This window comes from Pipistrellus hanaki, assembly GCF_964339955.1.
Source record: "Pipistrellus hanaki genome assembly, chromosome: 6".
Lineage (NCBI taxonomy): Eukaryota > Metazoa > Chordata > Mammalia > Chiroptera > Vespertilionidae > Pipistrellus > Pipistrellus hanaki.
The window spans coordinates 60,899,832-60,971,920 of NC_140508.1; the positions used below are offsets into that span (position 1 = coordinate 60,899,832).

At 39.2% G+C, this 72,089-nt stretch overlaps 3 protein-coding genes and 1 long non-coding RNA gene across 7 annotated transcripts; 3 read left to right on the forward strand and 1 right to left on the reverse strand.

The window, feature by feature from the left end:
• Positions 1-492: 492 nt before the first annotated feature.
• On the forward strand, positions 493-4,415 carry TXNDC2 (thioredoxin domain containing 2). Its single transcript, XM_084886972.1, has 2 exons — positions 493-573; positions 924-4,415. Exons 1-2 carry the CDS (start codon positions 556-558, stop codon positions 2,661-2,663), a joined length of 1,758 nt encoding a protein of 585 aa, XP_084743098.1. The 5' UTR covers positions 493-555; the 3' UTR covers positions 2,664-4,415.
• Positions 4,416-8,295: 3,880 nt separating this feature from the next.
• On the reverse strand, positions 8,296-18,676 carry LOC311624484. Its single transcript, XR_014795328.1, has 3 exons — positions 17,524-18,676; positions 9,762-9,841; positions 8,296-8,479 (listed from the first exon to the last, which is right to left on the reverse strand). It is a non-coding gene; the product is annotated as an uncharacterized lncRNA (long non-coding RNA).
• VAPA (VAMP associated protein A) lies at positions 16,414-55,406 on the forward strand. 4 transcript variants are annotated; one of them, XM_084887767.1, is made up of 7 exons: positions 16,419-16,789; positions 34,528-34,680; positions 38,061-38,164; positions 38,625-38,705; positions 45,751-45,885; positions 50,486-50,659; positions 54,664-55,406. In XM_084887767.1, exons 1-7 carry the CDS (start codon positions 16,711-16,713, stop codon positions 54,820-54,822), a joined length of 885 nt encoding a protein of 294 aa, XP_084743893.1. In that variant the 5' UTR covers positions 16,419-16,710; the 3' UTR covers positions 54,823-55,406. The 4 variants fall into 4 exon arrangements, with proteins under 4 accessions (XP_084743894.1, XP_084743893.1, XP_084743891.1 ...); XM_084887765.1 differs by lacking the exon at positions 16,419-16,789 and adding an exon at positions 16,844-17,195; XM_084887768.1 differs by lacking the exon at positions 45,751-45,885 and having other exon boundaries at positions 16,414-16,789.
• On the forward strand, positions 26,174-28,884 carry LOC311624185 (translationally-controlled tumor protein-like). The gene has a single exon (XM_084887064.1). It carries the CDS (start codon positions 28,319-28,321, stop codon positions 28,835-28,837), a length of 519 nt encoding a protein of 172 aa, XP_084743190.1. The 5' UTR covers positions 26,174-28,318; the 3' UTR covers positions 28,838-28,884.
• Positions 55,407-72,089: the final 16,683 nt, after the last annotated feature.

Here is a 72,089-nt window from a genome sequence, read left to right on the forward strand (position 1 = left end):
TGGTTACAGTGGGTGAGTCATAAAGAGAAAACTGGAGCTGGAGAACCCTAGAGGGAGATTGCAGGAAAGTTGGTTTCAAATTACCTATCTTGGACAGGTCATTTGGCAAACAGTACAACACAGTGTAGTATTGAGAGGGAGGCCCCGGAACCTGCCCCACATACTAGTTCTGTGACCTTGAGTGAGTTATGCAACTTCTCTCAGGCTCAGTTTTCTCATTTGCAAAGTGAGGGATCATAATGGTACTTACCTCAGCGGTTTGTTGTGCTATAGAAAATAATGCTTATGAGTGTGTACCAGGCCCCAGGCGCAGCCTCATGCACAGTATGACCACCATAGAGGCTGCCATGAAACTCTCCAGTACAGAGATGGAAAACCATCTGTAACTACACAAATATAAGTTGCTGCTCGTTCTAAGATATTGAATAGGTTGGAAACGTTGGAGGGCACAGCCTTTGTGTTAACTATGAGACATTTATGAAATAAGAATGGGAAGTGGTGAAGCTGGATCCCCAGAAAAACTGAACATGAGGCCTGACCAACAACCAGAAACACATGAAGGTGATCCTAATGGTAAGAGGGAGGGAGGGTATCGCCGTCAGGGACCTGTTTGCTTGGGGAGTATGCAGTAGTGTAAGACTAAGCTGAGAAAATTGTAATCTAAAAACAAAAAACAAAACAAACAAACAAACAAAAAAACCTATATAAAGGTTACATGCAATCACATGATACTTGGCCTTTTGTTGAATGTGATTATTCCAATGAATACATCATTCTAAGACTATGTTGGTGAGCTCTAAAGATGACACAGGTCTTCTTTAAAGTATATGATCAAAAAATTTTTTTTGGGGGGGTGTTTTGTGTTTTTTTTTTTTTCCATTTTATTTTATCTGCTGTTTTGTTCAGAGATTCCACTATTACAGGTTCTGCCCGGCCATGTAACTCCCCTGGCCCCGGAGTTCTTGGATCCAGCATGCACCCAGAAAGCCTTTGCCCACAATGTCAGCAGCGCACAGCACATGCCTGCAGAGAACTCCAAAGTTCCGCAACTCGAGGGCACGTTTCTTCCTGAGCAGGGGAGAGACGCCAGCTCCTCAGCAAAAACCATGCAGTCCAAGGAAGGTGACCCTCCCAATTCCTCAGCAAAAATCACGCAGCCCAGGCAAGGCAACACATCCAGTTCCCCAGGCAAAACGGTCCTACCTAAAGAGGGCAGCATCTTTAATTCGTCTAGGAAAACCACTCTTTCCAAAGAGGGTAACCCTGCTAATTCCTCAGAAAAACCCATCCCACCTAAGCAGAGTGATCTCTTCAATTTTCCAACTAAAACTAGTCCCCTTAAATACAATGATACTCATATGTCCCCAGGTAAAAGCACCCTTCCTAATGAGGGTAACACCCCTAGTTCATCAGCAAAAACCATCCCAACCAAGCAGAGTGACAATCTCATTTTCTCAAAAAAACTCATCCTATCCAAGAAGAACAACATCCCCAAGTCCTCAGAAAAATACGTTTCACCCAAATCGGATGACACCTCCAAATCTCCAGAAGAAACCATTCAGGCAAAGCAGGGCAACACTCCGAAGCCATCAGAAAAGAACATTTCATCCAAGCCGGGAGTCACCTCCAAATCTCCTGAAGAAACCGTCCAGCAAAAGCAGGGCTACACCCCCAGGCTGTCAGAAAAGACCATTTCATTCGAGCTGGATGTCACCTCCAAATCTCCAGAAGAAGCCATTCAGCGAAAGCAGGGCTACACTCCCAGGCTATCAGCAAAATTCAAATCATTCAAGCTGGGTGACACCTCCAAATCTCTCGAAGAAACTGTCCAGCCAAAGCAGGGCTACACCCCCAAGCTATCAGAAAAGAACATTTCATTCGAGCTGGGTGTCACCTCCAAATCTCCCGAAGAAGCCTTCCAGGCAAAGCAGGACTATACTCCCAGGCTATCAAAAAAGAAAATTTCACTCAAGTGGGGTGCCACCTCCAAATCTCCAGAAGAAACCATCCAGCCAGAGGAGGACAACACCCCCAAGTCCTCAGAAAAAGTCATCCAGCTCAAGGAGGGTGACACCCACAAATCCTCAGAAAAAGTCATCCAGCTCAAGGAGAGTGACACCACTAAGTCCTCAGAGAAGAAAGCCATCCAGCTCAAGGAGGGTGACACCCTCAAGTCCTCAGAGAAGGAAGTCATCCAGCTCAAGGAGGGTGACACCCCCAAGTCCTCAGAGAAGAAAGCCATCCAGCTCAAGGAGGGTGACACCTCCAAGTCCTCAGAAGAAACCATCCAGCCTGCAGAAGGTGACTTCGCGGCAGAAGAAACGGAGGGGCTCTTGAAGGTCGACATGGTGAAAATGATCCTGAGCAAAGAGGATTTTGACTTGGCGCTCAAGGAGGCAGGGGAGAGGCTGGTGGCCGTGGTCTTCTCGGCCGTGTGGTGTATGCCTTGCAGGACCATCAAACCCCTTTTCTGTTCCCTGTCTGTGAAGCACGAGGATGTAGTGTTCCTGCACATAGATGTTGATGACTGTGAGGAGCTGGTGAAAGACCGTGGGATCACTTATGTCCCAACCTTTCAGTTTTATAAAAGAGAAGAAAAGGTGAGTGAGCTCTGTGGTGCCCTTAAGGAAGACCTTGGAGCAATCATTGCAGAATTAAAGTAGTGCATTCTGAAAGCATTACGGAGAGTCAACTGGTCATAGCTTATGATTTTTTTGTTTGTTGTTTATTTACAAAAAAAAGGTATAACAAAAGTGTATATCCAAATGATACTTAATTATAAATTATAAATGTCAATTCTATTCATGTCAAAAACTAGTTAGAGCACTAAAGCGTATTGTGACCATATTTTTCTTAATAGAAAACTGTGATATCAGAGTTCCTTCGGTGGAGATTGGAAATCCAACTGTCCCCTACTTTTTTATCTAGATTTTTTATTCCCTCCCCCTCCCCACTCACCCTTGAAAATTCAGCTCATTTCCTGTTAGCAGAGACATGGGAAATTTAGAAATTCTCTAGAACAGTGGTCGGCAAACTCATTAGTCAACAGAGCCAAATATCAACAGTACAACGATTGAAATTTCTTTTGAGAGCTAAATTTTTTAAACTTAAACTTCTTCTAGCACCACTTCTTCAAAATAGACTTGCCCAGGTCGTGGTATTTTGAGGAAGAGCCACACTCAAGGGGCCAAAGAGCTGCATGCGACTCTCGAGCCGCAGTTTGCCGACCACGGCTCTAGAAGTACATGATTTAAAGATGAGTAGAAACTTCTCATGTTCACATGTCTTCGGGATTTCTGATAAGACATTTTTGTAAATAAAGAATCTGAGAGATTCACGTACCATATCTAACCTTTTTCTTGTGGGTGGAGCGCTATGGCGCCCCCGGGAAGTTCCGTGGGCTTGCCAACCACGATTCATTGGCAGCAGAGCTGACACCAAGGCCATGCTTCCAGATTTCAAGTCCAGGCCTCGTTTTTTACTAATCAGCACTCGTAAAGTCTGAGACAGAGCTCAGAACTCTGGTCTCTCAGGCCAAGAGCTTTGTTATTCAGGTTTAAGTTAGAGTGATCCTTGGTGCCATTGTGACATCAACTCCCTGGTGGCAAAATTCCTGTTGTTTTCTCCTTGGTAGCTAGGTTTCTGATACCTGTTCCCAGATATCTCATAACACAAAGGCCCAGGTCTGGGCCATAAATGATGGCTTGGTTTGTCATCTTCTCCACAGCAGATAAGTTCCAAAAACCTCCGGTGGATGCTTAAAGACATAGATAGTGTTTTTTCTATCCATACATACCTGGGGAATGCTGCCTCAGGCCTCTCTGGAGTCAGCCCTAAAAGTAAAAACGAAGCCTCCTCCAAAGGCCAAGTGTCTTTGGTCTCGGCTGAACATATACCTTCAAGCGCAGAACAAGAAATCAGAACATCATGGTCTCAGATGGCAGTGAAGCCAACTGTCCATTTCTCCAAATGATTCTTCTGCCTTGAAAGAAGTCTCAGGAGCACGGGGATCTGTCACCCAGCTCCTGTACTCTGGGGCAAACTGCATTTCAGAAACTTTCCTGCCCCTCCTCCAGCAGGTTGGATGGTCAGGAATGCAATGTCGGTTGAATTCTCATTGGCTCTCCCATGCAGGAGGGGGATGAGCAAATAAAACGTGGTTCAGGAATTCTATAAATCAAAGTTTCTCAAATTCGTGGTCATAGAAACCAAGTGGGGTACTTGTTAAACATTTAGATTTCTTGTCTTTTGTACTTGAAAAATCGGGTTCAGGAGTTACAGACTGGGGCCTAGAAACCTCTCCCCATAGTCCAAGGAAAATCATCCAACAAGGTAACCCTCACTACCCCCCTGCCTTTCTTCCCCCACTCTCTTCCCTCCCGCCAAGCTCCTATCTTTTTTACATTGCAGCTCCTAAAGGTGCTTCCTTGCTCTCAGGACAATTACTCTCCAGGACATTGTCACCTTTATCTGATCTCCATCCACCTTTCTGGAAACCCACAGGAGTTGTATTATCCTAGAATTGGTCACCTTCTTAGCAGCATTTGCTTCCTAAGTATCAGCTACTCAGTTGGGGATAATGAGGATCTTGATTATATGCCTTTTAATGGTGTGGTCAGATTTCTGAACTTCATTTATTAGATGGAGGGCCTTTCTTCTTTCAGTCAATGTGGTGGGAGTGAGGAATGAGGAAAGGAATGGTTAGGTTTTCCAAATTTGCTGGGAAAAGGAGGCGGGAGAGAGAGAGAGAGAGAGAGAGAGAGAGAGAGAGAGAGAGAGAGAGAGAGAGAGAGAGAGAGAGAAGAGAAGGGGAGGGGAGGGGAGGGGAGGGGAGGGGAGGGGAGGGGAGGGGAGGGGAGGAGAGGAGAGGAGAGAGAGAGAGAGAGAGAGAGAAGATGAGCAAATAAAACAGCTATGATACATTTACACAATGGAATACTACACGGCTGTAAAAAAAAGAAAATGTCACCCTTTGCAACACCAAGGGTGGACCTGGAGAGTATTGTGCTAAGTGAAATTATCCAGTCAGAGAAAGACAAATACCATATGATTTCACTCATATGTGGAATTTAATGAACAAATTGAACTAATAAGCAAAACTAAACAGACTCATAGATAGAGAGCAGGCAGACAGCTGTTGGGGGTGGGTAAAGTGATTGAGCAAAAAATTTTTAAAAAGAGAAAGAACTTATGGACATGGACAACAGTGTGGTGATTGTGGGGAGTGGAGTGGGGAAGCTGGTGGAGGGTATGGGGGAGATAAATGGTGATGGAGAAAAATTTATGACTCATTAAAATGTCCCCAAAATACAAGGAAGAGGCTCAGTAAAGCATCTAGTCATGAAAAAAAAAAAAATGGATAAAAATCATAAAGTGTTGGTTGGCTAATTCTGTACATAGACATTGTTTCTTTCACTCATCCCCCCCCCCCCCCCCCCCCCCCGCTTACTTATATAATGAAAAGAAAAAAAATAAATGGAATACTTTCAAGATTCCAACTGCTTATAAACTGCTAGGAAAAACAATGTCTGGGAGGTCAGAAGCAGAGGAGAGTGAATATAATGGCCCAAGGTCAAGCATGTTCTGGCAGAGTCTTTGAGTGCTGAACTTAACCTGGGTTCTGTGTTTCAAACGAGCATTCTGGGCCTTTCTGGCTTTTTATTACAAACAACCCTACAGACTAAATCAGTAGGAGTTTTTCTGTTTGGAGATGAATTGTCTAAGTGATTGTGAGTGTCAGGGGGTAGGTGATCTATTTGGTTTTTGGTGGCAAGTCACAGAATCCCAACTCAAACCTGTTCCAGCAAAAATACCAAGTGTATCAAACCTTGAAACTGGAAATTCTAAGGGACAAACTGCTTCAGGCAGTTGTGAGGAGTTCAACCAACTTCATCGGGGACGCTGATATTTTTTACTTTTCAATGTTGCTGTTTATCTTGATTTTATCTTCGATTGCTTCACAGTTCATGATCACAGATAAAAAGTGAACCTGTTCCTTTTAACTCCATCAAAAGTCCTTGGAAAGACTTTGATTGACTGGGTTGCATGCCTGAACCTGTGTATCTGGGAGAGAAGGGGGGCTCTGATGGATCAGGCCTGGGTCACTTTGCACCCTGGAGCGGGGTCAGTGCCATCAAACCATATGAGCTAAGAAGGCTTACAGGGGAGTGGGAGGAAGGAAGAACTGCTATGCAGACAAGCATATCCATCCACTGCTTGGTCACACTTGGCACCACTGCATCAGAGCAAGAGTTACACTAAACATGGTCAGAATCACCCTTATCCCTACTTAGCAATTCCCATGAAAAAATCCAACCTGATAATACTAGTAAGTCTGTGCACTTATCAAATTTCTTTTAAATACACCTCCCTTCACTTTAATCCTATCTAATTTTCTTAAGTCCGTAACTATATAGCCTTAAAACTAAATAATGTCCTGTACTTTATTCAAATGACAAATTATCTTATGATAACGCATTTCACTAAAGATGACATATGGAATATGAATCAACATACAAAACACTTATTAAGTAAATACTTGGAAGAATGTAAATGATATAAACAGGGTAAGACAGTTTTGGGGTCTGACCTTCTAAATTATGTTTTTGAAGTCTATTTTTCTCCAAGTATAAGCCAGTTGAATTAATAGTGGAGATTTACATATAATATTCCATGAGTGTTCAATACTTTTTGAAGCAGAAATGTTAATTTCAAATAAATTACATTCAGCAAATATTTGAAAGCCAGGATCTATTGTTCCCTAGAAAACTCCAATGTAATTTTAAAAAATATATTTTTATTGATTTTAGAGAGGCAGGAAGAGGGAGAGAGAGATAAAAATATTGATGATGACAGAGAATCATTGATCAGCTGCCTCATGCATGCCCACACTGGGGACCAAACCCACAACCCTAGCATGGGCCCTGACCAGGAATCAAACCTTGACCTTCAGGTTCATAAGAGGATGCTCAACCACTGAGCCACGCCGGCTGGGATAAGGTGGGTATTTCAAAATGAGATTTGGCATGGGGAAGACTGGAGAAGAGCCGGGTTGTTCTCACTCAGAACCTACCTGCAGGCCTTATTGCTATTTTCACTAAACGTCTCTGAAGAGTCTGGCCTCTGGAGAGTCATCTTACAGGTAGGGCTGGAGGAAGAAGGAAAGGACTGCTTCCCTGTCCTGTGCCCCAGGAAGGTCACAAAGCCTTGGTGTTTGAAAGACAAAGCTAAATGCAAGTCTAATGACTCACAGATCAATATTTGGCACTGACATTAAGGAGATCCAGGAGGAAGTCACCAACCCGTTAGCTAGTGACTCTTAGTTTAGGAAAGGCAGATAGACTAGTCATCTTCCAAGGAAGGCTTTAAGATTTCCTTTAAATTATACCAGGTAACAATAACTAGACTGTAGCGAGTTGTCATGCTATCAGAATAACTGGAGCAGTATCTTAAAAAAAATAACTCAACATTAATGGATTTTAATGATCCCCTGTGCTCATTTCCCTAATAAACTTGATCTCCTTCTGTAAGCTCAGAATAACTCATATGCTAAAGATGCTTGCTTTGAAATTCCATTTTGATATCTGAGATGTGTTTTTTTTTTAAAAAGTATTGCTGAAACCGATTTGGCTCAGTGGATAGAGCGTCAGCCTGTGGACTGAAGGGTCCCGGGTTCGATTCCGGTCAAGGGCATGTACCTTGGTAGCGGGCACATCCACAGTGGGGGGTGTGCGGGAGGCGGCTGATCGATGTTTCTCTCTCATCGGTGTTTCTAACTCTCTATCCCTCTCTCTTCCTCTCTGTAAAAAACCAATAAAATATATTTTTAAAAAGTATTTATAAATCCAAATTATAATTCCACTCTATTTTGGATGGCTATTTTCATATATGTCTATGTCAGATATAAAAATCCTAAAATAAAGTTGGTCACTTATCTTCTTTAGGCCCCAACTATGGTACTGATTTGTTCCTTAAGTGCTCTCTCTCCCTCTCTCTCTCTCTCTCTCTCTCTCTCTCTCTCTCTCTCACACACACACACACACACACACACACACACACAAAGTCAAGATTTATGATGTGCGGTTCATATAATACACATGTTTTTCTAATTGATATTCAGGTTGAAGGCAGAAATACAAGGTGCATATTTCAGGAATGATCTCTATTCAGAGATAATAAATAAACTGTTTAAATGCAGTGAATATTCAGAGCCTATAGGCTGAAGGCTAGGAAAACTGTTTGGAGGTACATATAAAACTGAAAATTCCTCTGCTTTTAATTAAATTAATAAATCAGTTTCTAATTCTTAGGATTCTTCTATACTTTATTGACTTGCTTAAATACCAGATCATGATAACCCTAGTTGATCCTTTTGGATAAAGATCAGATGCCTTTTCAACAATTCAAGGGAAACTTGTCCAAATGTTCCTTCTTCAGTAGGCATAGGTGTTCAGCTGGCCAGCAGGGGGGTGGGAAATTCCTGAAAAAAAAAAAAAGAGCTAAGAGAAGCCAACAAAGCTGAACATGAAGCACTGGGGGTGAGACCCAAGAAATCAGGAGGGAGCTGCAGAAGTTGCCAAACCATAGGGTTGAGCAGGGGGTATAAAACTCAGAATCAGGTTCCTGGGTGTGGAGACAAAATGGGCTCAGGTGAGATGATGTAGGGAAGATGTGGGAAGAGGAAGAGTTGTTACCTGGGACAACCATGGAATGAAGGGGGCAGAGGTAGGAAGTAGAGTTGGATCACCCTGACTTTGAGGACCATCGTCAGAAAGAATAAGATTTTAGCATTTGAGTACTGCCCTAGCAATACCCTTCGTGTTTCTTTTCTAAGTAGATCATTGGGTTACACCAGAAATCTAAAATCATATTGATTGTGGAATTTTCAGCAACTGGATAGCTGTAACTAGATGATGCTTACCATGCTCACTGTAAATTAGTTAATAGGATGGTGGTTCAAAAATCCATCTGAGCCCTAGCCAGTTTGGCTCAGTGTGCTGCACCAGCACAGCCAAGGGTTCGGTGAGCCTGAGGAGGGCTAGTGAAGGATTAAAGAAGAGAGACAAAAAGAATACAGTTGGGGGTCGGTGGATCTCCCATGCCTGGATGAGGACACAGAAAGACCCAGCCTGCAAGCCGAGGCTTTATTTTATAGTGAGATCAAAACAAGGGAAGTGGTCAACCTGTTTACAATGTTCTTGTGAGTTTCACCTTGTTTTGGCAGCACTTACTGCCCTTCCCACAGCCCATTAGCTACCTAGGAAGAAACGAGGGAGGGCTATAAGGTTAAGCCTCTATTAAAGCATGAAAGGCTACAGATTGTCTATCATGTCTCCTTTTGACTAGCTGTTCTGGAACCTGCAGAAACCCAATGGCAGAATACCATAAACTTAACCAAGCTGTAGCTCTATCACAGTTGCTGAACAGAGCAGCATTGTTGCTAAAGCAGATTAATAAGGCCTTATTATTCATGATCGGTGGTCACTGACTTGGCAAATGTGTTCTTTTCTATTCTGAAGAGAAACAATTTGTATTCATGTTGAACAGACAACAATATTCATTTACTGTTTTGCTCCAGGGCACCCCGTGCACTTTTCCATCTTCTGTTACATTATAGTATGAAGAAACTGATACTGTCTGGGCATCCTGGGGTATGTCACAGTGATCCATCACGTCGATGACATCATGCTGACCAAGCAGGACAGCAAGATGGGCTAGTGTACCGCAGGCCTTGGGAAGATGGTGGAGATCCAGAAACTTGCCTCTTCAGGAAAGTGTTTGGAGGTTCCAGGGATTAGAGGTGTGCTCAGATATCTTCTCCAAATTCTTGTTCTTGCATCCCCTACCACAAAAAAGGAAGCACAGTATGTGAGAGGTCTCCTTGGTTTCTGGATGTAACCTATTCCACACTGGGAATACTGCTCCAACTCAGATGACACAGAAGGAAGGTTGCCAACTCTCAGTGGGGCTTTGAGCCTTGCTATGTGGCCCATAAAATCCAGCAGAGTTTGTGGTGTTGGAAGCGTCCATGGTGAGAAAAGATGCAGCAGCACTTGTTGATGTTGATGACAAGCTCTGGTGTTCTGGAGCATGACCAAATCACCTGCTGCAGAGAATCCCTCATCTTTTGAAAAACAGATCCTGGTGTGTTACTGGGGCACCAAGTAACTGAATCTGGGGCTGCTCCTTATGAACACCCCTGTCATAAGAATTTCTGTCTGATCTACCAAGTCATAAAGTCAGAGAGAGCTCAGAGCAGTTCATTGTGAGATGGGAACAACACATTTAGGACTGAGCCCAAACAGGAAAAGAGAGCACAAGTAAACAACATACACAAACAGGTAACCCAAACCCTATGTTACTCATGGTGGTTGCCTCCCCACTACCCGACCCCAGGCTCATATCCTTGGCCACGTGGGAGTTTTGTACAATCAGCTGAAAGAGGAGAAAAGCACTCAAGCTTGGTTTACAAATGTCAGCTAGTATATGGGTGCTAATGGGTGGATGGTGGTATTAAGCCACATTTAAGAGTGGACAAAAAACAATAACAACAAAAACAGAGGAGGTGAAAATGCCAAGTGAGTCTCTCATGTTCCTGACCTACAGTCACCCACTGCAAGGCTTTGTGGTGAGCAAAGACAGGTGAGAAAAACTGCATGGAAAAGAGATGAAGGGAGTTAGCAATGGGGTAAAAAGTTGATCTAAAGACCTCTGCCGAAAAGACTAGGTCCTTTCTAAGTCTAAAACCAGTAAAATAGTGTCTGGAGTTCAGAATATGGACAAGAGAATTTTAAATATGCTTGATTTGATGGAGTAGTCTCTGAACTTAAATATGCTTGATTTGATGGAGTAGTCTCCATAACTTCTGTGGAGAAAAAAACAAAGCAAAATGGAAAGAATTTGATCAGTAACTAGAAGTACTTATACAGTTACCTTTTGACCTAAAAATACCACTGTTAGGGATCTATCCTGCACATACACTTCCAACCAAGTGAAAATACATATGTACAAGGTTATTCTTTGGATCATTGATTAATTATTGCCAGTTATTGGGAAGGGCCTAAGTGCTCATACATAGGAAAGCACAGTTGATCCTTGAACAACACAAGTTTGAACTGGGAAGGTTCACGTATATACAGAATTTTTAAAATAAATATTGTAAATATATGCTCTCTTACTTATGATTTTTAAAAAATGTATTTTTTGTCTAAAGTTTTACATATTTCTCCTTTTCCCCCCACTTGACCCTGGCCCCCAAGCCATTCCCACCCCTGGCAAGCCCACACCGCTCCAGTGTGTGTCCATTGGTTATGCTAATATGCATTTATTCATGATTTTCTTAATAAAACTTCCTTTTCTCTAGCTGACTTTATTGTAAGAAAACAGTGTATAATACATACACCATACAAAATATGTGTTAATTTACTATTTATGTTATCAGTTAGGCTTCTGGTCAAAAGTAGGCTATTAGTAGTTAAAATTTCGGGGAGTAAAAAGTTACACATGGATTTTTGGCACTTCTAACTTCTGCAATACTCAAGGGTCAACAGTAGTTAAGTAACACCACAAATAAAAAAGAATGAGGAAGTATTCTATGAATTATTATAAGGGGTTTCCAGAGTATAGCAAGTGAAAAAATCCAATACAAACTAGGTATGTTTTTATAAGTATGGATAAAGTTAGGGAGTGATATATTATACAATTCAGGCAATTAACACTGGTTATCCTCAGTGGAGTGGAAGTCGGGAAGTGTAAGAGGAAACTTAATTCATTTGCTTTTGGATTGTGTCACTAGTTACAATAAGCAGGTATTGCTTTCACAGTATATAAGATTGAGAAAACACATATTATTCAAATTATTTTTCATATACAAAGGTCATTCATTTATACTTTACCTGCTTTAAGTGGTCATACAAACAAACATCCCCAGAATAAGTCTTTTTCTAATTCTTCTTCTTTCAGACTTAATTTTATCTGGCTAAGCTTCCATCCGCCTTGTCTTGGAATATATATTTCTCACATAAGTTTGACAAAAATGCTACAATAAGCACATCAACACAACCATGTTGATACAAGTATTGCCTCCCTCTGATATGCACTGACCTTGTGCACATTTCAGTTGGCTATCACTCTCTAGCACATCCATCCGTTTGAGAAAGAGCTCTTTGTGTGGAGTGACTGTTTCAATTAGATTTTGCTTCCAGCATCCTGTTCCTCTGTCAGGTGGAAGGTTTCCAGTCCTCACTTTATAGCACAATTCAGTAGATTTCTACACCTTTGACCACCTTCTTGACCCACTCTTGGCTTCCCTGACACTTGTCTCTCTGTAGCACCCTATGATCAGAAGCAGGAAGCAACACAACAAAGGAAATGAGGTGCTTGTTAAATGCTGGGGCGGGGTGGGAGAGCAGGCTCTACACCAGGCTCTCTAGGAATGCCTCCCAGGGCAAGACTGAACTGCACCCCCAGGGCAGCTGCCACCTTTGAGGTGCACTGCTTACTTCTCACCCAAGGGACGGGAAGCTGGACTCCAGAAGGAACCATGCTTCTGCTGACTCTGCACAACTCACTGCCTCTTGCTAGCCAGGAAGCTAGTACTAGTACTAGTACATGGGTGCTGAAATGCTGAGCAGTCTCTGTGCTCCTGCCTCAGCAGGAAAGCAGCCAGAAGGCACAGAACACTGGCCCCCTCCCTCTCACGTAGAACTTTCCAACATCACATGAGTGTAATTCACTGGTTGAACTTATTTCAAGAACAGAATCCTGAATGCAGAAGAGCATTCATGTTTGCCTCTCCTGCTTGAATGTAAGCTTGTAAGGGCTGAAACCATGTCTCTTGGTTTATTGCCGGGCACGTAGCAATAATTTAACATTAATAAGGTGACAGTCCTGGAACCACGCACTAGTTTAAGCTCTTCCTGTAGAGTAAATAATTTAATTTTGTAAAGAAACCTCAGATGTAGGTATTATTCACCCCAATTGACAGATGGAGTGTGAGGGAGCACAGGGTTTGGTTGGAAGGTCTAGATGGAGGGATCTCTGAAAGGTCAGAGGCCTCTGAGGGATCTTGTCAAAGGCAGCAGCCCCTACCTAGACTTTTCCAAACAATTCCGATGCCCCGTTTTGCTAGTGTCTATGTTTAGTCTTTAAAGACCTGACCTTGTGGAAGCATACACTTCCTCAAGTACCCTGCTAATTGTATCTAGAGGTTAATTTTAGTTCAAGCTGTTGTGACAATAAAAGCCTAAGAGGGTAGGCGAACAGGACTGCTTTTTACTTCTAAAGTAAAACAGTCCCTTAGCCCTCTCACAGAATTGTATGTCAGAGAAATCTGTTCATCCATCACTTAGGTCTGCCGGTCAGCCCTGGCAACATAGAACAAGCACAGAGTAGTGAAATAAGTGGCAAAGACCACATAGTGGAGAACAGGATTTGAATCCAGCAGTTCAGAAAAAAAGTTTGTACTCATTTACTGCCTCAATATTTATTGAAAGTATGCCGCTTTGGTTCAGTGGATAGAGCATCAGCCTGTGGACTAAAGGGTTGGGTTGCAGGCTCGATCCCCAGTACAAGGAATGCAGGAGACAGCTGGTCAATGATTCTCTCATCTTTGATGTTTCTCTTTCTCCCCCTCTCCCTTCCTCTCTGAAATCAATAAAAATATATTTTTAAAAAATGTTTCTTCCTCATTGATATTTCTATCTCTCTATCCTTTTCCCTTCTCTCTCAAATTAATAAAAACATTAAAGAAATAAATGTTTACTGAACTGAATTATGCAGAGAACTGATAAAAAATGTATTCATAAATATAGAGAACCTCAATGTTTTAGACATGTTAAACTTTACTATTGGACAAGGTATACTTTGTTACCATTTGTACTGAAAACAAGTATGTTTTTTATCTTTGCCAAAGCTATGAGATAATTTGTCCAAAGGTGACTACTATTAGTAATCAAGTAGGTTGAAGTAATATTCAAGGCCTTCATGACTCTTAGATTCAGGAAAACTTGAATCTAGAGAAATATGTTTGAGTATGTGTTTTCATGCTAATATATGAGACCACTATATGCTGCATTAATCAATACAAAAATGAACATTGGGCCCCTTGTTTCTCTGTTCCAAGCTTAACTTTTAAACCATAGAGAAGTCAATTACATTGTAAATTGTTTCCTTAATCACTCTTGGCATTTTATTGTGGCTTCAGAAAGGACACAAATGCACAGAATGAAAAACTGGGTGAGTTTCTCCCCAGAGTTTAGCTCTATTCCTGACATAAGATGCTCTTACCTGTGTTTTTATTTTCATATTTAACAATAAAAATAACACTTGCTGTTATAAGGTTGTTCTGAGTAGCATGTGATAATGTTTATAAAGTTCTTTGAACTGTTAGAACAAAGGTATTAATAAACACCCAAGCACAAACCACTATTTAATGAGGGGTGGATGATTCAGGAGGGCTCTGAGTCATTTATTAATGCAATGCTCTCAAATAGAATAGGAGAATTATTCCAAAAATCATTTCATGTATTCTTACTAGTAGACTACCACATATTTAAATTCATGGCCACATTAAGATTATGCCTATATGATTTTTGAAGCAATATTGCGAAGAGAAAAAAACAATTGATTCCAAAGGTCACAGCTTACATCAGCAGATGTTTCTTAATGACACATAGACTGGAAACTGGAATACATCCCATTTCAGTTTCCTATTGAATTCAGGGTGAATGGGCAGCCATTGTCCCATAAAAGAGTGACTGGGATCTTTCTCAGTATGTTATACCTGCGAATTGGCTGTGTGCAGACTGGAGATTTCCTTATGAAGTGTCCATCTAGCTGTGGAGAAGCCAGAGCCAGTTCAGCCCAGGCTAACTTGCCCATGGATAAGAGTTCTTAGGCAAGGGAAAAAAAAGGAGTTTGTGTTATTTTTAGGGTTGCCAGTTCATAATTACACATATATGGGACACCATCCTGTGCCTGAATGTCAAACTCAACTTTAAAAAAATCCTAAACTCCCTCTTTATAAACATTCAATTTTTGTATACTCTTAATAATCATTGCAATTTCAAAATAAAAAGAAATCAAAGTAAAGATACACTTAGAATATGCTTTTCAAATGATTTAAGCGCTCCTATCATCCGAGGTTTTTCATGGCTGAAGATACATGACTCTTGTGTAGCACAGTCTTCTATGAATGCTAGCTAAGTTAGCTATTCCGGAGGGCTATTCCCAGATATACTTTGTGTCTACGCCCAGACTACTGTTCCATTTGTCTCATTTATTTTTCAGAAAAACTGGGCTGCTCTTTTATGGCAGCAGCACCAATATATCCTCTGTTTCGTGGTGCTTCTAGGGATTTAAGTCCGGGTATTACTATAAAGGTTTCTTTACAGCAAGTGCAATTTTTTTTTTTTTTTTCATTGAATGTTCCTGTCCCCGATTACCTTGCCAATCGGTTAAAGATTTGTCAGCAATTTTGCTGCTGGGATTTTTTCAGTTTGCTACATGCTCCCGTAAACGATGCAGATGGAATTCATTTCTAATATGTGAACGAGACAACTGTTTTGGTTTGGGCTTATCATTCACCAAAACGGAGAACAGACTACAGCAACTGAATGCTGTAGATTTTGACTTTTATTTCTAGCTTATCAGATTTCCCCACCGGCGCGGCGCGTTTGCTCCTTAAACGAGATGTGTTTCCTCATCTTTTTTTCAGGAAGCAGGAGAGGTTGGATTGGAATACGACAGAGAATTTACTTCTACCAATAGAGGGACAGATAGAATAAAAGAACAAACCGAAAAATCCCGGCGTGATTTCCGCAGAGAATGTTTTTTTTTTTTTATTTCTTACCAGGGGACCTCGGATCAGTCTCCAAGTTATTTATTTATTTTTAGCGCAAACCAGAGACGCTCTCCAGGAGCCAAAAGGAGTGTCAGCGCGCCCCACCCCACACGCCTCCAACGGACCTTGGTCTCTTTCCCGCCCACAACCAACCACTACTACAACTCCCAGCAAGCACCGCGCCGTGCCGCAAAGGGACCAGGCCCTGGGCGGAGGCTCCGCCCCCGCGTGGAGCATGCTGGGAGTTGTGAATGAGTCTGACTACTCCTTCTTTTTATTAGGCATTCCCACTTGGAAGATGGCGTTGTATTGCCTCGGCGAGTTCCCCAGCTTCGTAAGAGGAGCTAAAACGTGACCGAGGATTGTGGCCCCTTAGCTCTGCGGTGCTCACCGCGTCGGTCCCCTGGAGCTTAGCTCCGCCCTCTGCCCACACCCGTTCCCTTGACAGCTGGGGGGGGAGGGGGAGTACTCCTAGCGGCGGTGAGGCTGGGAGCGCGCAGGCGCACCAGCCCGCGCCCCGTAGGCCAGGACGCGAGGGCGGGACGTGCGCTAGGGGCTCCCGGCCGCGGGGGCGCGCACGTCGGCACGCAAGGAGTCATCACGTGGGGCACCGAGGATCGCAGTGCGCGTGGCCGGGCGGCTGGTGTGGGGTTGAGTCAGTTGTGAGACCCCGAGCTGCTGGACCAGCGGGCTGCCCAACCACCGGCCCCATAGCGGCAGGCGTTGGGCTGCGGGAGCCGTGAGCTGACCCCAGCGTAGAGCTCGGCACTGAGCCGTCGCCGCCATCGTCCCCAGCCAGCCGGCCAGCCAGCCAGCAAGCCGCCGCCGCCGCCGCCGCGGGCGCGCCCCCGCTCTGCGCTGTCTCTCCGATGGCGTCCGCCTCTGGGGCCATGGCGAAGCACGAGCAGATCCTGGTCCTCGACCCTCCCACAGACCTCAAATTCAAAGGTAAGGCCGGGAAGCAGGCAGCCCCAGACCGGGCTGCGGCGGGCGGAGGGGCTGGATTGGGAGCGGATGATGGGCGTGGAGGGAATGTCTGCGGCCGGGGCCCCGGCGGGCAACCCCTCCCCCCACGCCCCGGCGCTTCCATCCTCGGGCGGAACCGCGCTCCGGCGCCCGGCCGGCCTGCCCCGCGCCCGGGACCCTGTCTCTGTCCCTGTCCCTCTCCTGCCCGCCCGCATCTCGGTGCGCGCTCCGGCCCAGGAGAAGGCGGAGGGGCCTGGCTCTGCCGCCGCCGCCGCCGCCATCTTGCGGTCCCGCGGGGGCGCCTCCTGGCGCTGCCCGCGCCGCTGCCCGCGCCTGGCACTTGTCCTTGGCCCCCGAGGAGCGCCGGGCGTGGTCCGGGAGGGCGTGGGTGGGCGGTGACCTTAACCGCGTGCGCTCGGGGTCTGCGGTGGGAAGGGGGCTCCGGGGACGGGCGCAAGTGCGTCCGCCACCCGCGCGGCTTGTCAGGAGGCGGGAGGCGAGGCGAGCGGCGGCGCGGCGGGCCCTGGACACGGTTCCGAGAGAGAGAGAGGGAGGGAGAGAGGGAGGGAGAGAGGGAGGGAGGGAGGGAGGGAGAGAGGGAGAGAGGGAGAGAGGGAGAGAGGGAGAGAATCGGCCCTCGCTGCCCCCATCCACCTCGCGGGAAGGGCTGGGTGGAGCTCGCCCTCGGTTCTCGCCGAGGCTGTTGGCTCACCTACCTTCCTGCTCTGTGTATTTAGTCGGCTGTCAGGTCCGTCGCGAGCGAGGGAGGCGGAGAAGCCCGGAGAGCCTCCCGGTTCTGGCTTCCCCGGCGCTGCTGGCGGAGACCCAGGCGCGTGCGGGCCGGAGGCTCTGCGTCAGCCCCAGAAGGGACGGTAGTAGGTGACTAGTAGGCGCCTCCTGGTCCTGAGCTGGGGCATTTCGGCTTACCCTCCGCCGAAGGGCAGGCAGACCTGGTGCTTTTTCTGCTCGCGTTTTAGAGCCCTTTCCATTGAGCTCTTTTGCAGCGGAGTCTTCGGTGTGTGTGGCTTTTGCCTTTACGTGTGTGGTTTCTCAACAAACCCCCCCCTCCCCCCCCTGCTCGGGAAGGCGGATAAGGTTGTCCCTGGGCTCCGAGCACCATTGATTTATGTTGTTGCAGCAATGCCCACAGGCACTGATCGGACTTGGTGATCATCGGAGGAATCTAAGGGGGCTCTTTGGCCCTTTTGCTTTTTTAATATGTAAGGGTACCTTAGGGTAGAGAGTTAAACTGGAGAGTTCCTTTTTTTTAGAAGTAGTAAAAGCGTGTGAAGATCCCAAATAGAAAGCAGATTCCTACCTATCTTCGGTTGAAGAGTAAGTTCCCATTTGGAGGACGCAGGATCGTGTATTTCAGTTTCAGTAGCTACGAAGAGAGAACAGTGGTTGTGAAGTGTATAAGCCACCCCACTGCTTAAAAATGTTGAATTTTTTTTTTTTATTGTACAAGATCGAGTCCAAAAGAAAAATGATTTTACAATGGAAAATTTTTAGTTTTAGAAATTTTAAAACATTGTATTCAGGTATTTTGTGAGAGTAATGTTATAATAATTCCTTTATTTTTGTAAGCATTGCAGGGCATTTGCAAATTTCTGAGTGGAAATGTCTGTGAGCTGCTTGTTAGACAAAGATTTGGTTTTAAAGCTACAAAATAATTTTGAGGGGCACTATGCATTTTATTATATCAAGTTTATGTGAGGATGATTTTATATAGTTTTAGCTGAAAGAAAAAAAAATGCCTCTGGATAAGCATTAAATTTGTTCCAGAACTTCTTTGCATTTACTTTCTGACAGGCTGAGTTTACAGAGAGGAAATTTCCTCTACTGGATAACCATGTGTGTATTGCTATTAAGGACCTAGAAGCCTTTAAGGCCAGGACATTTCCACAAAGTTTGAGGCTTTCTCTCTAGAGAAGTTGTAATTGTTATAGTAAGAAACTAGTAATAGAGAAGCAAGTTAAAGAACCAAAAGCCCTAGACAATGACTTACCCATATATTTCACTTATTTTAGATACTGAAGAATTAGTAGCTCTGATGATAGAACAGGTTGGTCTAGTGTCATGGATGAAAGCAATTCACAAGTCTCATTTAAAAAGGTTTGGACATCAATGGCTACCTTTTAAGACTGATTTTAAAAAAGTGTTTCCTTGAAAAGTTTAGGGACACAGATTCATTTGGGTCATTTATTTACTGAAAGCTTTGAGCTATCCTGATATTTATAAGAGTATTAAACTGAGTAATTCATTCAGCAGGTATCAGCTTCTATTTTGGGATGCAGTGGTATGCAAGGTGTAGATAAGATTCAGTTTGTGGTTTAGTGGAGAAAGCATACAGTTAAAAAGCAGTAAAATGCCCTTGAAGAACTTTGAGTCTAATGAGGGAGACAGACTGTATATAGATGGAGGCAAAACAAGCTGAGGAAAGAAGGCCCTTCCTTCCCACCCCCCTCACCCATTCCTTTAGGAAACTTTCTAGTAAAAGCTTTGTTTTCCGTTGTGGGGGGCAGAGTAGAGTGTTGGGCAAGGGAGTGATGGTTTGCACGGATGTAGAAAATGTGTGGCTAATGGCTTGCTGTGTTCTCTGTTTAAAGATGCATAATGGGAGGTTTGGGAAAGTGGAGGAGGAGTAGGATGAATTAGGAGGTGACACTTGGTGTCATTTGATTCCTTCCTCAAACTTATTCTTTTAGTCAAAGGTAGTTTGCTATAATGGAATTCTTTCTGTATTCTAATGCACAGTTCAACACTAAGTGAGGACATTCATTTAGAATCAGAGTTCTTACATTAGTAAAGAAAAAGTAGATATTTTCAGATTCTATTGTTTAAAACCTGGCAGTGATTTCCAATCTGACTTAAACGTCAGATTGGAAATTCATTACATGTAAGGGACTGTTTTTGTCCCTAACATTTTTACTATTGTATTTTATTGTATAATGTTTTATTTTTTCCCATCTACTCGTAGTTTTGTCTCATTTGTGGCCTTTTTCCTTAAATGCTAATGTTTCGGAGCTTCTGAGTTGGTTTCAGTCTTATTTCTGAACTTTCTTTGTTCAGTCTCATTGTTTTGAGGGTTTTTCTTTTCCTTCTTTATTGTACACATTATTACACACTCTAATCTGTATTTTAATTCAGACTTTGCCATCAGTTTTGGAATAAATACTAATTAATTATTGATTGTCTGGATTTGAATGCTATTCAGACATCTCAAACTCACATTGTTTTTTTTTACTACCCAAGCCTACTCTTCTAATATATACTTAAAAAAATATGTTTTTATTGATTTCAAAGAGGAAGGGAGAGAGAGAGAGAGAAAGAGAGAGAGAGAGAGAAAGAGAAAGAGAGAGACATAGAAACATCAATGATGAGAATTGATTGGCTGCCTCCTGCACGCCCCCTACTGTGTATAGAGCCTGCAACCTGGGCGGGCATGTGCCCTTGAGTAGAATCAAACCAGCAACCCTTTAGTCCGCAGGCTGAGGTTCTATCCACTGAGCCAAACCAACCAGGGTTCTTCCCATATTATTTAAGTTAGTTGTATCATCATTACTCATACCAGAAATACTCTGCACATCTAATAATTAAAGTCTTCATTTTTACACCCCAGAGATAGCTCTTGAACCTATCTCCCGAATGTGTATATATTTTTAAATCTGTTGTAATTCATTCAGTTATACAATAAAGATTTTAGTTTTTGTTTTGTGTAATGCATGGTAAATCATTGTTGGAACTACAGTTTTGGGTAAAATAAAAAATTTTTTTTCATGAAGCTATTCTAATGGGAGCGATAGACACTAATTATATAATCAGAAGAAGAAAATGTAGCTATCAGAATATAAAATAGTAGACTTTGATCTGGTCCGGGAAGGCTATCACAATTGGACTAAGAATTCCTAAGAATGAGTAGAAGTTATCTGGGTGAGGAAGAAAGGAAAATGCACTAGAAAGATCCTGTGGCAGGAGGGAACATGAAATATTTACATGTTATTTAACATAAAATTGAACGTGTTAATAACATTTTATGTTATTTACCAGGCTGAAAAGACTCAGTGTGTGATGGTAATACCATGTTTCCCCGAAAATAAGACATCCTCCGAAACAGGATAGAAATTAACGAGATGGATGTGATGTTGGTTTAGTAGGTGAAGTAAGGAGTTCCTTTTTATCCTAACCCACTGAGGGATTTTAATTTGGGGGTGGGATAGGGTAGAATAGTAGAGGTAGAGGGAATGGAGTGACATCACATTTGTTTTTAAACAAATGTGATTCTGGTAGCAATCTGAAGTAATAATAGTTGGGAGATAGAGGTGAATTAGGCCTCATTGCAATCCAGGCAAGAGGTGACAACTTGGACTGATGAAAATTTAGAGATATAAACCAATGAGACTTGGTGGTCTATTTGATATGTGTAATGAGAGTAGAGGTATCTTGGATGTCTCTTGACTTCAGGCATACTGATATTGAAATAACTGATATCTGAAATAACTGGAGGAATGATGGTGTTATGCACTGAGGGAAGAAACGAAGAAACCTATGTCTGGATAAGGACCAGATGTATTTGTTTTATTTGGGGATGTGTGGGAGGATGGTAGGAAGACCATGACTCATTAGATATGATATGTTTAGGTTCTTTCAACATATTAATGAAGAGGTGACTAGTAGGCATTTGGTTATAGGAATGTGTTACTCAGGGAAAGTTCTGGACTTTGGATAATTTCTTTATTTCAAGTGATTATCTTTTATCTACTCTGCACCAGACCTGGTGTCTTTTATCTCTAGTATCCCTCTCTCTCTCCAGCCTGTCTTCCACACTTCTGCTAGAACTATCCTTTGAAAAATGAAAACATGTTGCTGTTCCCTTGGTTAAAGAATCTGCAATATTTTCCCATTATGTGTTTAACATTTTAAGTTCAAAATCCATTCCCTGCTTCTTCATTTCTCTTCTATCCATAGTTTTAGTTATATGAAACCATTTTCCTAAACACTTTAAGCTGTTGGAAGACTCTGCACATGCTCTGTTTATAGAGTATTGTTCTTCTTAGCTGTCAGGCAGTCTACCCACTTCCTCTTGTGAAGTGTTTGATTCTTCCAGTCTTGAGTTGGTCACTGCCTTCTTCACGCACTATCGAAGTTTGTCCTTACCTGAACGACAGCACTTAACACATTACATAGTATTTATGCTCACATGTTTTTCTCTTCTAAACTCTGCTGTTGACTACTTGAGGTTATATCCATTTCTTTTATTTTGAAATCCATAGTAACAAGATCTGGCATGGGATGATTGCCTAATAAACATTGATTGCATTACTAAGACAGGTGATTTCTCCTATAATTCCCATGATATTAGTATTGGATGTCTTTTAACTGATTTTTTTCACCAAGTAAATGGCATGATTAAAAAAAAAAAAAAAAAGCTGGGTGGGGGAGGTACTGTTAAGATTAAGAAATCTTGGCTACAATGCACAGGCTGAACAAGCCAACAACAAAATAGATTTAAATGTTAGATGATATTAAAGAATTATTTTTGGTTTTATTTAGCAACAGTGGTGTCATGATTATATTTAAAAAAATTTTTCCCCTAGAAGTGCAAGCTCAACTATTTAGGCTTGAATTATTATGATAGCATATCGCAGCAAAAAAAGCAAACATGGTAAAATGCTAATATTAGATAAGTATATGAAGTTGTGAATTAAGTTCATAGAGATTCATTAGAATTTTTTAATGAATGTTTGAAAAGTTTTCATAAGTTTTAAAATTTTTATTAAGTAATTTCAATCATATTTCATTTATAATAAACCTGGTAGACAAGCATTTGCAAATAACAGCCCCTCTCTTACACTTAATTTTTTTACAAGGATTTTTTAGTAGAAATACAAAATAATATTATATTTTGTTGTCTGTACACTATAAGCCAGAAAACATTTTTTTTTCTTTTAAAACAACTTTTTTACGGTTGAAAGAAAGCAAGATCCATCCTAGATGAACTACTGTCCCCTCTGAAAGGCAGGCCAGTCAAGATAAGATATAAAAGCAACAGAAAAAAGGTCAGGAAGAGCCTCTGAGAAAAAAGGTTGCTTGCTAACAGATTAGACTTTCTTCACAGACCATCTCTGCTTGATTAAGGAAGATCTTACTTAAAGGAAATTTAAAAGGTAGCTTAGTACAGCAACCCAACAACAAAATTATCAACATTAACAATATCAAAACCTCAAACTTTAAAGAATTTAATTAAGGTTTCCTAATTATTTATGATATTTCCCCACTTCATAGAAAAATGTTTTCTTTTTGTACTCAACTGTCATATATTTTTACTATCTTTAGGACCAGAATAAGATCCAAAAAAATCACCTGGTCCTATCTCTCACTTTAAAAATGGATGGATAGTAATACATCCATTATGTGAGTGTAAATACTATATAGTGTGATAATAAGAGCTGAAAATTCCATCCCTTTTCTGGAACTACAAAATTGTGAAGAGAGTCTAGTCTGTAGATACATTGTTTATTCTTTGTGCTTTACCTTTTTCATTAAAAAAATAAATTTTTATCGATTTTAGAGGATGGGAGAGGGAGAGAGAAACATCAACAATGAGAGAGAATTATTGATCAGCTGCCTCCTGCATGCCCCCTGCTAGGGATCAAGCCTGCAACCTGGGCATGTGCCCTGACCGGGAATGGAACCATGACCTCCTGGTTCAAAGTTTGACACTCAACCGTTGAGCCACACCTGCTGGGCTGATTGTCTTACTTTTAGTAATGTTAAGTTGACTGGTGGTAATAGCCTTGTCCTTACATTGAAAAGTTGCATAAATATGAGCCCATTTATGGTATACGTGCAAGAAAAAAATTTGGGAAGAAAATGTTAGTGAGCATTTGCTCTACTTTAGGGTTTGGGTGGTTTTTGTTTTTATATTTTTACTTTTCTGGGTTTTCCAAGATTTTTACAATGAACATTCAGTGCTTTTTGTAATAGAGGAAACAAATTATTTTACTCTTAGACTTGCTGCCTTTGGTCTCATTTGTCCTTCCTAAATTAATTTAATTTTTCATTAATTAGCCCTTACATAGTCTTAAGTGGTATTTGTTTTTTTGTTTTTTGTTTTTTTTTTTTTAAACAATAAGGGAAGATATGTAAAGGTAAATGGGAAACAAGGCTAATGTTCATAACCATGTAGTAACATTTCATAAATCAAGGCCTATAAAGACAAGTAGAAAAGCCATGTTTATCTGAAAGCAAATATTTATAACTGTCCTGTAACTGTTCACAAATCCTAACTGTACATATATATGTTTTAAATTTTATTGAACTCTTTTTGTTAGCCTCTTGTGAGAAATATGATAGATTTGTTTGGAAATATTTCTCTGGGAATGGACCGTGCCCAGAGTATAAAGAGGCAAAAAATTTATAGGACCCCTCTTCTCCCAGACAATGCTGATTGGCTTAGTGGTGGGCACCTAACCCAAGGTCAGCCAGTATATATACTGATGACTGACTTGTCAAAATTTTGATGCTCTTACTTTAAATACAACTATAGATGATGATAGGCTTTAGACTTTTAAAGTCACATAGGCTTGGAGACAGTGACTGACAGATTTGAGTAATGTGCAAGTAGAAGCAAGCTAGTTGAGAGAAGAGGGAGAGAAAAGCAGAAGAGATTTTGTGGTCCCAGTAATGAGTTTCCCCTGAATGCAGTCTCTTCTAGTGAGGCCAGTTATACTTCATTTCCTGTGTCATTGAGATTGCTTATTTATATCTTTATAATGTCTTATATATGAGTTTATGCTTAATAATAAAATTCCTTGCTTAAACAAGATTGAACTTTATGACTTGTGCAGTTGTTCAACTTTGATTGTGACACATAATCTACTTTATAAAAGTAATCTAGACCAGTGTCTTTAATTTTTATAGACGACACATCCATATAGATATCATTTTTGATGACTTATGTGTCATTAATATAACATAGTTTGCTTAGCTGCTTTTTTTCTGGCATTTCGGATATTCTCTATAACTAGGTTATTAAGAACAGTTGGTATTATTTTCAAAACTTAGATTTAAATGAATGAAAAGTTATTTGTATTATAGCTTTTTAAAAAATATTTTTATTGATTTCAGTGAGAGGAAGGTAGGAGAGTGACAGAAATATCAGTGATGAAAGAAAATCATTGATAGGCTGCCTCCTGCATGCCCCCCTTCTGGGGATTGAGCCCACAACTCAGGCATGTGCCTTTGACTGGTATTGAACCCAGGACCCTTCTGCCCAAAGCCTGATGCTCTATCCACTGAGCTAACCCAGTAGGGCAGTATTGGAGCTTTTTAAGGACATGATTTGATTCACTTACCAGTTTTAAAAATAGAGATGTTAATTTAAAAGGGGAATCTAATAACCAAAATAAACTGATGAACAAAATAGATCCAGAGACATGGAAGCATGCATGAAACAGACTGACGAATCCCAGAGGGGGGAGGGAAGAGATTAACTAAGAATTTATATGCATATCCCATGGACACAGACAATAGTCCAGTGAAAGCCTGGGGAGAGGTGTGGGGGGATGGGAAGAGAGCAGGGTAGAGAGGGTTAAAGGGGTAGGGGGAAGGGGAGGCATACGTAATACTTTCAACAATAACTTGAAAAGATAAGAATCATTAATATGAGAGGGCTTTGCTATATGAGTTTACAATGTAATAAGAATACAAGCCTGCATTTTCACAGCTTTTTATTTTGTACATATACATATCCATATATATTCCCTCTGTATATATTTATATTTATTTATACTTACATATATATTTTTTAGTATTTGGGTAATCTGACATGAATTGCAGTGACTACCATACATTTAAGAACATCATGGTGTTTTTTGTTTAATTCATTTTCTCTTTGACAAAATTTTACTTTTATAACTTATATGGGAAGATGAATTGTTTGGTCTTGTTTTCTGAGTTCTATTCCTATTGCTAAAAACCTATTGAACAATGTTCTCAGAAGATAAAATTTTCAGAAGAATCTTTTCAGTCTTCTCTCCTCCCCAAGACTTTACTAATAAAAGGCTTTACGAACAAATTAAGCTAATATATATACACATTTAAAAGACCCTTCTAATTATATAATCAATACTTAATGTTTACCTACTTTACTTTAAAGGGTAAAGCCTTAAATGACACTATTAAGCAACATAACCCTTATGTAACTGCAAAATTGTTTTAATCATCGATACAGCTGTTAATTTACTAAAACTTATGTCAACATTGAAGTAGTCATCATTGCATTACTACAGTTACATTATTTATATACTAATATAAATAGTATTATATTAGTTGAGTTGAGTTGAGCATCTAGCCTTACTCATTAGAATTTTTACTTAATGCTGTTTTAGTTAAGGCAAGGATGAAGAAACACATAATGTTGGAATAAATGATTTATGAACACCTAGAGTCATAGCATTTGAAACAAAACATGCATGCTTTTGATAGTTTTTGTTGTATATTGTTTAAAAGTATTAATGTGACTATTCTGCCATACTTCCAGTGTATATTCACTCAACAAATGTGTTAGCAGCTGCTATAACTTTAGGCCTGTGTTAATTATTCCAGTTCATTCAGGGATGAGTTGAATATTTCTTCACAAAGGGCTCATAGTTTAGTTGGGTAAGATAAGATGTGCATAAATAATAAAAGAAAGCGAAAAGTGCTATGAGAGAGGTATAGATTATGTGCCATGTGAATTGTATGGTCAGCCATGTTTCTCTTCAAAGATTTATGCTTTGGTGCATTGCACTTTCTGGTATTAATTATTTAGAGTTCACTAACTCAGTCTGTACCTCATTCATAGCCAAGAACTCAGAAAAACCTTGTCAAGAACTGGAGGATCTGAAATTTTAGCCTGCTACAATTTTGTGGGTGTTGGTAGAAGACATGAACAGGACTCCTAGGTTTAGAGACAAAGGCCATTATTCATGGCCTGTGAGCAGGATGAGCTTGTATTTGTGTTGGTTTCCATTGCCCCCTCAAGTTCCATGGCCACAACACAAAGGGTTTCAGTTTAGGCGGATGCTACCTTTATGGTGGGTTTTCATCAGAGTTGAGAAACCTTGAATTCAGGGAACTTGAATCTTTCAAAACGGGTGGCATGGAAAGCTACCTGACTTTTTCCATAGGAAGCTTATTTAGTATATAGGACAGTACACAAACCTACCCTCTCTCCAGAAGGAAGAAATTATTTCCCAAGACTGCTCACTATTTAATATATTCCTAAAAAGATAGTGTGCATAAAAACTGTCAGTGTCTCTACTTGAAAAAACATGCAGAAATGCTAGGGGACCCATAGAGTATTGTCTCTCTACAGGCCTCTGAGTAGCCTAAATGGATGTTACAAGAGTTTATGAATTAAATGTTCTTGTGCATTGCCAGTTTATTCTGAAATGCTGTAAACTGTATACCACTTTTTATCCTGAGTTAAAATTTTATTCTCTTCACAGAAACCAAATATTGAACTCAAGTTGATATACCTGCTTAGGTTTTTAGGAGTGAGTGTACTAATATCTTTAGAATGCGTAAAAAAAGTAAGCTGGATAGATGAGCAGACAGAGATGGATAGATTGTTTATCTCAAAGTAATTAGAACAAAATGTTAATTTTAGAATTGAGGTAATTGGATATGATTTTTCACTGTGCAGTTATTTCAATTTCTTTTTTTGAAAATTTTCAAAATGTTGGGGGGGAAAGTCAACTGAACTCTTATTTCTCCCAAGTCAATTTTCTTTCCAACTAAACTTAGCTTGGCATTCAAGAAAACTCTTAATTCAATTTACATCAAAATATGAATAGATGATAATCATTCAAAAAATTGTTTATTCAAAATGGCTTTATTGTTAGCTGTTCTTAGTTTAAAGGGGTTCCTTTTAAGATTGGGAGGTGTGGACAATAACATGCAGAAATGCTAGAGACCCATAGAGCATTGTCTCTCAACAGGCCTCTGAGTAACTAGCCTAAATGGATGTCACAGAGTATATGAATTAACTATAATGGGACAATAAAGTTCCCATTATTTAGTAAGAAGTCATAACTGAATACTAGAATTTTAATATAAAAGCTGAATATAAAGGGCATTTTATGTAAAGGAAACAGGATAGTCCACTTTAGGATCTCCTTTCTGAGTGAACTACCCTAACTTTTTCTTACCTTTGAAATTTCAGGTTCCAATTTTATTTTTTTGTATGGCCAGCTCTTTTTTATACAGGGGCCATATTTGTATATGTTATATTCCTGTCTGATAGGATTTGGGACCTGGAATAGGATTTTGGCTTATTGGCAATGACATTTGTAAGTGGAGCGAGGACAGAATACTTAGTGACAGGAAATGTTATAGTCTTTTAAAAAGGTTACTAAAAGAGAGGACAGCTTTTCTGCCCACTCCCTCCTCCCCCCCAGCGCCACTCTGGCTGCCGCTGCACCACGCTCCCACCAAGCTCCGTGGTCCTAAGGCAGCGCCGCCATCATGATCATCTACTGGGACCTCATCAGCCTTGATGAGATGTTCTCCGTTATCTACAAGATCCGGGAGATCGCAGACAGGCTGAGCCTGGAGGTAGAGGGGAAGATGGTCAGTAGGACGGAGGGTAACATTGATGACTCGACTATTGGTGGAAATGCCTCCGCTGAAGGCCCTGAGGGTGAAGGTACCGAAAGCACAGTAGTCACTGGTGTTGACATTGTCATGAACCATCACTTGCAGGAAACCAGCTTCACAAAAGAAACCTACAAGAAGTGCATCAAAGATTACATGAAATCAATCAAAGGGAAGCTTGAAGAACAGAGACCAGAAAGAGTAAAACCTTTTATGACAGGGGCTGCAGAACAAATCAAGCACATCCTTGCCAATTTCAAAAACTACCAGTTCTTTATTGGTGAGAACATGAATCCAGATGGCATGGTTGCTCTGCTGGACTTCAGTGAGGATGGTGTGACCCCATATGTGATTTTCTTTAAGGATGGTTTAGAAATGGAAAAATGTTAACAAATTGAGCAGTTTGCTCTATCGCCTGTCATCGTAACTGGCTGCTGCTTTTCTTTTCTTTCTTTTTTTTTTTTTAAAAAAAAAATATATTTTATTGATTTTGTACAGAGAGGAAGGGGGAGAGATAGAGAGTTAGAAACATCGATGAGAGAGAGTCATCGATCAGCTGCCTCTTGCACACCCCCCACTGGGGATATGCCCGCAACCAAGGTACATGCCCTTGACCGGAATCGAACCAGGGACCTTTCAGTCTCCAAGCCGACGTTCTATCCATTGAGCCAAACCGGTCTCGGCTGGCTGCTGCTTTTCATCCACACACCAAGCTTAGGACAAATGGGACTGATGTTATCTTGAGCTCTTCTTTTATTTTGATCTTGATTCATTTGGAGTGGAGGCATTGTTTTTAAGAAGGAAACATGTCATGTAGGTTGTCTATGATAAAAATAAAATGCATTTAAATTTGGAAAGAAAAAAAAAGGAGAGGACAACCCATGTAATTAAAAGATTGAGTTATTTTGATTGTAGTTCTCTCTCTCCCCCATAAAAGATTGCAAATATTTTATGGACTTTTCTTACATATAAACTGAAATTTCATCTCTAACATAGGAAGTATGTGTATCAGGTGGTTCTTGTGATTGGTGACTAGTATACTATCAGATAACTTTAAAGTGGATTATTCTAGTAATTAAGCATCTATGTTGGACAAATGACAGGATTTTCTTCTTTAAAAGAAAAAAAGGTTTTGGTGTCTTTTGTAACTTTATTTTTATTATTGATGCTATTATAGATGTCCCTCCTACCTCCACCCAGCCCCAGACCCCTTCCCTCTGTCACTTTATTGTATGTGTCTATGGGTTAGCTTTTCTAAAAGGAATTACAAGTTTGTTTTGTATAAAGGAAAACTATGTAAGGAATTATCAAAAGTAAATGCTCATGTAACCAGTGCTCAGGACAAGAACTTGGCCAGCATTCCAGAGCTCTCCTTCTACCCTTTCCTAGTTACTACCACCTTTCTCTATTAAGTTAATCCCTATCTTGGCTATTTGGAACCGTTACTTTTTGCTTTTTTAACATGTTTTTACTGATTTTTGGGAGAGAGGAAGGGAGATGGTGATAGAAACATCAATGATGAGAAACATCATTGATTGACTGCCTCCTGCACGCCCCCTACTGGTGATTGAGTCTACAACCTGGGCATGTGCTCCCACCTGGAATTGAACCAGTGACCTCTTGGACCATGGATCTATGCTCAACCACTAAGCCACATCAGCCGAGCTAATTTGTTTTTCTTAAAGATTTAATTATGTAAGCATTGAAGAGGGTAAGTCATTCAATTAGTAAAGATTATTAACACACTAGAGGCCTGGTGCACAAAATTCGTGCATGAGGTGTGTGTCCCTCAGACCAGCTTGCACCCTCTCCAATCTGGGATCCCTCGAGGGATGTCTGATGGGCCATCCTGGTCAGCCGAGCGGTGCTCCCACTGTGGGAATGCACTGACCACCAGGGGGCAGCTCGTGCGTTGAGTGTCTTTCCCCTGATGGTCAGTGTGCGTTAAAGTGACTGGTCGATTGGTCGTCTGGTTGTTCTGCCATTTGGTCGCTGGGCTTTTATTATGTAGGATAAATTTGCATTTAAGAAAAGTAAGACAAGCCGACTGGCATGGCTCAGTGGTTGAGTGTCCACCTAAGAACCAGGAGGTCACAGTTCAATTCCGGTTGGGGCATGGAATTGTGAGCTCGAACCCCAGTGTGGGGTATGCAGGAGGCAGCCGATCAGTGCTTCTCACTCATCATTGATGTTTCTGTCTCTCCCTCTCCCTTCCTCTCTGAAATCAATAAAATATTTTAAAAAAAGAAAAGTAAGACAAGAGACATATCTGAATAGAGGGCTGACTGCTTTAACATTTTTGTAATGGCAAAAATAAGAATATGCATATGGATAGAATCGTGAACATGCCACTTACAAATCTCTGTTGAGTGTTACAGATATGTTGTAATGATGATTCAAATATCATGAGTGACATTGCAGTTGTTAGAATAATTTTTTGATAATAGTAAACTTGCTTTTAAACTTTTGGAAGAAAGAGAACATTTTTTCCCCCCGTTTTTCACAAGAGGTAAATTTGAAAAAGGTTTTTTCATCAGTATGAATTTTTAGAGGGGTATTTGAAAATTTGGTGGAATTAGCATATTATTACTTCATTGTATGGTCTGCCCTGGCATTGCAGGATGTCTACCATATTGGTCCATTTTCCCCAACAACAGTACCACCTAGTCATAATGCCAGGCAAAAACAACCGACAGGGATAGTATTATTCTGGGACTTAGAATTGTTTCATAGCAATTGAATTATGTGGATTTTTCCCCTCTGTTTTTGAGAGTTGTTAAAGATAGATTTTTATTAGGTCTTTTTAACCTGCAGCCTTCAAGGGTCCTTCCCACCTCTATTAATCTCCTTATCTCACTCTTACCCCCTAAAATTCAGTGTAAAATAGTTGTGAATATTTGTCTTTGTATGTTTTTCTGGGGTCTGCAGAAATTTGAGATTCTCAGAGGGTTCTGTGACCCAAAAAAGCAGACCAGATAATGTCTTTCTTCTCAAGATCTCTTAATAGCTATTAAATCTGGTTATTCTGCTGATGGTCATCAGTAATTGCTAATTTTCCAGGAAAATGGCTTAGACTCTGAACTGCCTGGTGGCAGCAACCCATATTGAGAGGCTTGGTTAGAGGAACATAATGGAGCAGAAAATCTCAAAATCACTTATTAGGTGGGTTTATTCTAGATAATTTTACTGACCAGGCTAACATATCCAGTTAAGAATTTTGTTCTAAATTGATGGAGTTTTTTTCTTTTAACATATTATCTTCATCTTTAGGTAGTTTGCAATTTTATGTGTAGATGCTAAATCTTTGTAAGTCCTGCTGGCAATATAAAATTTAAGTACTCCAGAATTCACATGTTGATGAAAAATGACACATTTGTTTTCTAAATTAGTTTAAAAATTCTATTTTACCTTATTTTTGATAATTGATATATTTCTTAATTGGGGAGTTAGAAAATTTGAATTTAAAATTTAAAAACTTTTACATAATTTTGTTATAAAATTTTGTGAGTTGTTTCTTTTTTCATGTTAAAGTCCTAGTTGAAATAGCCCTATAAAATTTTATACAGTTTCAATTATCTGCAGTAGTTTTTGGACTTGGAGAATGTTAAGAAATGGGATCTATGTCTATAAGACTCCTATTTCTATTAGTAGTTTAAAATGTGTCGATAGCCAACCATTTTGTGAATGAATTCATGTGACAAAATGGACAGATTGGTGTTGTTTTCTTTAACATGCCAGTGTATGATAGAATTGTTAATCATCTCATAAAAAATGCAAGCAGTTGGGATTAAAGAAGAACAAAGGATGGAAAATAATATACAAATTGAATTATTAACTTGACCATATAATTAAAGTAAAGCAAATCGAAAGATTGCACTTCATATGTAAGGGGTGGAGAGTGGGGAGTAGGTCTACAGTTGAGTGTGGGAAAGAGAGTTTATAGTTGTATTATTAATTATTATACTATTTTCTATATAAAAACTAACCTACTTTTGTTCCACCTGTATATTGTATACTATTTACCTTTCCCCCCAAAAGACATGCTATTTTTACATTAATTTTTTCTCTGTTTCTCTGCCTTTATATATTTTCTTCTAATGTTCTTCAAAATCTTCATAATCTCATCCTAGTTCCAACTCTTTGTTAGAAAATAATTTATAACTCAATAGGCTAAAATGATTTCCTTTCCTAGGACTTGAAATAAGTAAGTTCCTTTTAAAGACTTTACATTTGAGATTTATTTCTTTTCCTCTCATTGCATTAGGCAGATCTGCTTGAAGGCATGCATATTCTTGTTAATTTAAATAAAGGAAAATCTTTATAATAATTGTCTTTGATTTCAATTCCATGCCCAGGTTGCAGGCTCCATCCCCAGTAGGAGGTGTGCAGGAGACAGTCCATTGATGTCTCTCTCTCAAATTGTTTCTCTCTCCCTCTCTCATCCTTTCTCTCTAAAATCAGTAAAAACATATCTTTAAAAAATGGTTTAGGCCGAAGCCGGTTTGGCTCAGTGGTAGAGCGTCGATCTGCGGATTGAAAGGTCCCAGGTTCGATTCCGGTCAAGGGCATGTACATTAGTTGCGGGCACATCCCCGGTAGGGGGTGTGGTGTGCAAGAGGCAGCTGGTTGATGTTTCTTTCATCGACATTTCTAGCTCTCTATCTATCTCTCTTCCTCTCTGTGAAAAATCAATAAAATATATTTTTTTAAAAATGGTTTAGGATATATTAATTCAGGCAGAACTAGGTCACTTTTTTGGATTCTTTGTTCTGTAATTTTGGGTCGTGAATAGAACCAAAGCTTAAAAACTTTGTATCTAGAGTATTAGACACAGTGGTCATAATAAATACTTAACAACTATGTTCGTGAGTGAATCAAACTAATTGAGGTGAAGCAAGAGCACTGTTGTCATTGGATATAGTATCTTCAAATGTAGAGATTTTTGTAGTTGGCTCAGTAAAGAATGTTTAAAGATTGTCACCAGTTTGCAGACCATTGGAAAATCCTGTAATGTGGTACTAACCTACTATCCTATATAATAAAGAGGTAATAAGCAAATTGACCTTCACACCCTCACAAGATGGCTGCTCATATCCAGGCCAGCAGGGGAGTTAGTGAGGGACGACCAAACGACTGAACAGCAGGCTGCATGGGCGACCAGGCTGGCGGGTGGGGGGTGGCTGTGAGGGCCAACCACCGACAGGGGGGGCAGTTGGGGGCGACTATTGGGGGGGGGGGCGCGTAAGAGACGATCACGTCAGTGAGGGGGGGCAGTTAGGGGTGACTAGGCTCGTGGGGGAGGGGGTGCAGTTGGGGGCGAGCAGGCTTGCGAGGGAGGCAGTTGGGGGCGACCAGACCAGCGGGGGGGGGGGTGTGTGTGTGTGTGTTTGGTACAGCCAGGTCTGCAGGTGGGACAGGTGGGGACAGCCAGGCCGGCAGGGGGGACAGTTGGGGTAGGCCAGACTGGCGGGGGGGGGGGGCAGTTAGGGATGACCAAACCAGCAGAGGGGGGCAGTTGGGGGTGACCAGGCTGAAGGGGGGAAGGGGGCAGTAAGGGGTGACCAGGAAGACAGGCAGGCAGGCAGGTGAGCGATTAGGACCAGCGGTCCAGGATTGTGAGAGGGATGTCCGACTGCCGGTTTAGGCCTGCTTCCTGGGATTGGGTCTAAATTGGCAGTTGGACATTCCCCAAGGGGCCCCAGATTGGAGAGGGTGCATCTTGAGCTGAGGGAACCCCTACTCCCCCCATGCATGAATTTTGTGCACCAGGCCTCTAGTAAGATTACAATTGTGGACTTTATTTCGTGAATTGAAACTTTCAGAATACTTTGATTTGATAGAAATAATAAATGCTCATGTAAAAATTCCACCAAATATGGTAAAGAATGAAGAAGAAAGTAAAATTTATTTGTAAGTCTACCACTTTATGAGAAAAGTAGTCATTTGGTATATTTATGTACACAGATTTTAATATATGTACTTTATATAAAATTCAGATTATAAACATTTAGTTTTGAATTCTGTGTGTGTGGGACAATTCAAATTAATTTTTTTTCCCCTCCTGTTTTTGAAACTTACAGGCCCCTTCACAGATGTAGTCACTACAAATCTTAAATTGCGAAATCCATCGGATAGAAAAGTATGTTTCAAAGTGAAGACTACAGCACCTCGTCGATACTGTGTGAGGCCCAACAGTGGAATTATTGACCCAGGGTTGACTGTGACTGTTTCAGGTAGCACATTATATCCAGAATTTAAACAATTTTGAATTTTATGATTATTTTTAACTTGTTTTTAATTAATAGGCTTTAATCTGGGTGAAGAAGGAAGTTTTAAAGTTATTCTGACTTTGCTTTTATTTAAGTGATGTCCTGTTCTCTTAGTATATATATGCAGACAGTTGCAGAAATTTCTCACCCTTACTAGTGATGGGTGTTATGTAGTCATTTTATAAGCAATTGTCAATTTAAATTTTGTATCTTCAGTTTGTATCTTTATTTCTGTAGTTCATTACTATATTCTGTGCCCTCATTATTGTATCTTTGAAATACTACTTTGTTTTTGTTATTGATCGTTCTAATTCAGATCTCTAGCTATTGTTACATGTTATATGCAACTATAGATGTATTCGAAATCTTTTGCTTAAAATATATAATGCCTCTTTTTGCCAGTTGTATCAAATTAAATGAGCATTTCTGCTTTTCATTGTAAACAGTGCTCTGTGCTTGAAAACTATTTTTATTACTTCCTTTTGTGTTTACTTGTAGTCCCAGGAGTATACCTGTTCCTTCCATATATGAATTGCTTTCCCTTGCCATGGAGTCTGTGCTGATGCCATAATTAATGCCCTCTATAAAATGTTCCTTTCTTTCCTTAGACTTTCCAAGACAGTACTTTCTAACATAGCTGAGAAATAGGAAGCAAGTATGAGAACCTCTCGGGTCTCACAAGAGACCATTTACTCTTATTTTTAGCAGTGGTTTTCATTGTTCACTGTGTGCCATAACAACAGAGAGCAGGAACACACATGGACCCTTCCAGATCAGAATCTCTGGGGACATGTCCTAGACATGTACCTTAAAAATACACACACATGCCTGGGCGTTCCTGATAAGTATTCAAGTCCACAATAACAAATTATATAAAGAGCGAGAGCCTAGAGCACACCCATTGAAAATATTTAGAAGTAGCACCTGACTGCAAAGACAGAAGAGGACAAACCATAGTCAGAGTTGTTAGTATATACTATAGCTAGAATCCTTAGTATAGCTAGAATCAAAAACCAAGGAGGAATTAGAAAATATGTTTTTTAGTGAGTTTTATGGTATTGTGGCCTGGAAGGAATGCTTTCATATTTGTTCAGGTCATCAGTTCCTGGGGGAAATAGATGGGAAATAAAATAAAGCAATGACATGCATTCTGGAAGTTTCTGGCTAAATCTTTAAGCCTTTAGTTAAATTGGAAGAAAACAATTATTTCTACTTGTATTAAAAATAGTATTGGGTGCAAACAGTTATATATCTATCCCTAGGAGTCCATAAAACTATTCAGAATGATTTTTTCTTTGAGAGTTCTAGATTGTTGAAGCTTTACTATAATAATGTTTCTTTAAAAATTATGTACTTCTCAAAGCATTTTCTCTCACATGAACCCCTTGTATTGAACACATGACTTATTAAAAATTCCAGACACACTATTATTTGCCCCGAGATCTCTCTCCTCCCATTCGAATTTAGCTCTTCCAATTTTCAGTGTAGTGCTTTTCCATATGAGGAGTCACTCAAACTAAATTTTTTCTAGTAACTTTCCCTGATTGACTGCCTATACTTATATACTCATTCTACACCCACCCTCCCCAACACTTTTTATATATATTAGTGGCCCAGTGCACAAAATTTGTGCATGAGGGGTGGTGTCCCTCAGCCCAGCCTACACCCTCTCCAATCTGGGACCCCTTGGGGGATGTCCAACTGCTGGGATTGGGCCTAAACCGTCGGACATCCCTCGCAATTCAGGACCATTGGCTCCTAACCACTCATCTGCCTGCCTAATCACCCCTAACCACTCTGCCTGCCAGCCTGCTCGCCCTCAACTGTCCCCCTCTGCTGGCCTTCTCCCTCCTAACCACCTCTACCTCAGCCCCGCCTCCATGGCTTTGTCTGGAAGGACCTCCAGAAAGTCTCCTGATCTAATTAGCATATTATCCTTTTATTAGTATAGATATTTTAAGATTGTCTTCTTCTTGTTATTTGCAGTCTTAGAGTGTATTTGTCATCAGATCATAGTCATGTTTAAAGTTATCTTTTTATCTAGTTTCTAGTGACTAGCCTGTAATGATTGCTCAGTGAAGAGTATTAATGGACATTTATTGTGCTTTATTTGGATTCTGGGTATTTATCCTGTGCATTTTCTGCTGCTATGTATTTGGTCTAGAATTTTTTTTTTTTTAACCATGATGGAAGTTGATGGACCTCTCAGATATAGCTTAGAAATAATATTTGCTTATATAATTCATATTTTTCATGTTTGCTTAGTTGTATTTGTCTTCTAAAAGGATTGAAATGCATATACTGGTATATCTTAGAAACAATCTAAATATTAGTGGGAGAATAATTTTTCACAATATTTTATATAATTGCTGATGCAATCATTATTAAATTCATATTATATAATTTAACATGACTTAGAACCACAAGGAGTCTCTAAAAAACCCCTCTTTTATAGGCTACTGACAATCACAAATGCTTGGGAAAATATTGCATATAATTATTTGAATGCTAGAAAAATTCTAGGAATCATAAGACCGTCATGAGACCTTGTATACTTTGTTTTCTTAGAATCAGATTTAAACAAATTGACAAACTCTTGAAAGGATGTTTATTTAAAATCTATTTTTAGCCCTGGCTGGATGACTTGGTGGTTGGTTTGATTCCTGGTCAGGGCACGCATCTAGGTTGTCAGGGCACGCATCTCTGGTCAGGTTGAATATGGGAGGCAACCTATCAATGTTCATTTCTCACATCTATGTTTCTCTTTTTCTCCCCCCCGCACCCTTCCCTAAAATCAATAAAAACCTATCCTCTGGTAAGGATTTTAAAAAAAATCAATTAAAACATTAGTTATATTAGATTACTAATAATACATGTAGTGAGTTTTTAAGTTACTTAGAATTTCTCCTTTAAATAACTCAGTTGTCTAATTTTAAGAGATATTATCTATACTAAAATGGAAGCCTAAATTTTTAACTAGTTTTAATAGAAAATTTAGTAGATTTAATCCAAGCTTGCAGGATAATACTTAACCTTGACAAAGTTTTGAAAACTTTCCCAAACATAAGTTTAGAGGGACAGTCATAAACTTGATGCTTATTTTTTAAATAGCCACTTATTTATTTTGTAGGTTGTTAAAGATTTAGCAAATCAGAAAGGTGTAAAATTTAAAAATAATTGTAAAATATAAAGTTGATTCTGGATCCTAAATGTAAATAATCTAGTGTTTGGTTTCTTGAAGCCTTCTGGTTTTCTTTAAATTTGAGCATTAGTGAATCAGGTAATATGAATAAGAAGCAAACAAATGCAGAAGACAATATAATGTGTTCTTTCTTTTTATTTAGTAATGCTACAGCCTTTTGACTATGATCCTAATGAAAAGAGTAAACACAAGTTTATGGTACAGACGATTTTTGCTCCACCAAACATTTCAGATATGGAAGCTGTGGTAAGTATAGAAATTGAGCAGAATTTATTTTGGGGAATGTTGTTTAAACTGTGGGTTTAATTACTAGTTGAGAAATCTAATTTAAAAAAATCTGTAAGTCTATTTATTACAGATAATCCTAACTGTAACAATGAAAGAATTTTGAAATAGTACTTTTTAGAAACATTTTAGAAATGCTCCTAAGAAGAAAGTCCTGTAATCTCTGCGAAGATATTAGTGGTGTGATTTTAATGGTGGTGATAGTAGCTCTTAGGATTATTCAGAAATTTCTGTGGCATTGCCAGAGAACTGTGGTATGGTGGTCAATACAGAGTGCAATGCAGTATTGCATCTTGGCTGAGCCAAAGACAGCACTTCTGTTCTAAGCAGTTACACTAATCTTTTAGTTGTCTCTTGAGGTGAAACCTATTTGTCACAGTCATATCTCTTCTGTCTCACGTTTGGTTTTATTTGTTTATAGTGGAAAGAGGCAAAACCTGACGAATTAATGGATTCTAAATTGAGATGTGTTTTTGAAATGCCCAATGAAAATGATAAATTGGTAAGTAAGGAAATTGGAAGCTATTAACAAGCTCTCCGTTCCTTTGAGACTAATTTTCCTTTTGTTTTGGTATGTAGTAATGGCTGTTCCACTTTATAAGAGTCAGTACTTAGTTTAAAAAAACTTGAAATGCTCTGTTCATTTTAATAATATTTGTTTGTTCAAGAAGAAAAATACTTTTACATTGAAGCTGCCTGATGGAGAAGAACCATTTAATTTTACCAAAATTTTTCCACTTACACAATTTAAAGTTCTTTTTTAGAATAAATTTAATTAAGTAACAAATTAAATCACTTTTTTGGCAACTATATACCAGCAACCTGAGTATAAAACAAAATAAGTTTAGTTTAGATGGACAAAGCAGTTTATTCCAAGTTTATTCCAAGTTTGGCTATTCCCGAGTATTTTGCTTATTATTGATTTTGGTCAAAATCCATTTGATTTTCTTTTTTTCTTACTATAAGTTGTTTGCTGTAAGATAATTTATAAATATCTTGCTGTCTTTAATCTGACTTTATTCTTTAATGTAAGTAATTTTTATGTTGGTTTTTGATTAGTGTGAGGTAAATATAATTTGGGGTACTGAGGGATCTATGTGTATAGATTTAAAACAGTTTGAATGTATAGAATGGTTGTGGTCACTTTTTGTGTTCCCCTTTTGAAATGTAAATTTGAACCTATCTGTGATTGTAGGGGGCTTGAAAGGTAAATTTTTTTTTTTGGGGGGGGGGGGGATGGATGACTTAATATATAAAATAATATGAATAAATAGAATTGTTTGTCACAATTATTAGATTGCGATCTGATATGACTGTTACCTTGATTTGGAGGCTCTTTGCCCTGTTGATAAGTAAATGTGCAGATTAAATACATAGGCTTGATTATTTTGTTACTCTTTTACTTTAGGTTGAAATGAACAAGCCCCTGCATGGTGATTAGGTGTTGATCAAATTATTTATTTTGCTTTAAAATGCCTTTTAAAGGGGATTTTGGGGTATTTACCTGAAACAAAAAATGTGAATGCATATATTCTTACTAGAGAGTGGGATTAGCATGTTTATGCTTTCCTTTTGGAACTTGTTTTCTCTTTGGCTAGGCTGCTAGCAAGCCAATAATTTGCAAAGTTTTTATCATTTTATTTTTTTTCCAGTTTTGAGATATAGTTGACATAGATCACTGTACAAATTTAAGCATAATGACTGACTTGTATATATTGTGAAATGATTGCCACATTAAGCTTAGTTACCATTCATTATCTCATACAAATGCAAAAGGAAAGTTTCCCCCCCCCCCCCTTATGATAAGAACTCTTAGGATTTACTTTCTTAACAGTTTTCAAATATATCATGAAGTAATGTTAACTATAGTCATCATGATGTATATTATATCCCCAATTCTTATTTATCTTACAATGGAAGTTTAAATTAATCTTTTGACCAAGTCCCCTATCCCATTTCCCACCTCTAGTAACCACAAATCTGATCTCTTTTTCTATGAGTTTATTTTTATGAGTTCACATATTAGTGAGATCATACAGTATTTGTCTACCTCTCTTATTTCACGTAGCATAATGCCCTCAAGGTTCATCCATGTTGTTGCAAATAGCAGGATTTACTTCTTTTTTATTTGTTTTATGGCTGAATAATACTCTATAATGTGTAGATACACCACAACTTTTTAACCATTTTTCTGTCAATGACTACTTAGGTTATTTTCATGTCTTTGCTTTGATAGGTAGTGCTATGTAAACATGGAGTTCAGATATCTCTTTGACGTACTGCTTTTCCGATAGAGTCCAAAAAGTGAAATTCTGTGGAATATGAATTGACTTATTTTAAAAACATGTTTGAATATTTTCTTTCTATATATATGTTATTTATTTATTTATTTATTTTTTTAACAATCTCTATATTATGATCTCTATAAGCCTAAGCGACCAGCTGACGTTCCACCATTCGACTAGTAACTATGATGTGCACTGACCACCAGGGGGCAGATGTTCAATGCACAGGCATGGAAACATGGAACAGACTGATGAATCTCAGAGGGGGGAGGGAAAGGGCAGGAAGAGGTTAACCAAAGATCTCATTTGCATACTAGAGGGCTGTTGCATGTGTACCAGTGGGGTCTCTCAGCCTGGCATGTAGGGATTGGGCCGAAATCAGCAGTCTGACAGCCTCCAAGGGGTCCTGGATTGGGAGAGGGCTCAGGTCAGACCGAGGGACCCCATCTGTGCACAAATTTGTGCACTGGGCCTCTAGTTTAATAAACTTAGAGCTGTCTTTCATCTGGACTTCTGTTATGCTCTGAATAGCAGAAAAATTGAGATTATTGTGTGAAAGGGGTTGGAAGTCAAGTATTTGATACTGCTGATCAAGAGTAGTTTTCACTGTTTTGGAAACCAAACCAGAAGTTGATGGAAATGATAGTTAATTCTAGCTATTTAATCTTATAAAGCGGAGTAGGAGATATATCTACATATAGGTGTAGCCCAGAGTAATTCAAGAAAGTGGTTTTGGATCTGCTAAATGCCTTGAATAAATACTGAATGTAGTCCCCAGAGTTTCACACCATGGAACATGAGCAGAAGTAGTTTATTCCTGGAAATTTTTAGACCAGGTATTTTTAATAACCTAAAGTCTGTTCAGTAATTTCAGAGTACTCCAGAGAATATCTGATTTTGAGCCTGGATGAACTAGCTGCAAATTGTATTTGCACTAACTGAGCTACTTGGACTTGAGGTACAGTTATTGACTGATTATGTTGTAGGGAATATTTGTTGAAGATAATGTTTTATTAACATTTTATTTTAACCCTTAGAACAGTATACAGTACATAGAATTCCTATGAACCTATGGCCAGTTTTAACAGTTACCAGTTTATTATTAATCTTATAAAATCTCACTACTTTTCATCTCCCATTGTTTTAAGACAAATTCCAGATGTGATATAGCTGCATCTATAAGTATTTCAGTATGTATCTTTCAAGTACAAGGACTTTAATAAAAGGGAAAACAGTTTAATGACAATACTACCAACAAGCCTATAAGCTTAACATATGGCGGATGGATCATGAGAATTCTCGCTTCCTATTACATAGGATTTTACAAAGTATCATACTTTAAAAAGATATTAGTTTGTAAGAACATGGAATAAATAACTTCAAAATGCAATGGGTATTTAATTTTAAAGCGTGCCTTTAACATTTATGTAAAACTTTTTTTGTACTCATTCAATAGAAACTTATCTGGCCACTGGGTAAAACTAGCAATGAAACTACTGGTTCGCAATGTGTTAATATGTTATTAATGCCTAACAATGCATAGGATAACCCTCCCCCCCCGCCCCCCCGCAATGAAGAATTAATTATCAAGCCCAAAATGTCGAGTTGAAATTAAAAAAATACATGGTTTAGGTCTATTCATTGAAGTTTGCATAATAGTGATATTTGTCATTCCTGCTTCTTTATATTAGTAGAGTACCCGTACAGAGAGAAACTTGTGCCCAAATAATACTTGGTTATTCATTCAGCCATCGTTTGTAAAGGCAGGATAAATGTTCAAGTCTTTCTCTTCAGTTATAGACTTTTAAAAAATGAGTTCATTAGTGTCCCTCTGATATGATGTACTGTCAGGAAGCCTCCCTTGCTCCTTCAAGGCCTTCTTCCCTCTTTTTCTGTCTTGTTATAAACTTCAGCATATCTTTGTTTCAACTCCTTGCAGTTACTGTCATTATTAGTGCTCAGATTGGCTAGTAGGAACCTCATCAAATTGGTTCCTGAGTCCTTTTTACCTTAGTAGTTTTTGGTAATTTCCTTGATGTCTAATATGACAAGACCTAGACCTGGAATCAGCCATTTCTTCAAGAAGCTTTGGCTCCTTTTAGTGGGAGAGGGTATTTCAAGACCCTAATTTGGGCACTGGGATAAGACATCCCCTGAGGGCTTCTGGACTTCAAAAGGCCAGGCTGAGAGACTCCTGCTTCCCTTCTCCCCAAGTGCATAAATTTTATCCACCGGGCCTCTAGTTATTGATAAAAGCTGAATTCTGACTTGATTAAAGGTGACATTCCCCTATTCAAGAAAAATATATTTCTAAATGTTTAAGATTAACAAAAATGTTAAAAATAGAGTTTTTAGTTTTATCGTATGACTAGAGGCCTGAAATTCATGTACGGGCAGGGGAGCGTGGGTGAGTGTCCTCCAGCCGATCCCAACCCTCTCTAATTGAGACATCCCTCACACAATCCAGGACTGCTAGCTCCCAACCACTCACCTGCCTGCCTTCCTGATTGCCCCTAACCACTCTCCTGCCAGTGGATCGACACCTAATTGCTCCCCTGCTGGCCCAATTGCCCCAACTGCCCTCCCCTGCTGGCCTGATTGCCCCTAACTGCCCTCCCCTGCATTCCTTCCCCTGCTGGCCTGGTCATCCTCAACTGCCCTTCTTTGCAGGCCTGGTCTCTCCCAATTGCCCTCCCCTGCTGACCTGATTGCCTACAACTGCCCTCCCCTGCTGGCCATCTTGTGGGGTCCGTCTTTGACCACATGAGTGTGGCCATCTTGTGTGTTGGAGTGAGGGTCAATTTGCATATTATTTCTTTATTATATAGGACTGCTTTATAGTGAATTACTTGATATTAACCTTTATTCTTTTATTTTGGTGTATTTGTACTGTGTTGTAAAAAAAAAAGGTATGTTAATTGAAACAATTCAGTTTATTTTGTGACAACTTCAAGTTTAATATGCAAATAAACTTTCAGGATGGCATATTTAGTGTTCAGGGCACTGGAGAAGTCCATATTCAGTTAGTGGTTTCTTACCCATTTATTTTAAAGTGTTGTTCATCAGAATTTAGGGTCTAAAATTTAGTTAGCATATCCAAAATAGATATACAGTAGCTATCATAGTTGCTAATACTTTTTTCTTAAAGTTGGTGTAGTGAGCAGGTCTTATACTTTACCATTTTGTTTTTTATGTTAAGCACCCATCCCACTCAAACCTATCTCTGCCTGCAGCTCTTTGCCCACTTTCCTATACCCCACACCTCCCTTCCAACAAGTAGATGGGCATTTAATTGAAGTATATTATATATCTGTTTGAGGATCTGGATCTTTTTAGGTATGCTCTTCTTGGACATGTGCATATTCTAAAGATAGTGGAAAAAGCTATGTTGTTTTATTGATTTTTGTCAATTCTTTTAGGACTTTGATATTAGTTATATAAATGTTGAAGTTTTATTGTCAATCTTGTAGAATAAAAAAGGTGCCAGTTTTAGAAGTATAATGGTGAGTCCATGCTTTTATTTTTATAGTTCAAAGAAGTTGTTTTTTTTTTTTTTTTTTTTTAATAGAAGAATTCTAATTTATGTGAACCATCATCAGAATGTGGGCTTCTTTTTGGGAAATAGCTGTCTAATTTGTATCATAGATAAGAGTTACCTAGGAATCCAAGGACCCCTTTGGCTTTGGAATAAAAGGTAGAACTATTAATAATTATTCCTGGATAACAGGTATTAGCTAATACTGCCTTTAAGCACACTGAAATGTGTGGTCTCCCTAGTCCTACAGAACAGTCTTTGACTGGATATATTTCAGTAAATTAGTGGCCCATGGAGTTCAATTGTTATGTTCAGTGCTCATACTGAGAACCATTCAACATGGTTCTTGCAGGAGGCAGATGATATTAAAACATTGACTATTCTATATTTTATTAAGTGAGGCTTTCTGAATTATTAGCTCTTTTTAGTTACTGTCAACTCTGTATTAAGTCTAATGTCCAATTAGTAATAGTGTTTTTTTTTCAGGATTGAATATTTATAACCAATACTTTGGGTTCAATTTTTTTTTTTTTTCAACTTAACATTTTCCCAATTTTAAGAAATGTATTGGATTTTGTTTATGCCCTATATATAAAACATCTGTTAATGACATTTTCTAGGAAAAAACAATAATTTGTCTTAATGAAGAATGAAGGACTGTCAAGAAAAGGTCATTTCAGGGGACTTTATGTATAGACATTTTATGAATAAATAATACATTTTTTTTTCTATTGAGACAAAGAACAGATTGGGGATAGTGCATTATTAAGTAAGATAGATTTCTCTTAGTTATTATATACAATAACCTAGTTACCAATAAGTATTATTTCAGAGTCTGTTCCTTTTTTTTTTTTTTTGTAATATTTTTATCCGCATGAGAGAAATTTGAGAAGATAAGAGAATGGAGATAATGATATAATGGAATATTATGTGCATTTTAAATTTATTTATTGGTCTTGGGAGAGGGAGGTTGTGTGTGTGTGTGTGTGTGTGTGTGTGTGTGTGTATTTGGGGGGAGGGATGGTAGCATTAAGTACAGAAGAGGTTTATAAGTCACTTAGTTTTTTAACTTCAAGGGGAAAAATTCATTTAACTTAAAAAAATTTTCAGGTTGAATGTTATCAAAGGTAAGAAAATATGAAGTGTTTATTGTTTAGATATTGACAGCTATTGGTTAGTAAAATTCAGAGCCACAAAGTTAGAAGGTATTCATTTAAAAATATATATATTTTATTAATTTTTTTACAGAGAGGAAGAGAGAGAGAGAGTCAGAAATATCGATGGTAGAGAAACATCAATCAGCTGCCTCCTGCACACCCCCTACTAGGGATGTGCCCGCACCAAGGTACATGCCCTTAACCGGAATCGAACCTGGGACCTTTCAGTCCGCAGGCTAACGCTCTATCCACTGAGCCAAACAGGTTTTGGTGAAGGTATTCATTTTTTCAGACACTATGAGGCTAGCATAAATTTAGTAAGATATATACATTTAATTTGTGAACAGAATACAAATTGATGATAGCTAATTTTGTTTGGGAAATAATTTAAAATGTTCATAGTTAACATAGTTATTTATTACTAATATTTATTATGTATAACACCTTTTTATAGAATAAAATGTGAATGTTTTAGAGCCTAATGATTTCTGTGTTAGTCATTCCCAATACCATGCAGGAGAACCCAGACTTTGGTGTGAATCTGAGAATATGTTTCCCATGCCACCTCAGGGTATAACTCCACCAGGGACTGCTCCAGCTGTCACTTCAATAAGCATCATCAACAAGCCAGGTGCAACTCCTTCCAGTTATAGCACGAAGAATGACCCCAAGGGACTCAATGTGTTCAAACAGGAGAAGCAGAAGGTTTGTTTTAGGGAGTTAACAGAAATAGGAGTCTACTAGTTTTACTGGTTATATTAATGTAAATTACCATACGTGGTATTGTGAGTTTTTTATGTGAAATAAATAGAATTGAACTTTTCAACTATGGTTAAGATCACTGAACCACAGTTCACTTAAAAATCATGTACACAGATTATTCTCTTTAATGCACACAGATTATTATTAAATTTATTAATTTAACACTTAATAAAATCTCAGTAGTGAGCAGAATACATGTAAGTTTGAACATTAATATGAAATTGCTATAATTTTCCCTGTCACTGAGATTTTGGGAGCATCCTTTAAAAAGGGAGTTAGGTGCAGATCTGAATAGACTAGCAGGTGTGGCAGTCAAGGTAGGAGCTGGCAAACATTGATTTCCAGGCAAGTACTTGTGTTTATATATATATTTAAAAAGTGAAATTATTTTATGTTTGTTATCAAATAACAAATAATAGTAACACCTTTTTAATTTTCATGATTATTTACAAATGCCCCATGGTAGGAGAATTTGTGGTATAAGCCCCAAAGATCTTAGGTCATACTTGGATTTATTAATATTATATCTTCGTGTGTGTGTGTGTGTGTGTGTACACTTGCAGGTAGTGTAATGGTTGCTGTATGATTCCTTCAGCATTTTTTGCTTATTGGAAACCCCAGGAACCCTACAGTGAATAGGTTTCTCATGCTTTGATTTGGCTTTGCAGAGAATATGTTTGGTTTAAAACATCTGATCCTGTCCTTGGCCGTGTAGCTCAATTGGATGGAGCGTTGTCCTGTACACCAAAAGGTTGGGGTTTGGATCCCTGGTCAGAACACCTAGGGCAGCCAACTAAATGGTCTTTCTCTCACATCACTATTTCTCTCTCTCACTCCCCTTTCCTCTCTCTCTAAAATCAATAAACATATCCTCAAGTGAGGATTAAATATTTGTTTTAAATGATCCTTTATGTAAATTTATCATTATTAGTTATTGATGAACCTAGAGTAACAGAATTGATTGTTACTATATAATCAGTAACCTTATTGTTCAGATACTGTCTTTTCCAAGGATAAGACCTTAATTATGCCTCTGAACGGTTTGATGTCTTAGCTCTAGGCTTTAACTTTTATATATTTACACCCCTTACTCATAATAGTCACAAGAATAAAGTCACATATTTACATTCTTTAGCTCCCTTCCCAAGACTTCATTGCAAAAGTCCTTCCCAAGACTTCATTGCAAAAGCTACTTTGCCTTATATTTTACCTTTCTCAAGTTCCAATCCCTAGCTCATTTTTATCTAATTATCCCCAATAGGAATTACTTAGAATATTGGACCTGAAAGTTGTTAAAAAAAACATAAGTAAATTCATTTCATAGATGGAGAAGGGATTACTGCGGATAGGCTAAATAATATAAAACTGGTAAAAGTACAAGGTAGTGTACATTTTCTTAATTGATATTATGGCCTTGATTTTTTAGTTTATTCTAAGTTACAGCATTAAAAAAGTTAATGTAATGTTACTATTCATCAATTTCCTAAGTGTTGCAGCATGTTGTTGAATTCCTCTAGTTTGCCTTTTTCATGGTTCTTAGAACAACCAATCTCCACTTTCTGGACCAGTCTGAAGCATCTCTCAAGAACAAGCTGTTTTCCTGGAGCCAAACCTCACTAATGGAGCTCCTGAATGGAAGCATATACTTAAAGTCACAGCAGCCTTAGTGTTTCTCATCAGGCTCTTCAAATTGTTACTACATGAATGACTCAGCCCACCCCTCCTTTTAATCCCCAACGAAGTTAGGTTATAATGCTTATATTTCAAATATACATAAATAAATTAGATTTCTTTGCATCTCTTATGTATGTTGACTGGTTTGTAGGGGCCCTAAATAGTACATGATACAATTGCACTCCATGTAACTTGTACAATGACTGACTTGGCTCACTCTTGAAATGTGTTTAAGCTTCACTGTATCTGTTGCATTCCTAATCTTACGTTTATACTGCACAAGTTGGTTATGACATTTCTTCTTTTGGTTATAAAAGCAATGTAACATCATTAAGAAAAATTTCTATAGTAAAGAAAATCTAATTCTGCCACTGTAAGAAGATATTTATTGACGACATGTTACTTAAATCCCAGAGAGTGGGAAGCAACCCATTAAATATCCCAAAGAGTAGGAAGCTACCCATTAAATGTCTGAGTGAAATGTTCAAGTAATTTTGGTAAAGCACAGGATATAATATTTAATGACATATGTTGTCATTTAAAATAAAGATATGCATATAGTTAAATAAAGATTAAAATTTAAAAAATTGTGCTTATGAAAAAATATTGGAAGATAACATAAATAGTAGTTGGGTTGATGAGATAATGGGAGGTAATTTCCTCTCAATTATAAATTTTCTGAAATTTCAAGAATTGATTTAAAAATAAAAATCCAGTTGTGAAGAGTTTGATAATTTTTTTTTTCCTCTTCACTTGTTGGCCTCATGAATCTCCTTTTAATTTTTTAGGCAATTTTTTGATATGAACATGATATTTTTCTCCAAGTCTTAACCAAAACCTAAAGATTTCTCAGTTGCGATATTTTTGACTATTGCCTTTTTTTACAGAGGAAGGCAACATGCCACCCTCGTTTTCAGAAGTTGGACTTGTTGTAGGTTGGAATTTGAACACACTTGAAAAATCATTTTAAAATATAATTACTGTTAAGGAAATGAATAAGAAATAATATGGTGGAAAGCAAAATATATCTGAAACATTTTTTTTTTATAATGGAGATGGGATTAGTTGGGGATAGGGAAGGATAGGGTGAAGAACAAGAGAGCCAGCAAGAGAAAAACTCAGAAGAAAATTAAAGTAGCCTTCTTAAAATAATCATTCACAACTGTAATATTTCTAAGAAAAATGGAAAAAAATCCAGGTCAAATACTATAGAATGTACATTACAGCCTCATTATAACAATGTTTCACATGGATTTAGGCATAATGATCAAATCACATGCCTTTATAAGAAAATACTAGTTTTGCCGAGACTGGTTTGGCTCAGTGGATAGAGTGTCGGCTTGGGGAATGAAGGGTCCCGGGTTCGATTCCGGTCAAGGGCATGTACCTTGGTTGCGGGCATATCCCCAGTAGGGGGTGTGCAAGAGGCAGCTTATCGATGACTCTCATCGATGTTTCTAACTGTTTATCTCTCCCCCTTCCTCTCTGTACAAAATCAATAAAAAATAAATAATATAATATATATATATATATATATATATATATATATGAAAATATATATGAAAATACTATTGTAGTTTTGCCCCTTGAACAGTTTATTTGCACTTAATACAAATTTAGGAGCTGGGGTGATTTAATAGGGATGTACTCTGTAATTACAATCTCATTAATGAGTAAAGTTAATTTGGAAATATTTTTGTTAGAAGTTTATAAAGTTAATAAAAGTTCATATATTTTTTAATCTAAAATTAAATTTTAAGCAAGTAAAAGTTTAATTAAAAAGATCACTAGCACTAATATTGTTATGTTGTAGTGCTAAGATAAATGATGTTAGGATTGAAGGATATGGAGGCACTTTAGATCACAGGCTCAGGAGTACTTAGGTACTGCTTTAGATATTTATCTTCACACTTTTGCCACTAGTTTCAAATGGATAAGTATTGGTAAGAATTAAGATTTTTGGGGCTCATAGTTTTAGAAGTGTCTATGTACTGTGATTCCATATTGAATTTGGTGAATTAAAACAACAGTGATATTATTTGAAAGAATCATTTATGTTTGAGTTTAAGATCATGGGATTACCTTTCTTCTTTTTTCCTTTTTTTTTTTTGCCATGATATGTTTATGTTCAGTATATCCCCTTGAAGGTTTATATCATTCAGTCATTTTTCCTCCTTTAATTGAAGTTATTTTTTTTTATAAAATATTATCTTTATTGTTGAAAGTATTAAAAATGTCTTCTCACATCTCCTGCCTATTGATCCCCTCCATCCTGTTCCTGCTCCTTTCCCAGGCCTTCACCACACTTTACTCTGCCCATGGGTTATGCATATATGCATATAAGTTCTTTGGTGAAGTTAGGTTTTCCCCCTACCCTCCCAGAAACTCATTCGAATTGCAGACTCAGAGCACTGAAAAAAAATGACCTTCCTATTTGCTTGTCATCATTCAGCATGCTTGCATTGAATAACTACTGTTGGTCAAAGTGCTGGGTTAAGGGGTAAATATAGAGAGAAATGACTCTTGCTCTTCCAGCTTTTGAAGTATTGTAGGAAAGAACATTAAAAAATACATTATTATGATATATGATAAGTGCTTTGGTAGAGGTAAGTGCAAAGGGTATGGGAGTAGAGGAGGGAGTGGGCTTATTTTCTTATCTAACTGCTAACATTTATTGCTTTAGTCCTTCTAAAATTGGTCACAGGTGACCATAACATTTGCTATCAAAAAAGTTCTTAATTGAAAATTGTCAAAACTTTTAAGTAATTTTTTTTTTTTAAAGAAGTTGGTGGAGCTTAAATTTTATTTGTTTAAAACCAGTAAAGAGATTTGGTCAGTTAAAAAAATTTCCACTGTCTTTGTAATACAGAATGATATGGAACCTAGCAAAGCTGTTCCGCTGAATGCATCTAAACAAGATGGACCCATGCCAAAACCACATAGTGTTTCACTCAATGACACTGAAACAAGGAAACTCATGGAAGAATGTAAAAGACTTCAGGGAGAAGTGATGAAGCTATCAGAAGAAAATCGATACCTGAGAGTAAGTTGATTTTGAAAATTCGTTGATTTAAATGAAGGCATAGGATATGTGAATATTATTAGGCCATCTTATCAGTTTTTAAATTTATCTTTGGTCACTTTCCCCCTCCCCCCTTTTCCCCAATTTTATTATGTCCTGTCCTTTGTTCTCCACTCCCAGCCTCTTTTGACAGTTTTACCATGACTTCTCATTTTTCTAGGCATTGCTAGCTTCCTCTCTTGTTTGTACTCTTCACATTCTGTGCCCCAGTCTTATGAATTGCCCGCTGTCCATAGAGTAGCCAGCCACTGGTCATCTGGGGCTGTTGAGCACTTGAAATGTAATTTGAATTGAGATATGCTGTGAGTAGAAAATACACACTGATTTCTTAGACTTATGCCAAAAAAGTAAAATGTCTTTTTTTTGTATTATTACATATTGAGATAATATTTCAGTTACATTGGGTTGAATACAATATATTATTAAAAGTAATTTTGCCAATTTCTTTTTACTTTCTTTAAAATAATATATATTTTACTGATTTTTTTTACAGAGAGAAATTGAGAGGGATAGAGAGTGAGAAACATCAATCAGCTGCCTCCTGCACACCTCCCACTGGGGATGTGCCCACAACCAAAGTACGTGCCCTTGACCAGAATCGAACCTGGGACCCTTCAGTCTGCAGGCTGACACTTTATCCACTGAGCCAAACCGGTTTCGGCTCTTTTTACTTTTTTAATGTCCTACTAAAAACTTTGAAATTACATATGTGGCTCACATTTGAAGTTAAAATTATATTTGTATTGGGATGTGTTGGACTATAGTTTCCCGAAGAATCCTCTCTGTTTTATTATACCTCTCTTGCTTTAGCTTAAGTTCTTCTCTCTGACTGGAATGCCTTGAATTCTTGTCCCTACCCTCGCAGCAAAGACATGCATTTTCATCTCTTGGTACTTCTTTCTTGTCATTTTTAGTGTAACCTTTTTAAGGATACTCTTCCCTCCAAAGAAAGAAAAAAGAAAAGAAAATTTGTTTAGGAATGATATCTCCTTTGTTTCCATCACACCTGTTACTTGTTGGAGGTGTTTCTTTCTTTTGTGGGCAGTAGTTTCCTTGGGGGCAAGGATTGTGTGTGTGGATTCATCTTTGCATTCATAGCACATGCACATAGAAGACATGAGTAGATTTGAATGAATAAATGAACAGACTGGTGAATTGAGGACTAATTTGAATGTTCATGGCATTTATTAATAGTCTTTCACAAGTAATTATTGCAAGATTTGAATACCTTTAAATTTCTTTTTAAGGCTTTGAATTTTTTGTATCAAAGTAGATGATACAAAAATGTATGAGTAAATAAACTGTATTATGGAACTTGATCTACATTTGGTTATTCTGTTTAAGTGTTATAAAGGAACTACTTTTTTAAAAAATACATTTTTGTTGATTTTAGAGAGGAAAGGAGAGAGGGAGAAAGAGAGATAGAAACAACAATGATGAGAGAGAATCATTGATCGGCTGCCTTCTGCATGCCCCCCCAGTGGGGCTCGAGCCTGCAACCCAGGCATGTGCCCTGAACTGGAATTGAACCGTGGCCTCCTGGTTCATAAGTCGACGCTTAACCACAGAGCCGGGCACATAGGAACTACTTTCTGAATCAGAGGCACTGTATCTTAAATTGATAATGTGTTGAAATAATTTTTCTGGCTATCTCTTCATACTAAGGAATATGAAGAGATAGCCAGAAAAATTATTTTTACTTTTTTAATGTCCTACTAAAAACTTAGAGACCCCCCCCCCCCACCCCCACCTGTTTGCATAGTGGAAAAATTATCTCCATTTCATATTCACACGTCATGCAGTTTTTGTTACTTTTACTTTGTCTGCCATGACTAGTACAGTTGTGTTCTTTGATGAAAGTTATGTTCCTTAATATGCTCAGTGTATTTGTTCAAAAGACCACTTTATTTCTTGGCAGGGAGAAGAGAAGTGGGACTGGTGGGTAGGACTGGCACAGGTAGGGCAGGGCTGAAAATAGGAAAAGTCAACAGGGAGGTAGGCGAGTGAGACTTAATTCCATCAGCTGTTTTATAGGCTGATGTTCTCTAGGAGATGTTACTTGAAAAAAAACATTCTGCTGTCTAGAAGATAAAAGATAAAAAGACCACTGGTTTATAGAATCAATTTCAGTCTTTCTTACATAAGGCCCTTCATAATTTGGTGCCAGATTAACTTTCTTGATCTCTGCCCCCCCCCCATATTTTGTTCCATTAATTTTTAGAGAGAGGGGAAAGGGGAGGGAAGGAGAGGGAGAGGGAGAGGGAGAGACACTACCTCCCGCATGCACCTGACAGGGGTCAGTGATTGAACCTGCAATTAAGATACGAGCCCTTGACTAGGAATTGGAACCTGAGACCCTTCCATCCATGGACCATTGCTTTAATCACTGAGCAAACCGGCCAGGGCTTCTATCTCTGTGGTTCTTAATCTGTCCCTTATCTGAATCTCCCAGAGAGCTGTTTAAAAATGCACCTGGCCAGCCCCTCCCCAGACCTCATGAATCAGAATCACTTAGAAACTTTTTTTTTTTTTTAATTTATTGATTTCAGAGAGGAAGGGAGAGGGAGAGGGGGAAACATCAATGATGAGAGAGAATCATTGATTGGCTGTCTCCTGCACGCCTCCTACTTGGGATTGAACCCGCAACCCGGGCATGTGCCCTTGGTTGGAATTGAACCTGGGACCCTTCAGTCCGCAGGCTGACACTCTAGTCACTGAGTCAAGCCGGCTAGGGCAGGAACATTTTTTTAAGTTCTTGCTGGGAATCACTATTTCTCCACACAAGATTAACTAGCATAATATCAAAAATAACCACAAATACTCAGAAAATGTAGTAATGCAAATAAAAAGGTATGACATCAGGTGAACTCATTTACCTGGTACACTAGAGGAAATAGTGTGAGAAAATAAAAATTAGCTTGCTCTGAGGAAATAAAAATGTGCCTGTTATTCATCTGGTTGACAAAGCTAATTGCCTAGGTACCAGGTACAGATATCAGTATTTTCCCCAAAATACTGCAGCAGATAAAGTGCAATAACAACCTCCTACTTGGAGTGACTACTGCTGTCTTAATGAGAAACATTGTCCCCTAAATCATAGACTCAGAAAATGTGCTATGTGAAACCATCATAACAGTAAGAACGAAGCAGCCCACTCTTGTCTGGAGCATCAGAGTCACTTTGGTGCAGAGAAGCAGCCTCCCTGTTTAGTCCAGGTGCAGAGCTTTGGATGGGTTTCTTATACAACATTTCACATCTCTTGTAATTTGTACTTCTAAAGAAACAGAATTCAGTGTCTACTTTGCAGTTCAGATCCAATGCTGGCTCTTTTACACACAGCCCTTCTGCTTGGAGCATATCAAAACACGATTATTTAAATTTCATTCTGAACTTATCAAGGCCTGCCTCTTCGGTGAGGTATTACCTGTGCCTCTGCTAGAGGGTGCTCTGCTTGCAATGAGGGAGTAAATCTGTCAGACTGCAGTTTTGTTTCTGGTAGTCTTTGGCTGGTGGGGCTAGGACAGGTGTAACCAATGTAAAAATACTATGGGCCACTTTGGAAATAAGTGCATGCACAGAACACTTTAATTGTATTAATTTTAATGGGATTTTCCTTCTATGTATATACAGCCGTATCTGCTTTTTCATGCTTTTAAGATTGTATTTCTTAGCTTCAGTTTTTAAAATCGGCATTATTGAGGTATACTTTACATTCTGTAAAGGCACTCATTGCGAGTGTACAATTCAATGATTTTAGTAAATTTATAGAATTGTGTAGCCTTCCCTAGGAACCAATTTTAGGTTGTTTGCATCACCCTAGATACTAGTTTTCTTATACCAGTTAGTTTTATTCCCATCCTTAACCACATGCATACTGTCTATTGATTTTTAGCTCAGTAGTCTTATTATGTGCATATTTATATTTAAAACCTTTTTTTGTGTTTGCATATATTTTTTCTCTCTAGGATGAAGGCTTAAGGCTCAGAAAGGTAGCACACTCGGATAAACCTGGATCGACCTCACCTGCATCTTTCAGAGATAATGTCACCAGTCCTCTTCCTTCACTTCTTGTTGTAATTGCAGCCATTTTCATTGGATTCTTTCTAGGGAAATTCATCTTGTAGAGTGAAGCATGCAGAGTGCTATTTCTTTTATTTTCTCTTGACCAGAAAATGATTTGTTTACCTACCATTTCATTGGTAGTATGGCCCACGGTGACCATTTTTGTGTGTACAGCGTCATATAGGCTTTGCCTTTACTGATCTCTTACGGTTAGAAAACGATAAATACCAACTCGTTCGGCTCCAGGACAAATTGTATATTACCAGATCATCACTAGCAGATGTCAGTTGCACATTCAGTCCTTTATGAAATTCATAAATAAAGAATTGTTCTTTCTTTGTGGTTTTAATAAGAGTTCAAGAATTGTTCAGAGTCTTGTAAATGTTATTTTAATAATCCTTTAAATTTTATCTGTTGCTGTTACCTCTTGAAATATGATTTATTTAGATTGCTAATCCCACTCATTCAGGAAATGCCAAGAGGTATTCTGTGGGGAAATGGTGCCTCTTACAGTGTAAATTTTCTCCTTTACCTTTGCTAATATCATGGCAGAATTTTTCTTATCCCTTGTGAGGCAGTTGTTGACTGAATTTTTCATCCTTACAATCCTGTCCCATGGTATTTAACATAAAAAAAAAAAATAAAACTGTTAACAGATTCTTGCTCGATAGCTTGTTTGTGTCTGTTGTGTCATTAGAAGGGGATACCAGGGAGTCCACTCTATGATAATTTGAAATTTATAATGCATAATTTTAACTCAAATTGAAACCCTTCCAGATATTACAATGTTTGTAGCTGAAAGTCCTCATTCTATTAAGGAAAGGAATTGATAAATTTCAAGGTACTTTTGGTATTTTGGAAAATCATAATTAGTTTGTCGTCAAGATAATATAAAATAAGCAAATATCATGAGGATAAAAGTGTTGTAATTTTTTTCAGTTTATGTGTATGCCTTGTGGCTTTATTGTGTTTATCCCATTTTAAACAGGTTCTTTTTTATCTTCTCAAGAAAGACTTGTTCTTGGTTGTTCTAGTCAAGTGCTTTTTAATGAGCCTAATAATTCCCTATATAATATTTTATAAAAAAAAGAGTTAAAAGTAGGTGTTTTTCCTGCCCAATTCAACACTCAAAGTAAATTCCCATTATAGAAATTTGTTATTGAGCAAGCCTTGGGAATCTTCTTTGTGAGAAATGCCATTATTCTTTGCAAACTTATCTGTGTGAAACACGTTTTTAGTATAAATATGCATTATAGGGTTTGCATTTATTTCATATGTATTAGCATAGAAAATTTTGGAATCAGAAAATGTATTCAATTTTTTTTTTCTTAACCGAGTACAAGCTAATACAAGTGAATTTTGATCCCAAAAATAGGTGTTGGTTTTGTAAAAGATAAGCTTCTATCTGAAAGGGAGATTGGACTTTGGGACTTGATATGGTGCAGTGAAGCATATTGGGCCCAGGTCTCTGTATACATTTTATAAATGAGTGAACTGTCCTAAGTATTTTGGTTGTCTCTTCATTTTAAGTGTACTTTGATTTGTCAGGTCACATGTATTGTGTCATTGGCTCTGTGGTATCTTCTATATAGAACCTCTTGCTTATATGCAGAAGTTACTAAAAACAAACACAAGTAACACCTCTCCATTACTGGCATGCTACTGCAGGTAATGTTTCCATTGTATACTTCACAGTCACTGTAAAATTCCTTTCCCTTCCTGATAATGAAAAGCATGCTAGAAAGAGTTTTGATTTTTGTCCCATAAATGAAGAATTAGTAATTCCTTGGCTTAAACTCTATATAATCTACATTATTGGTGATAAGTATCAAAGTTGACATTTCATGGGTGTCATTTTTTTAAAAAATTGAAGTTCTCAAAATTTAACAAAATCCCGTTTTATGGGAATGCTGCTTAGAAGTCATTTTGTTCAACCCCTTTGTTTTAAAGTTTAGGAATCTGAGGCCTGTATGAGAGTTAAGAGAACTTTCCCCATGTCCCATAGGTATATAGAGGTAGAGCTGGAGCTAGAAATCTACTTTCCTGATTCTAGTTTGGAGTTTTTTTTTTTGTCACTTTGTAGAAAAAAAATATTTGTATTAATTTGATGTGACTGAAATAATGAACATAAAATGCTATGTAATAAGTGAGAAATTTTCTATCATAAGCTTGTATTACAGGCTACTGTTGAATAGTCTCATGTATATGTTTGCTTTAGGTGTTTAGGCTAGAAATTCCTACCCCTCATTGGTAATAAACACTACGAAATACAGTGTAGTTTTAGATAGGCATTCTACAAAATGCATTATGCATTGGTTGGTTTTGAGATAGATTATAGTCTGGGTAGCATCTGCAAAAAAAAAAAAAAAAAAAAAAGTGTATGTTCTTAATTGCTTTACAGATCAGGAAATACTCCAGTTGTATAGACTTACTTTCTGTTCCTTTTAATTGCTGTATGAAATGTGATCAGGTTATTTTACTACCACTGGTTAGAGTTTAACTCTATTGACTGATAACAGATTAAATTGTCTGTCTTCATTCCTTACATGTTTAGAAATTTTTGTCTGCCTGCTTACTTGTATGTGTAAGCATGAGGGGAAAACATTGTTGCTAATACTGAAATCACAATCAAGAAACTAAGGCCTTAAGTTCATATGTGACGCTAAATGCACTTACCTTCAAAATATACTACCTTAACTTTTGCCCATTCTTGTATTTACAAGAAGCAAATTTAAGGGTTGTATTCCGAGTGTGTAACCTTTTAAAAAGTGACACTTGGAAAAAATATGTATCAAATTCAAAAATTCTGGTCAAAGAAAAAATAATACTAATTTCTTCAAGTATCTTGCTCAGAACTTCTAAAGTTAATATTATCTACTCTGGGAATTACTTTTGGATTGTAATCATTCAAAATATGCCACTTCGAAAACAAGTTTTATCAGCAAGGCATAAAAGAAGAGTTCTTTCACAGTATAATCCCAAATTGTGATCTGCCACTCTAAAAGCAGTCAGCTAACAAACAGCTTTCCTAGTTTGCACATTCCTATTCTGTGATTTGGTGTGGGGGTAGATTTAAAAAAATTGACCTTTATGAGAATTAGGGGGAAATGTTTACCATATGGAAAAACAACAAAATAAGAAGGTAAAAATGATCTTTATTTTCTAGCTTTCAAAGGAAATGAAACTGTTCAGCGAATAAATAAACTGATTAAAAATGTAGTGACGTGTCCTTTTCCTTTAAAAAACAAAAAAGTAATGTTATTTCAAAAGATTATGATGGTTTGTATGTTTATGTTCTGTCAACTAATAATAGCCAGTCATTGACTGGGAGTTGAGTTCTGATGACAGATAAGATTTTTGTCTAATCACCTAGAGAGGTTAAATGCTTGTTAATAGGGAGTTGGGATCAGCTGGTGTAGTGCCACATTCTCTGGCCCACACGGTTGGTAGGAGCCTTGCTTTTGTAGAGTGCTGGGCAGCTACAGTGGTGCCCGACCTGTTGGGGACTGGTGCAAAGAAGTTTGGACATTCATCCTTAAAGAGAAAGAACATTTTATCTTTCTATGTTTCTGATTGTAGAAATAATAATGTGCATTTTAGAGAATTTGAAAAATACATTACAAAAAATATAATGCCAAATCTGACATCCAGCAGCTATCGGTTTATATGGACATTTCCCTATAATCATCATAAATTATAATTCTGTATCCTATTTTTCCCCCCATTTAATTATTTCTCTGGTTTATTGAAAACCAAGCATAAGTGACTGTAAAATGCTTTATTTTTATGATCACTTCACCTTAAGATGGATAAATATAATGTAAAATTGAACCAGGTAATTCTTTTTCTAGTTAGACATACCAATATCTTTTTTGTTTTAAAACTCAGTCCTGTTTTCCAGTTGTTTCTGTATATAATACCCATCTTAAAATTAGGTGAAATAAACTATTAAGATAACTTATTTTTATTGAAATTCAGCTACAGTACATTAACTCAATGTGACGAATTTAAATGATGCTTGAGCAGTACCTGTAGAAAAACGATTCATCTGGGGTGGATACCTGGCATGGTCATTGGTTTTTAAGCTCTACTCATTTTAATTTGCAGCCAGACAATTGCTTTATATTATAGGCTTTAAATGTCAAAGCTGGATACAAAATAGGTTTAAGCAAGACTTCAGTCCTACAGTACAGGAAGCTGTGTTTTCAGAATTCTTTGTATATTAATCTTTAAAAATACGTTGTAGGAGTCACCTTTAGTTATTGCTTTAGTGCAAGAGCTATCTTTGTAAAGTTAGCATACCAGTTTTAAACTTGTAAATAAGTGAGCTGTCTGTATAAAAATAAATGATTTAAGAAATTTTATGGGGCTCATTTTTAATTACCACTTAGTTAACACCTGTAGTGATTATCTCTACCCACCAGGAAATTTATTTTGCCCGTTATATATTTCTCAAGTAATAGATGATTTTCAAGGTACTTACTACCAACTTCTATATTTTATGTCAACTCATTTAGTCATCTAGATCCTATGAAGTAGATACTGTTCTTACCTGTATTGTATAGGGTGCAGGGTGGCAGACTGCTCCAGAGAGGTTAAAACATGCTCAGATTTACACAGCTTTACGTAACAGGTCAGGGTTTATGTAAAGTTGGATCCTGATAGCCTGATCCTAGAGTCCATGCTCTTAAACATTATACTCTGCCATGCAAAGGAAATGACTTATATCCTGGTCCAAGTCAAGTACTGTCTCCACAAAAATTGGTTGGGTAATTTTATGTCGCCTTTGAGTTTACTTAAGGCAATATTTAAAACTGATACTTCTTTGCGAAAACTTGATCTTAAATTTTTAGGCTTTTTTTTCTCTCTCGCCATTATCTCTAAAACAAGTGAGACGAAATAAACTGCCCATTAGCAATACAGCTCTTGAAAAAAATCAACATGAACATTAGTAAGCAAATATATTAATGTATTATATAAAGGAGGTTATAGAACTTAGAGAAATAGTTTATGTAACCTTCAGGGCTGGAGAATTTTGATCATGGTCTAAATTCTTGATACTATAGTAATATAGAAAGAGCAAACTTGCTCTTTTTGTGTTATTTTAATCCAAAGTGTATATCCTTAAATGTATAATATGTAGGTAAATATGTGAGGGTGTGTATCATGATACTTGGAAGTAAATTTAGGGAAATACTTCACTTAAAAATTCAACCTAAAGACAAGCTAAAGATAAACTTTTGAGAATGAAAAGTTTTGTTGCAAATATTCCTTAGAGTGCATTTGTGTACCTTGCCATCAAGTCCTATGAAATTATTGAAATAAAGTTAATTTTTTTTTTGAAAAGTCTAGTGATCATGTTGAATTCATCACATAAGTGAACTCATCTCCCCAAGGAAAAAATTCTCTTGACTTTGAGGATTTCCCTCCCCGATACCACAAGTGAATTTGTCAACTGGGAAATTTACTTACGTATGTTTTAAGAAAACATGGCTTATTACCAAGATTCTACAGTTTGCAACGAGGAAATGCTTTGATAAGAGTCATAATTTGGTAAAATGGTTCCTTTGTAAAATAAGTGGTGGTGGGATGGAAATTTCAGGGAGATAAGTATATTGAATGTATACTGAAAGGTTTTCAGCATGAACTTTAAAGTGCTAATTGTGTGCTAAAAGTTATTTGCATTGATTGCAATTGAATATGCCATATGAGGGCTACAGCTACCATTGTCTAGTATTTTTAAATTTTTAAAAATACATATTTTTTACAGAGAGGAAGGGAGAGGGATAGAAACATCACGAGAGTGGAACATTGGTCAGCTGCCTCCTGCACACCCTCTACTGGGGATGTGCCTGCAATTAAATTATTTGCCCTTGGCTAGAATCGAACCTGGGACTCCAGTTCGCAGGCCAATGCCCTATCCACTGAGCCAAACGAGTTGGAGCCCATTGTGGAGTATTTAACAAGTCTTGTAACTTCTCTGCATTTGGTTGAGATGTTAAATGATGTGTTCCCAACAAATAGTGTTTAAGCTACTTAAATATGTAAGCAAATTCTTTCCGTCCAATAATGATTAGATTTTCTAACGCTTAAAAAACTGCATTGCAGAAGTCGATAGAAAATGAAGTTTTACGTTTAATAGTGTTTCTTTCCCGTCCCACAATTGTGTGGGTATAGGTGGACTGTAGTGCCTGCAGAATGGTGTTTTCTTCGACTTTGTTTTTACTTCATTATCAAGTTTCCTCCAGTCTTCAAATTTTATTTTTCTAAGTTTGCAAATTTTAAAGAACAAATCATTAAAGATAACGGTAACTGAAATCCCTTTAATACCCCCTCCAATCACATTTTTCTTTGTCAAACCACTAACCTGAAATTTATGCATATCCGTCTTGTTCCTGCATCAACATTAGTACTTAACTACATGTTTATGTAATTGTATATAGTGAATTTTGCATGTTTTAAAATGTCCTTTACACACAATTCTATTTCGATAGCCCTACCCTCACCTAAAAGTTCTTATTTGGAAGCCCTCACACTTTGAAGTATATCGCTTGGGCGGGGGTGTGTCTTTAATTGTGTTTCATGAACTAATACACCATTTTCTGCTCTACCGGCTTGGACCCATTGCAGTGATGTTTTCTATTGCTGCCAATGCTAGAATTGAAATGACACCAGTACCTACAAAGGCCCTGCCACTGCTGCTGAAGCTACATGTGGTGGTGGTTTGTTCTGGGACTGAGAGATGAAGGCTGGCCAGACAAAAGCCTATATGTGTGACTATATGTGTATTTGTACATGTGCACATACTTTATGAAGAGATGAGGTGTGTGAGTACATGTGAGATCTTCATGTTCCTATGTATCCTTGCCTATGCTACAGATTTGTGTGTTCGTGTGACGGTAGTTTTCCTTGCATGTTTTGAAAATGGAGAAATGTCACATAAAAATACGGAATACTTACTTTTGAAAAATCCCCCCAGATTTGGAACACAGGACTTGCACTCTTAAAGGCAACAAAAACCTCTTTTCAGTATTATCTGCAATTCCCATCACTTCTTGTTATAGCTTTGTTAGTTACCTGCACAATCCCTGAATGCATTTGAGTTTGTGAACCTAGTTTAGATACTCATCACCTGTTACTAACATTGAGTACTTGTCCTGAACTGGACACTAGTGAGAGTGGAGGTGGGATAAGATGATACCAGATTGGAAATCAGTTCTGGACAATGGGATCTAAGGGAATCCTATTACGTGGCGAAAAACACTGACACAGACCGAGTCAACAGATGATTGGGCCCGAATGTCCAAAAATGGTCATTTGAAACCTAAGCATTAAGTTTGAGGAGCACTAAACACTACTTTTATAGAGTAGCTATAGTGTGCCAGGATACAAACACACACCACCTTTTCAGAACAACCTTTCCAACTTTCTAGCAGAGGAGAACTTGGAGAAATAGGTTTGCCCAGGCTTACTGTGGTAGAACAAAGTCTTGGCCCCTTCACTTGGGTCCCATGCTGCTTTTGAGGAAAACGAACAATACTGTGAAATTAACTAAGGGTGCTCAATAACACTGAGACCTTGGGCCTCAGTCACTGGGTACTGGGAGTTTAAATTGTTTCTGCTTTTCAAGATTTTGGCACCAAGAATAATATATCAAACTTATTACACACTGCACTACTGACTAGGAGTTGGGGTATGGTTGCAATGTGGTTTCAGAATATAAGGTATTTTGAAATTCAGGCTCTTTATAGGTGGCCTTTCAACAAGTGAACTCAGACACTAAGCATGAGTATGGGAAGGAAGCATATTAAAGTGGTTATGAGCCTGGGGTCTGGAGTGACACTGTAGGTTATATAATGTCACTAGTTAGGACCTTGGGCATTTTATCTCGCTGTGCTCCAGCTTTCTCCTCTAAGATGGGATAGTAAGCATGCCTACTTCACTGGGTGTAAAGGGGATTGAAGAATACAGCACCTAGAGCAGAGCTCAGCACAAAGCAGATACCTATGAGGTGGAAAATACTGAGGTGAAAAATACTGATTACTTGGTTAAAAAAATAACAGTTCATTTAGACAGTTCTGCAGATGTAGTCATCATCTGTATGCACAAAAAGAACCTGTAGAGGCAACAGGATGTATGCAGTGCGGGTTTTGGAGGATAGATGAACTTGTCAGATTCGGATCACAGCTCTGCCCTTGAGCAGACGCGTGCCCTTGAACAGGTGGAACCTCTCCAAAGTGCAGCTTCCTCAGTGACGCTGCCTGGTTTTCCACGTGTCTCTTCTGTAACCTTGTAAGATGGTACGAGGAAGTAAAACCTATTGGAAACAACCTTGCATAGTTTATGGTTCACAAACATTAACGTTGCATTTACTTTGTCCTTTAATCATATGTCAAAAGTATGGCAGGAATTTAAGTTTTAATAGCTGCTTAATGGTAATGGATGATTGTGAGAAAGTGTAAACATTTTAAGATTTAAAGAAGGAGCCTATTTTTTAAGGTAAGCAGCCTGTTTTGTGACATCTTTTCAAAAAAATATTTTTATTTATTTTATAGGAGGGAGAGGGAAATAAAAACATCAGAAATAAGAGAGAATCATTGACCAGCTGCCTTCTGCTGGGGATTGAACCCACAACCCTGGGTATATGCCCTGATCTGGAATCAAATCTCGATTTCCTGGCTTATGGGTTGATGCTCAATTACTGAGTCACACCGGCTGGGCCAATGTGGTTTACTTTTTTAAAAAATTACTTTATGAAGTTAATATTGATTATAGAGGCTTGGAAATTATAGAAAAGGAAAAATCCAATATCTCACTCCCCAGAGATAAATTAATAGCTTTCTAAATGCCTAGGTGTGTGCCAAATATAGATAATATTTAGTGTAAATACATATCAATAGTATAAAAATATGTATGTTTTGGTAAATAATAAAATAGTTTATTTTTTACCTGGAAACAATTTTGAAATTGTAAGTACAAAAACTCATACACTCTTTAGATAGATTCATCAGTTATTAACATTTTGCCTCATTTGCTTTATTATATTCTCCATATACATAAAATATATTCAGTGTGTATACATGTATACATATATATGCTCCTACATGTATTCATAATGTATATGCATTGCATATTGCATAAAGCATGCATATACAGGGATGGGCAGAAGTAGATTTATAGCTGAGAAACAGCACATGAGTTTTGTTATATTATTTCTTTTTTTAAAAAACTAAATATTATTGAAAATATTACATATGTCCCCTTGCTTCCCTCATTGACTCATTGGCTTTCCTCTTCATCTAGCTGAAAGATCTAACCTCCTGCTCAGATCTCTCTCCTGAATTCCAGACTTACACACCCAACCACCTTAGGCACCCTTTCAACACCTCAAACTAGGTATGTCTTCACTCCCACACTTGCTTCGTCGAAGTCTTCCCCATCGACACCCTTCTGGTTGACCGGGCCACAGATGTTGGAGTTGTCCTTGATTCTTTCCTTCTTTCATGTTAGTAAACACTTCTGTTGGCTCTACTTTCAAAACACCCCCAGAATCCAGTTACTTTGCACCACCTGTATTGCTACCGCCCTGATCTGAGACCCCTTCATTTCCCTCCTGTTCTCCATAGTCTTTTAACTGATCTTCCTGACTCCACCCCTGACCCCTTCCTATTAAGTCAGATCATCTCTCTCCTACACTCAAGGTACTCTAAAGCCTTCCTACTTCATTCTGAGCGAAAGTCAACAAGGTTCTGTAGTCTTCCCCACCCCCACTGACCTCTAGAATCATTTCCTGCTCCTTCCTTTACTCCACTTTGCCTGTCTTTGGGTATTTGTAAAACACTCCAGCATATCCTAGTCTCAGAGACTAGATGTTCCTCTCCCTGAATGCTCTTCTGTGTCCATGTGGCTCACCCCTCATCTCTCTTAGGCCTTCACTCTGGTAGCCTTTCCAACTAAACCTGTACCACCACGCTAACTTCCATCCACGTCTGTTCTCCCTGTCTCTCACTTCCACTGAATATGCCATACACTCGATCCGTTTATTGTCTGCTCCACCTAATGAAAATTCCACAAGAGCAGGATTTTACATTTATTGTTCACTGTTGTATCCCTGCTCCCTAGAATCAACTGGCATATAGTAGGTGCTCAGTAAGTCTTTGGAGAGAGAGAGTGAGAGCAAGCACAATCATGCATACACGCAGCTTAACAATATAAAATGCGTTCTCACTGACCTGCTTCTGTTTGATCCTATCCCTCACCTGTGTCCTAATCTCAGCACAGAGCTCTGGAATTAACAGTGTACGATCAACAAACTTCCTCTATCTTCACCTCCTAGGGATAGGCTTTGGTCAGCATGTTCTGACAGAAGCCTAATATCAATGGAGAAGGAACTTAAGAGCCAGGAGGCGGGGCTGGTTTCCTTCCTCATTTTCATGCGGATTCTGAATGACCATTTCCTCTTCCTCTCGCAGAAATGACTTCTCATTTCCAATGCACTCCATCCATAGTTCACTTGCCTCCTTGCTGCACTGCTGTTCTCTAGTCATGATCTTGTTGCTCCCCATCCCTGAGGCACGGCAGCTCCTGGCTCTCAGTCCCCCCACCACTCCGCACATCCCTCTAGTTCAGAGAGAAAGGTGACCCAGTCAGGGCCAGAGAGACAAAATTTCACACCTAAAGGGATCTCAGTTTCTTCTGGTTTAGTCAGTCCATTTTAGTTAAGTCTTTCTCATATTAACTCAAGGTTCAAGTCATTAACAACACTATTCTCATCTCAAAGATTCGTATTTCACAGAGCTGCTGGGCCTCCAGTCTCAGCCACATGCTGCAGAGTGTGCCTGCTCTGGTATCGCTTCACCCTCCACCTTGGTAGCCCCTCATGGCAGGGCTACTGACTTAAATCAGTAGTTACTTTGTGAGTCCCAGTGGGCACTTGTAGATCCTTTCATGACTTCAGTGGGCAGGTTTCTAGTTCTTGACTTCCCTTCTTCAGTGGCCTGTTGTCCTCGCCCCCTCTGCCACTCACTGTCCCACTCTCTCTGAAGGTTGTCAGCATCAGGACAGAAATATCATGGGGATCTTGACTTCTGATTTACCGCTTTGTAAGCATGGCTTTCTATCCTCTCATCGTAGTTGCAGAAATAGTCCCAATTGACCCTAACTCTTCCACAAAGTTTATCATTTTCTCATCATTCAGATTTGGTGTCACTGTCCATGATTACAATCCATGCTTTGACCATACCTTTAAATCTATTGCTTCCACTTACTGTCCCCACCTAGCAAACACCTTTCTGGGTTCATAGGAAATGGCTGAGCTCCAGGAAAGGTTCCAGAAAATGAGAGGCCTTTAGGTGTGAGGGCATTCCCCTTCATTTCAGTTTTGCATTCCAGATGAGCATGCAGGTATGAGACCAAACACCCTTGACTTTAGGAAATGCTGGCTTCTTAGTGAATGTTGAGATTGTGGGGACCGGGGTTAAGATTTTTCTGGAAAGGTATGGGTGCTCCCAACATGAGTCATTCTGGGAAGTGGTTATTTGGAAATGAGGCAAGCCTTGGGCCCAGATCCAAGAGCAGAGAGGCATGTACAGCATGGGTGGATTTGCCTGTGTAGAGCCCTGCAGGGTCCTTCCAGCCTAAGGGGACATGTCTGTATCCTGGTCCCACCCCACTCTCAAGCTATGAGAGGAACATGAGAGTGGTGCCCCTACACTGCCTGAGGGGTGTGTGGCTCAGGTGAGAACTTCTCAAATCAGACACCAGAGTTCATGGGCAAGTCTTGGGGGAATATGGTTGCCACTGTGCAACTTGGAATAGATCATGAAGAGGTGGCCGTTTTCCCGAGGGAGCCCCTCAAACTTCTTTCTTTTTACTTTGAGGACTCTCTGGGAGAGACTCAGGCCTCTGTTTAAACAGGCAGTGGAACAGAGTGGGGGTTTGGAGAGCAGCAGGCAGGGATGGCTTTTTAAGGAAGAGCTGGAGGGATTCTATGCATGGACATTGCGACAGGTGAAGTCAAGGGGGCCTGGGCAGTTGGGGCCAGCGCATCGCTGTGGCCCTTTTGTGGATTCAGACAGGCGCCCCTGGGAAAGCCTCAATGCTTGGTGCTTGATTCTGTAATCTGAAGAAGATATGCTAGTATGTGGCCTTAATTTGGATAACTGGGTCAAATTTATACAACAACTATAGTTAGATGTAAATTATTGTATAGGCTTAAAATAGGAATTATTAAAAAAATTTTAAATAGATTTTTTAAAAATTGATTTCAAAGAGGGAGAGGATAGAAACATCAATGATGAGAGAGAATCATTGATCGGTTGCTTCCTGCACACTGGGGATTGAGCCTGCAACCTGGGCATGCGCCCTGACTGGGATTTGAACTGTGACCACCTGGTTCATAGTCCGCACTGAGCCACACCTGCCAGGCCAAATCGGAATCATTTTGTTGAGTTTTTCAGGATCATAGAGCTTCTGTCCTCCTGAGGCGTGGCCAAGTCACCCACTAACTCCTTATCATGTCCCTCAGGGTAGACCGCTCAAGAGAGTCCAGGGGAGTCACGTCTTTCATTCCATCACACCAAAGCAGGAGCTTGGTGCTCTCCTCTGTCTGTAAATTGTTGGCTGTTGTGCTCATTTAATTTACGTTCTGAAATTCTCCTTAATATTTTATCCCCAATAGTTTAACTGGCATGATGTGTTTGAAAAAGGAACCAGAGGCATTTACTGGATTGATGTAGGACCTACGCTTGGAGCTCCTTTCTAAAACTAGGTACATAACTGTGTTAATCTCCACGGTCTCATTGATTTCCTGTGGGCTAAATGGCACTGCTGTTAGCATCAGGGGCACCTGAAGTGAGCTCAGGAGTTCCAGCTTGTCAGTTCCACAGAGGGATTGGGCTAATGGCTTTCCTAAGAAAGATTCAGAACTCACAGAACGTTTTGTTTTAGTTCAGCACCACCAACACCATCTGTTCCTCAAACCCTTTTATTTTTCTTGTACTTAGATGTTAACCACCTAAAAAACACACTTTTCACTTTTTAAATAATAAAGGCTGGTGAATTCTGAAAATGAATTATTGCAAAATTTGATGCTGCCACCAGGTGGCAGTGTGGTCCTACGTCTTAAAGCTTTCTGGACCAGGGAAAGCCCAAGTTGGTTTATCCCATCTGCACTGACTGTACGAATTCCTTTAGAAAATCCACATGTCAAACAAAATCAATTACAGTTTTTACTCAAACTGCAATTACCAACTGATGGGAGCGTGTGTCTTGATTCTAAGAATAGATGTCAAACTTTCTCCCCTCCCTTAGAAGATATCAGGTAGTTAATATAAAGTTTGTTTTTCCATCATAGAGTTGGGGTAATTATAGCAATAATGTGGCTTAGTCCTTGTAGTATTTTTGATGAAAAGATAACTATAGAATGATACTTTTAATTACATTACTTTCATCTGTGTGACTCCCATCAATTGTCAATACAACCTCTGACCAAGAGGAGGAGAGCCAGGCTTGAGCAGGACTTAAAAAATAACAGGAATTTATGAAGCAAAAACTCCTAAATTTCTTACTATTAAAAATATTAACACATAATTGTCTTTGAGTTTTCTCTTTTGAAACTCAAACTCATTAACTTTATTACTTTTGAAATTCAACTTATTTCTGGCTTTTCTCTGCTCTCAAGCAGGTATTGTATATGCCTCATGTTTTGTGCACACCAGTTTGGAATGAATCTCACTTAATGTGCACCGTGCCTGTGCTTCAACATACTATCCTAGCTAAGAGCCAGGGACCAAGAAGATGGTTAGCTTTGATTGTTGAGTGGCTGAATTATATCTGATTCGAAGGCCATTCAACCTGGGCCGGGTAATAGCCATAGGGGTAGGAGGAGGGGGTGAGTGTGCAGGTTAGACTTGATGAGGGGTGGATCAAGGGTGGAATCACCCAGTACTGAGTCAATGTCTGCCCTGTGACTGTCAGCTTGCTTACATGAGCTCATGCAATCCTTCCAAGCAGCCCACGGAGGAGAAAAACGTTTGTGAGTTGGGATAGGCAGAGTGTCGACCCTCACAGAGGTCTACTGCCTAATCCACAAGTGTCAAACACAAGGCCCGCGGGCCAAATTCAGCCCGACAGGCCTTGCAATGTAGCCCGCACCGCGCTGTCATCACTGCACTCCACTGTCAGTTTATGACATTGTCAGTTTATGACTGTTCAGTAAACCATTCGGCCCGCGATTTAGGCTGGATTTTAGATTTTGACCCCTTCTCTGATTGAGTTCGACACCCCTATCCAGGCTCTCCGTAAGGGGAGGGTAAGTGGCAGGTGGAATTAAGGTTGCTAGCCAGCAGACTTCAAGATAGGGAGACTTTGCCAGGTGGGCCCAATGGCATCACAAGGTCCTGACACCTGGAGGAGGGAGACCTGGCAAGACCGCAGCATGAGAAGGCCTTAGCCCAGGGGTTGGCAAACTCATTAGTCAACAGAGCCAAATATCAACAGGACAATGATTGAAATTTCTTTTGAGAACCAGATTTTTAAAACTTTAACTTCTAACGCCGCTTCTTCAAAACAGATGCGCCCAGGCCGTGGTATTTTGTGGAAGAGCCACACTCAAGGGGCCAAAGAGCCGCCTGTGGCTTGCGAGCCGAAGTGTGCAGACCACGGCCTTAGCCAGAGGCTGCTGGCAGAGGCTGGAGGGACGGGCCGCCTCTGGGATCGGGAAGAGGCGAAGAAGCCATCTCCTCCAGACCCTCTGGGAAGGACGCCGCCCTGGACACCTTGGGTGGCCCACTGGACTGCTGACCGCCATGCTTGTACGGCACATGCGAGTTGTTTTAAGCTACTACATTTTGTTACAGCAGCCCCGGGAAGCGAAAAGCCTGGTGTTACATAGGGCAGGTTACAAACGCTATGTGGGGTCAGTCCAGTTGTCTCATGGCCCAGATGCTGAGAAAGTGCGTTTCCTTGTTTGATGGAGAAAGCGATGGCTCTCCCCAGCCTCCGCCTGGTAAACAGGAGGTGAGGAGAAATTCGCTTTTAGTTCCGCTCCATTTGAAATGTATCCTTAATCCAATTATTAAAAATACCATCCAGGTGATGCTGTTTTGATTTTAATAATTGTTTAGTCTGTTATTTCTTTGGTCACCTGCTGTGTTCTAATGGAAGGAGAGTATGTGTGCGTGTGTGTGTGTGTGTGTGTGTGTGTGTGTGTATGTGGTGTGTGTGTGTGGTGTGTGTGTGTGTGTGTGTGTGTGGTGTGTGTGTGTATGTGGTGTGTGCGTGTATGTGTGTGTGTGGTGTGTGTGTGTATGTGGTGTGTGTGTGTGGTGTGTGTGTGTGTGTGGTGTGTGTGGTGTGTGTGTGTGTGTGTGTGTGTGTGTGTGTGGTAGGTTGGGCAGTGGGGTGAGGGCGCTGGCTGTGGCTCTGGTGTGGCAGCTGCCAGCCCTGTCCCTCACCTGCCGTCGGGCCTGTCTGTGCCTACAGGGAGAACCTGCCCTCTTGGCCTCTCCAGAGCTCTGCAGGTTCTTCCCGAGGACCAGCCACTCTCCACAGACCTGCTTCCGCCAGGTCCACAGCCCCCAAGCTCCGGAAAGGCCCTGCCATCTGACTGCCCAGTTGTCCCAAGTTGGCCTGGCCCCCCAGGCACAGCGTTCCTAGGGTCTCGGGGCCTTTCCTAGGCCCATGTTCCCTCATTTCCCAGCCCTGCTCACTCCTCCTGACTGCAGTCTGACCCTCCACTCCCAACTCCTGGTCTAGGCATAATGAAGGGCAGGAAGTAGGGTTGATTTGAGTTCTCCAGCTTTAGTTCTTTGTAAACTAAAGAAAATTCTAATACACACTTCCTAATAGCTAAGCCTGCCTTGTCCTGCTAAAGGTCCAAGCACTTGCCGTCTCTGGCCCCAGGGCAATGAATCTGGAGACATCAGAGAGATGTGTTTTAAAGGGCTATTCAAATGCCTGCTTCAGGATTTGCTAGAAATGTCTGCAGCAGAGTGTTTTGTGTGGGTCTTGACCTACCCAGAGTGATGCTGTCAGCTGGGGACGCCTAGGGACTTGTGGCACCCACAGACATGTCCCCAACCGGAGCCAAAGTCGTGGCAAGATGCATCTCAGCAACAGCCTTCAGCGAACTTTGAAAAACAAGGTTTATTGCTCACTGTTCAGAGGGTACCCAGCAGGCCTGGGGCCATACAACCAGGTCGAAGGTAAAGAAAGAAGAAGGCTGTGTGGATCTAGGGTTCTGCTTTTATTGGGGTCAAGGGTGGGGTGCCTAGGGTTCCTCGGGTTCACTCTTTATTGATGAAATTAAAACACAAGAGGGAGAATTACCGCATGGGAGAGGAAAAGCTGGGTTACTTAAGCGGTCAGTTATCGAGGTGACCCAGGGCTTTTTGAAAGGGAAGTTCAATGGGTAGGGTGACCTGACTCTTTATCTAGCTGTGTAGCTGGCAGTGTGTTTATTTGAGGTGATGGATGGGTGTCTTGGTAATCAGAAGCTAATTGTCAAGGGTTGGAGCTTGGTCTCTGTCCTCAAAGAACATGCTGGAATTCCCTATATTCCTGGGCAAGTGAACAGAGGTTGGGCAGTCTTGGGTAAGGAAATCTGGTCTTATGGCCACCATCTGGAGGATGGTGGCCCTTTTCACCAAAGGAGGGTGTCACCCTCCTTTGGTGAAAAGGGCGTCTTCCCCTTTGCCTGGCATGGTTTACTGGGAAGAGGGGAATTACCAGCATTCTGCTGAAAGCTGTCTGCATGAGAGAGGAGAGCAAAGGTGGGGGTGCCACTGCGAATGTCTGCTTCTCATCAGGGGGAAAGGGGGAGAGGGGGAGAGGGGCTGCTAGGGGGAGTTCATTAGCATCACTACATAGCACATTCTAAGAATGAATAAATGCATTTCCTCCACCTACCTCAGCAGAGAGGAAGGAAGCCTCGGGACATTGTCAATGAAAAAAAATCTGATGTTAACTTTTGGGGGAATCGTTTTATGTTTACTCCTTAACATACCATTTCTAATGATGTTCTCTGACTTTCTAAGAGAACATTTTTTTATTGACCATAAAAATAAAACAATCTTGGTGGTGTCCAAACCATGTTCCACAAATTCAGCCTGGAAGCGTCTGTGAGAAGCAAGCAAACAAACCAACAAAAAGGCACCACGTTCAGAGGACAAAGCACAACTTTGAAGAAACATTGACTGTTCTAAATAGAGGTATTTTGTAAGTCCATGCAGCCACTACAGTGGATTTTATGAAGTTAGGAGTATGGGTTCTGTGTGACATTGGAACAGCAGCCTCACCACTGGCCGATCCGGTATACACTCTCCCTTTC

Excerpts from the sequence above, each read along its gene's own strand:
- LOC311624185 (XM_084887064.1), top strand. The coding sequence starts at position 28,319 with ATGATCATCTACTGGGACCTCATCAGCCTTGATGAGATGTTCTCCGTT.
- VAPA (XM_084887765.1), top strand. The coding sequence starts at position 16,856 with ATGATGGGCGTGGAGGGAATGTCTGCGGCCGGGGCCCCGGCGGGCAAC. Across the intron at positions 34,681-38,060 it reads GTTGACTGTGACTGTTTCAG|TAATGCTACAGCCTTTTGAC; the intron begins GTAGCACATTAT and ends CTTTTTATTTAG. Across the intron at positions 38,165-38,624 it reads TTTCAGATATGGAAGCTGTG|TGGAAAGAGGCAAAACCTGA; the intron begins GTAAGTATAGAA and ends ATTTGTTTATAG.